The 72,089-nt window shown below is 44.3% G+C and overlaps 1 protein-coding gene and 1 long non-coding RNA gene across 2 annotated transcripts in view; both read right to left on the bottom strand.

The window, feature by feature from the left end:
* LOC115107899 (potassium channel subfamily K member 13-like) overlaps positions 1-5,759 on the bottom strand; it is an 8,028-nt gene extending 2,269 nt beyond the window's left edge. The window contains exons 1-4 of the mRNA XM_029631651.2: positions 4,872-5,759; positions 2,510-3,057; positions 1,941-2,168; positions 1-1,613 (exon numbers count right to left, since the gene is read on the bottom strand). The exon at positions 1-1,613 is cut by the window's left edge and continues 2,269 nt beyond it. Coding sequence (XP_029487511.1) covers positions 1,458-1,613; positions 1,941-2,168; positions 2,510-3,057; positions 4,872-5,208 — 1,269 coding nt within the window. The 5' untranslated portion in view covers positions 5,209-5,759 and the 3' untranslated portion in view covers positions 1-1,457. The remainder of the gene's footprint in view (positions 1,614-1,940; positions 2,169-2,509; positions 3,058-4,871) is intronic.
* A 42,222-nt stretch (positions 5,760-47,981) lies between these two features.
* On the bottom strand, positions 47,982-49,064 carry LOC135564387 (uncharacterized). The gene is made up of 2 exons (XR_010460977.1): positions 48,428-49,064; positions 47,982-48,193 (listed from the first exon to the last, which is right to left on the bottom strand). It is a non-coding gene; the product is annotated as an uncharacterized LOC135564387 (long non-coding RNA).
* Between the last annotated feature and the right edge of the window lie 23,025 nt (positions 49,065-72,089).

The raw sequence follows: 72,089 nt of genomic DNA, 5'->3' as shown, positions 1-72,089 counted from the left end.
CTCCGTTTTGTCTTTCACCCAACCGGCCATTTTTTTCTTCTCACAGATCCCTTTCTCACTTGTCTCTCTCTTTCTCTCGTTCCAGTTTCAGAATAGAACGAGAACATAACACCTCTGTCATGGAAAGAATGAGAAAAAGGCCCTGAAATAACCTCAGAGAGAGACTTGTTTTTCATAGCATTAATATGAGCATGCTGGCCAGGTCCAGATAGATATGGACAAAAGAGTGATACTTCATTGTTAGAGTCCGTATGCTGCTGCCTTATGGTGCTTCCACATAGTGTGGTGAAACAGCAAGATAACAGTCCTCTGATAATACACTCTAAATTGGAATCTCTAAAGAATAGAATTCTGTTTTTCATTTTGGATAGAATAAATAGATATCCATTAGTTTGTAATGGTGCAGTGCTGTGCTGGGTGTTATTGTCCATTGCACTATGTCTCAAACATAACAGATAACAAGTTAGAGGCGGCAGTGCAATAGAAAACCCATTACAGCTGATGAACATAACAAGTCTGTAGCCATAACCACTCAGACAGAAGCATGATATTTAGACAGTGTTTCTGTTTGCCACATTCAGCTGTCTCTAAAAGTCTTGCCTGCCTTTTCATAAGGCTGTCTCCCCTTATAGATCGGTTGCGGTTTCTTACACACAGTGGAAATTCAGTATTTTTCTCAGAAGGCTACTTCCCCTCTAGGTGTTTTCTCTGAAAAGCAGGCGAGCGGTGGGTCTTCTTGATCAAGATGACAGTATAGGGTGTTTGTAGTCGTGGTGATGAGCAGTCTGTTGGCTAGCTGTTATTCGCTAGTGATATGAAGAATACCATAGGGTAGTTTGAAACCACTCAGCTACAATGTCTTTGGGTAGCTTTCTGTATTCTGTAGTGTCACCATGGAAACTGCCTCAGTAACTAACCACCAGATTCCAGCAGTAGCTACAGTTGGTTGTGATCCAGATGTGGGTGAAGGAGACGTGCGCACACCAACACACTCATGCATGCACGCACATAGACACTGCCTGATGAACCAGCATGCATCAGAGAAGAATGGGTGGCGGCAGGCAGAGTTCTCTTACAGTGGAACCTCGTTGCGGTATAGGTTGGTACTTCAGGTCAATTATTCTCCTGCGATGGACAGCTTGATTAAGTAGGGCAGACGTATTGTATTTCATTGTCCCTACAGTTATGAAACGGCAAACTTCCTGCACACTGAATGCCACTGCACTTCCTTTCCCTTCGCAGCTTGATTGAATGTGCGTGACATATTCTGAACTGATGTGGCCTGGCCAGGCTTTAGTTCATGGGGTCAATTATTCTCCTGGAATTGAGTTGGGTATTGTACATTTCTCTATTTGTTCAATTAAAACCAATGTATTTTTAGAGTAAGTCCTGATTTCTTGTGACTGTCTCTCTGGCCACTCAATCAGTCTGACTTATGTGTACACGTAGGTGTAGGCCTATCTGTCCACGCTGGTCTCTGCCAGACGGTTGTTCATGATGCCCAGGGCGCCCACCCCTCCGGAGAAGCCATTGTGGCGGGAGCTGGAGCTTGACTGGCGAGGGTGACCGTTAGCCATCTCTGACAGCTGCTTCTGCATGATGGCCAGGTTCACCTGATGAATGGAGAGAAACTAATTCAAGACCAAATAAATGTAAAACAAGCGCTGGGTACAGCAATATAGCAGTAAAAATAAATCTAATGATACAGCATCAACGTTTCCTGGAACGACCACACGGGCAGGAACCACGATTCGTTTGCACTTCACTTATGCAATTAAATGGCCGGATATAGAGGATCAGGGTACCAAACACTGCAGGATCTGGATCCGATAGGTATATGTGAACACGCCTCAAGTATTTCACATCTGCACAAAGTCTGATCTGGGAACAGCCATAAACCGTAAGTAGTGGACGCATACATGTTCATGTCTTCTCCTCACCTTATTGGCAGCCAAGAAGTCTTTCATGGAGATCATCTCTCCAGACATCCTCCGTCCGTCCGCCTCGCTGTCGTTCACCGCGTCCGTCTCGATGGACAGGTCCCGCCTGGCCCTCAGGTGTCCGGGCACTACCATGTTCCTGCGGGGGTGTCTGGGGTGCGGTTGGTGGCGCCCCCTCCCTGGGCAGCGACATGGCACCTCCAGCCTCCTCAGCAGCCAGTTCAGCACCTCAAAGTCCCAACATAAATGATCAATGGCGATGCTATAATAAAAGTCTTAGAGACTAAGCTTACATGACATTTTTCTGAATACAATTTTTTTTTTTACGATTCCAAAATGAATGGCTACAATAATAACTTTTATTCACAAGTGCTTTTCAAAACACCCAAAGTCACTACTTTACTTAATAAAATGAGCAAGATGAATACAGTAACAATAACAACAATCCCACTGGGGTTGATGATGAGGCAGGCCATTATCAGGTCATTATTGTCAAAGAGTTTTTTATCCTCAATGACTTACCTGGTTAAACCAAAGGCAATAAGAGCTGAAGTATTATGAGCATATACCTGTTTGATGACGATGGAGATGACGTTGAACAGGGAGTAGATACAGCAAACTCCTGTCAGAATAAACAGGAAGTTACCCACCCGGTACGCCGTCTGGCTCTCATTCCCCTCGTCGTACGCAAACATCTGGCTGCTCACCATGTCCCCAAACCCAATGGTGCTGAACGCTACGAAGCAGTAGTACAGAGAATCCAGGTAGCCCCAGCCTTCTACAGCAGAGTACATGGCCGAGGCACAGCAGGATACCAAGATGGCGGCGGCGCCCAGGATCAACATCACACAGTACACCGAGGGCTTCCACCCAGCCAGCCCCTCTCCCCTGCCGCCTCTTCCGCTGCCCTCGGAGAGGCGTCGGCGGCCATTTTGCGGAAGCACGGCCTTGCGAAGGTGGCGACGCTCGTGGCAGGACTTGAGGACGAAGGCGATGACGGTGATGACGCGCTCTAGGAAGAGGTTGAAGAACAAGATGGTCGAGGCACAGCCAATCAGGCCGTAGAAGATGAGGAAGATCTTACCACTGATGGTTGCTGGCGTCGTCATTCCAAACCCTGGGAAACATGAAGATGGAGGGATATGTTATTATAAAGAAAACAGTACAGGTCAAAACTAGTAATTATGTTTTTACTTGAATGTATTACTAATTACACCATGATGGGACAAATAGTAGAATCATTACCATTAGAAAACAACAGTGTGACAATACAATACTGAATCACACTGAACAATGCAGTATGATTTTTTGTTTTATTTCAAATCCTGTTTATTCACAATCCTAAACCAGTCAGCCTGAGCATAATGTACACCGTCAGCTTTCACAGACAGGTGGAAAAGCACATAAGTTGAAGCAACGCTCACACAAGACAGGCCCCAAATAGAAGTGTCAAGCACGCACACAAACACGACAGCCTTCCTCTGGCTTTTGGATTGTGTGCGCGTTTTAGCATCTGTACAGTATGTAAGCTCAGAGTTTGTTCAATGTTGACGGTTAATTGGTTGTTAACAAGCACACCCTTCCTCCCTCTGCCCTGAGTGGAGTGAAGCACCATTCAGTCACATGCACAATGCCTCCTCAGCCACTCACTCACTCACTCGCCTACAGGGTTGCTAATGGTGACAAGAATAATATTATTCTTGATTCTTCGCCTTCTCTCTTTCTAGACATCCCCTCATCGCTCTCTCTTCATAATTCTCTCCAATTGACTTCTCTCTCACACACTTAACCCTCCCTTTTTACTTCTCTTCCTCTATACCTTTCTTACTTCCCTCTCTCCTCCTCCCTCTTTTACCATCCTTTATCACGTCTTCTCTCATTCTCGCCCCACCCCTTTATACTACACTAGGAATGCCTACTTTCAGACCAATGGAGGACCCACAGAATCACACACACACACACACACACACACACACACACACACACACACACACACACACACACACACACACACACACACACACACACACACACACACACACACACACACACACACACACACACACAGCTCTTATCTGATGGACAGTGTGAGCCCAGCTGTGATGAATCTCATGATGAGTCCATCCATTCCAGCCCTTGACTACATGCTCCCTCTGTTCCATGATGACCATGTTCCATTTCACACTGCATTTAACAATGAGCAGTCAGAGGTGAAAAGGGATCTCTCCATTTACTTCCATTCACTGGCTGCCCCCCCCAAAGAAAAAAAGTAGGGCTTCCTTTTGTCCCGTTATCTAAGTACAATAAGTATGTATTTAGTATATCTGTACTGAATACAAATGCATGAGCTAAGTTCCTCCAAATCCATTTATTTTCTTTCTTGACATGTAATAAAGTAATCTAGAGGCATTAAGGCTTTTAGCTGTGTGGCTTAGCTACAAAAGATCAGAGATAAGATTGGCTTGTGAGCCATAAACATCCCCTCTTCACCAGGCTTTTGTTTGCCAACACAGTCTCATATCCTTCAGACAGAGAGGGAGGGACAGAGAGTTGCTGGAGTTTCCTAGTAATTGGCACTCCAGGCGGCACTAATTTAACAGGGTTTCATATTGAAACCAATTACATGACACAATAAGACTAAATAAAACTTGATAGGCATGCATATTGAAGCATCCTTTAGTTGGCTGTGATTGTTCTAGTTGTGGAATTATTGAAAATAATTCATAAGAGCATAGCATAGCCTAATTTCCCTTTAAAATTACTCCTAAAAACTACAAGTTTTGGAGTGCCAGAAAATATGAACAGCAATTTTGTCCCAAGTAAGTTAAATATAAAATTGATTATCTCCTGCTTTCAGCTTTGATTCATGGTGTTGGATATGATGTGTCATACGTGATAATGAGAGAATCTATAAACTACATAAAATATCACCTATGGTCGAGACCACAGTCCCCACGAAGTAGAACGCGCCGGTAAAATCCCACCGAGGTCTGATAGTGTCCACGCGAATCCCGGCCAAGTTCGCCTCCTCGTAGTTCCTCAAGAAGTTGTCCAGCTCCTTCTTACTCAGGTTATTCTTTTGGCTAAACTGTTCAAAACGCTGCGCCCAGCGGTCCTTCGCCTCTGCTTCCATCGGCTGTTCCAGTGCTGAAAAGACAGCGGCACCGCAGAGGAGGTAGAGGATTATAAACACCGCTAACATTAGGAACCTGGCGTTATCCTCGTTGAAGGGACCGAAGCCACAACAGCAGCCGCTCCGGCAGGCCATAATGTAGGCTTGTCACTGTTCAACAGGTACTGGGAACTCGCCGCATCGTTTTATTATGTAACAAATGACACATTCCTCATTATCCATCGTAATGTCTATCGTGTAAAATAACAAACAGGTTCAGGATAGAAACTCTGGTGAAATAGAGTCGGAGGCTGCGGGGATAGAGAGCAGAGATAGCCAGAGAGAAAATGAGGAGAGTTTTCCTCGGAGATTCAACAGCTGGTCACCTGTCATTGTGAAAATTCATCGAAGAACAAACACAACAGTAACCATCAACAGTTGTCAAGGCTCTTTGGCCATCAAGTCCAAATGTCCGTTATTATTATCCGTTACAATAAACATATGGCGTTATCCTTCACCTTTCCGCGCTTGTCCAAAATAAATAAACCCATGTTCACCTCTCTGTTAGAGTTCAAATTGTGTTAACCAAAAAGGCGCACAGTTGAAAAGTGGATTTGAACGGGTGTGCAAACGAACAAATAAAATCCACAAACCTTTGGCTGGGGCTGGATAGAAAAATAGTTTACGACGCTGCGTTCAATGCGCAACCTCCCTTCGTCTCAAAATACGCCCCTCACAGAGCGCGTTAAGAAGAAGGTGCTTTCGAATAAGCTCACATTGAATAGAATCGGTCTTCAAACGGTGTACTCTGTATAAGGCTGTTATAGTTTTGTCTGTCTGCAACAGTGCGCGTCTAACTGACCTCCACATCAAGGGACGCCGAGGGCATCGACTGGGCTACACACTCTGAACACGCCTCAGTCACAAACTCACCCACACACACAACTACTCCTCTGTTCTGGTCGAGACCAAGTGGAACAGGATCGAAGCAGGGAAAATATGACCAGTTATATCCTTTAGGCCTATGCATGAAAGCAAAATGTAATCAACATCAAGCTATAAACTTCAGCTTGAACGTCAACTAAACAAACATGAGCAACTGTGAATTTACAAAGTGATAAAGTCAAGAAAGATGACATATGTATCACAAATACATTCCTGAGTAATTACTTTAGAAACAACAACCAAATGGAAACATTCTTAGACTATCAAGTGAATCAAGATACTGTATGGTCACCATGTGACTTGATCAGCCTGCATCAATGCTAAGCATGATTCCAACATTTGGGCAGTCTCCTGCTGTGCTGCCCATTAAATAATGGGGCTGATGTCTTCTGCCATGAATCAATATGATGTGACCTTTCAGATCCAGGTCTGAACATTCATGTCTTTGCACTGGGACATCAAGGGACAAGCTTAGCAAATGTCACTACCAACGGAACAAGTTGTAAAAAATGCAATATGCACATCAGAGGGAGATGGACAACAAAAGGCTATTTTTAAAATCTCTGTCAAAATAAATCCTGTTTTGAATGTTTAGTGAAGTTAATCCTGACATTGCTGGTGTATCTGTTGTAGCTATGGCTCACAATCTGAGGGGCAGAGAATTTCAGCACATTGGACAGTTAATAGTTATGGACAGCGGGGCCACTGACCTCAGACTGTGTTTCAGTCCTGGAGGTAAAATTGACTGGCAGATTTGCAGCATTCTCATCATGTTAAGATAATACTCAGATGGGTGCTTACATTTGTCCTATTTCACACATGTACAAGTGCATTAGAAATGAGTTATTTGGATATCCCAATCCACCTGAGACAGCCTCGGAGAGTGGGGTGACAGCCAGGGATCGGCCATTATTGACAGCGACCCTGGAGAAATTAGGGTTAAGTACAGTACCTCGCTCAAGGGCACATCAACAGATTTTTCGCCTAGTCGGCTCTGGGATTTTAACCAGCAACCTTTCGTTTACTGGCCTCCTAACCGCTAGGCTACCTGCCACCCTTGTTGTGCAGTTACAGTGCCTTGCGAAAGTATTCGGCCCCCTTGAACTTTGCGACCTTTTGCCACATTTCAGGCTTCAAACATAAAGATATAAAACTGTATTTTTTTGTGAAGAATCAACAAAAAGTGGGACACAATCATGAAGTGGAACGACATTTATTGGATATTTCAAACTTTTTTAACATATCAAAAACTGAAAAATTGGGCGTGCAAAATTATTCAGCCCCTTTACTTTCAGTGCAGCAAACTCTCTCCAGAAGTTCAGTGAGGATCTCTGAATGATCCAATGTTGACCTAAATGACTAATGATGATAAATACAATCCACCTGTGTGTAATCAAGTCTCCGTATAAATGCACCTGCACTGTGATAGTCTCAGAGGTCCGTTAAAAGCGCAGAGAGCATCATGAAGAACAAGGAACACACGAGGCAGGTCCGAGATACTGTTGTGAAGAAGTTTAAAGCCGGATTTGGATACAAAAAGATTTCCCAAGCTTTAAACATCCCAATGAGCACTGTGCAAGCGATAATATTGAAATGGAAGGAGTATCAGACCACTGCAAATCTACCAAGACCTGGCCGTCCCTCTAAACTTTCAGCTCATATAAGGAGAAGACTGATCAGAGATGCAGCCAAGAGGCCCATGATCACTCTGGATGAACTGCAGAGATCTACAGCTGAGGTGTGACACTCTGTCCATAGGACAACAATCAGTCGTATATTGCACAAATCTGGCCTTTATGGAAGAGTGGCAAGAAGAAAGCCATTTCTTAAAGATATCCATAAAAAGTGTCATTTAAAGTTTGCCACAAGCCACCTGGGAGACACACCAAACATGTGGAAGAAGGTGCTCTGGTCAGATGAAACCAAAATTTAACTTTTTGGCAACAATGCAAAACGTTATGTTTGGCGTAAAAGCAACACAGCTCATCACCCTGAACACACCATCCCCACTGTCAAACATGGTGGTGGCAGCATCATGGTTTGGGCCTGCTTTTCTTCAGCAGGGACAGGGAAGATGGGAAGATGGATGGAGCCAAATACAGGACCATTCTGGAAGAAAACCTGATGGAGTCTGCAAAAGACCTGAGACTGGGACGGAGATTTGTCTTCCAACAAGACAATGATCCAAAACATAAAGCAACATCTACAATGGAATGGTTCAAAAATAAACATATCCAGGTGTTAGAATGGCCAAGTCAAAGTCCAGACCTGAATCCAATCGAGAATCTGTGGAAAGAACTGAAAACTGCTGTTCACAAATGCTCTCCATCCAACCTCACTGAGCTCGAGCTGTTTTTGCAAGGAGGAATGGGAAAAAATTTCAGTCTCTCGATGTGCAAAACTGATAGAGACATACCCCAAGCGACTTACAGCTGTAATCGCAGCAAAAGGTGGCGCTACAAAGTATTAACTTAAGGGGGCTGAATAATTTTGCACACCTAATTTTTCAGTTTTTGATATGTTAAAAAAGTTTGAAATATCCAATAAATGTCGTTCCACTTCATGATTGTGTCCCACTTGTTGTTGATTCTTCACAAAAAAATACAGTTTTATATCTTTATGTTTGAAGCCTGAAATGTGGCAAAAGGTCGCAAAGTTCAAGGGGGCCGAATACTTTCGCAAGGCACTGTACAGAAGAAAAGCTTATTTTGTTATTTAGTTAACCCTAACATTTCTACAATAATTGGAACAGTGCATTTCAGCTCATACTTTTGGTCAGTACCCCAACATTACTGGTGTAATTTTGGTAAACAATTTGAGGGTAGAACATTTCCGCACCACGGACAGCTTAATAGATAGACACTACTTGCGGCCAGACTCGGCTAACCTAACGTAGCAAGCGTTCCACCCAAGATGGCGTAGCAGTGCAGACGTGGTTTGTCGTTCTCCCCTGTACATTTTCAATTTTTTGTATTTTTTTGTATATATTTCAATTTATCTTCAATCTCTTTTCCATTTTAAAATTAATGGAATGTCCATTCCCAGCTACAACATTTTCAGTCAAGACAGAACTGCCAAAGGGGGAGGACTTTTAATCTACTGCAGAGATAGCCTGCAAAGTTCTGTCATACTTTCCAGGTCTATGCCCAAAGAGTTCGAGCTTCTAATTTTCAAAATGAATCTCTCCAGAAACAAGTCTCTAACTGTTGCCATCTATTATAGACCCCCCCCGCTCCCAGCTGTGCCCTGGACACCATATGATTGATTGCCCCTCAACTATCTTCAGAGTTCGTTCTGTTAGGTGACCTAAACTGGGGTATGCTTAACACCCCAGATGTCCTGCAATCTAAGATATTTTCCCTCAATCTCACACAAATTATCAAGGAACCCATCAGGTACAACCCTAAATCCATAAATATGGGCACCCTCATAGATATTATCCTGACCAACTTGCCCTCCAAATACACCTCTGCTGTTTTTGCTCTTGCTGCAGGTGATTCCCTGATCCACCTCTATGCAGACGACATAATTCTGTATGCATCTGGCCATTCGTTGGACACTGTGTCAGCAAACCTCCAAACAATCTTCAATGCCATACAACACTCCTTCCGTGTCCTCCAACTGCTCTTAAACACTAGTAAAACTAAATGCATGCTTTTCAACCGTTCGCTGCCCGCACTCGCCCGCCTGACTAGCATCACTACTTTGGACGGTTCTGACTTAGAATATGTGGACAACTACAAATACTTAGATGTCTGGCTAGACTGTAAACTCTCCTTCCAGATAACAAAACGTACCCGTACCACGCAAAGCCAAAGCCACACAAAGCCAACACCTCCTTTGGCAGCCTTTCCTTCCAGATCTCTGCTGACAATGACTGGAACGAATTGCAAAAATCGCTGAAGCTAGACTTATATTTCCCGCACTAACTTTAAACATTAGCTATCCGAGCAGCTAACCGATCGCTCCAGCTGTACATAGCCCATGTGTAAATAGTCCATCCAATCTACCTACCGCATCCCCATATTGTTTTTATTTACTTTTCTGCTCTTTTGCACATCAGTATTTCTACTTGTACATCATCACCTGCACATCTATCACTCCAGTGTTAAATTGCTAAATTGTAATTACTCCGCTACTATGGCCTATTTATTTCCTTACCTCCTCACGCCATTTGCACACACTGTATATAGACTTTATTTTTTCTATTGTGTTATTGACTGTAGGCTTGTTTATTTCATGTGTAACTCTGTGTTGTTGTTTGTGTCGCACTGCTTTGCTTTATCTTTACCAGGTCGCAGTTGTAAATAAGAACTTGTCTACCTGGTTAAATAAAGGTGAAAAATACATCAACAACAAAAAATGTCTGAAACTAGATCCCCTACATACTAGTCTTGACCAGAATTTAAAAAGGAATTGTCAGGGAGGTTTTTTTCTGCACTATTCAACCAATCCAGTAAATATGGAGGAGGAGTTAAGATGGAGTGTTGCCTTGTTTAACGTCCAAAAGAGGAAGGCGCATTACAGGCTCTCTTTTGTCATGCCCCTTTTACTGAGGAGTGGCTTCAGTCTGGTCAGTCTACCATAAAGGCCTGATTGGTGGAGTGCTGCAGAGATGGATGACCTTCTCCACAGAGGAACTCTGGATCTCTGTCAGAGTGACCATCGGGTTCTTGGTCATCTCCCTGACAAAGGCTCTTCTCCCCCGATTTTTCAGTTTTACCGGACAGCCAGCTCTAGGAAGAGTCTTGGTGGTTCCAAACTTCCTCCATTTAAAAATGATGGAGGCCACTGTGTTCTTGGTACCCTTCCCCAGATCTGTGCCTTGACACAATCCTGTCCCAGAGTTCTACGAACAATTCCTTCGACCTCACGGTATAACGATACAGGGCAAGACCCAGATGCAGACACGGGAGGTAGATGGTTCGAGTCTCTGATATTTATTATAAAACAAGGGGCAGGCAAGAGACAGGTCGTGGACAGGCAGAAGATCATAAACCAGGTCAGAGTCCAGGAGGTGTAGAGTGGCAGGCAGGCTCGAGGTCAGGGCAGGCTGAATGGTCAGGCAGGCGGGCTCAGTGTCAGGGCAGGCAGAACAGGTCAGAACCGGGAGGACTGGAAAACAAAGACTTGGAAAAAGCAGGAGCACGGAAAAACATGCTGGTTGACTTGACAAGACAAGACGAACTGGCAACAGACAAACAGAGAACACAGGAATACATACCCTGGGAATAATGGGGAAAATGGGTGGCACCTGGAGGTAGGTGGAGACAATCACTAAGACAGGTGAAACAGATCACGGCGTGACACATGGCATGGTTTCTGCTCTGACATGCACTGTAAACTGTGGGACCTTTTATAGATGGGTATGTGTCTTTCCAAATCATGTCCAATCGATTGAATTTACCACAGGCTGACTCCAATCAAGTTGTAGAAACATCTCAAGGATGATCAATGGAAACAGGATGCACCTGAGCTCAATTTTGAGTCTCATAGCAAAGGGTCTGAATACTGTAAATAAGGTATTTCTGTTTTTTATTTTATGAGGTATTGTGTGTAGATTGATGAGATTTTTTTTTATTTAATACATTTTACAATAAGGCTGTAACTTAACAAAATGTGGAAAAAGGGAAGGGGTCTGAATACTTTATGAATGCACTGCGTGTTGTGCAGTGTTTCTCCACCATAGCCCAGCATGTGTTAATGAAAGAACTACCGTGCCTTTGTCACCATTATACTGAGTGTTGTCGCTGCTTGCTGCTCAATTTGGTTCAGACAAGTATCAATCTTTGACGACATCACTGTGGGAAATGTGTTTGCGGTAGATTAAAGAGCACTAGAAAACATGGTTAATAAGGGGAGTGTGTGTGTGGGTGCTTGTATACATGCATATTTGTGTATGCATTTGCATGTACAGGGGGGGTCATGCACCCCAAAGGGGGGGGGGCATTTCTAACCAAAAGGAGAGAGACTGTATCCTTCAAAACAACTTTTTTTTATAAGATTAGCTATGCACTTCAACAGTTGTGCAGTTAAGGCCCAATTAACAGTGTCGTGTCTTTCAGATGCTTCACTACAACAGTCAAGTTACCCTCACCCTGGGGTATGAATGTATAGCAATGGTCACCTATCATTCTGTAAACTCTAATGCACACATTCTGTCTCAAACATATGCCCCGTATGTACTTAGCCTTCGGCTACAAATATACTTGCACATAAATCATTCTATCTAACCCATAACACGTTAGTCACTACGGTTAGTCTACTTACATAGTTATAAACATACTAAAACATGCTCAAGTCAATTGTACTGTATCATCCAGAAAGCCATATGCATTGATGTGCTTTAGTATTAGAATTCTGATAACATGGTAAAACAATACCCCTACTATCAATGTTATACAACCCAAATTTGGAAAGACAGCCTTCAATGCTCCACGTTGAGTCTATCACTCAAATTCAAGACCCTCAACTTAGCACACATTGATACGGTTAGAATGTACATGTACAAACAGTTTATTCATCTTATATTCCCAGCATGAACTATTCTCATCACTTCTGGTAATGACAGATTGGTATCTCAATGCATTCCTAGTCTAAATTACTATACATTTCGCAGTGGGCAGACCACCACCAATCAACATGGTACCCCAAATAAACAATTTTGGATAAGTCTAATTCAATCACGGGCACGGTTGACCACCCGGTCTTTCCCGGCACTCATCTTCTGGCGTGTCTTCATGTTCTTCTTCAGATTGTGTTTCAGTTCGTCCTCCCAATAGCACATGTTCAAAGTGGATGGCCTTGATGATGTTTCTCACCTGAGCCTCCACTGTCCTTTACAGTCCATTGTGTCTTGTCCATTTTCCTACCAGTACACCAGCAGCATGAAAGAAGTCTGGACAGGATCTCTCTCCATGCTCACTCCACGTGGACTCATGTCGCACTCCTGGGAGAAAGGGCACGAGAGAAAAGCAGGTTGATAACTTCAAACGGATGCTGTGTACAGGTTGCTGGTTCGGACTCAGGTCTCACAGTAGAAGTGGTGCAGGACAAGGTCGTAGTGAACGCATCTGTCACCATTTCCTCAGCTGGTTAGAGTGGGTGAGGTTCACACTGTTTTCGTCAGTTGATTCCTTCCATGCATCAAGATACCATCTGGAGTCACTATCGCCATAACTTTGAGAGAGAACAGACCTAAAGAACAGTTTAAGACATTTCTGATTCTGGAAATCTAGACCAAATATTCACCCTATGACAAATTATTTCTCATTACCCAAATTTCTAAGACAAATGTCAAAAGAGCATAACAACACACTTGTTGAAATAATGTTGCAAATTTGCTCATACTCCCTTATCATACTGGCGTCCTCCCCTCAGAGTTACGCCTTAGGGAGAAAACCCAACCATCCAGCAGACCCAATCTGGTGAGATTTGTCAAACAAGACAAAATCAAACACAACAACAGCAATACACTTCTTCATATAAACAGGAGGTGGGAAAAGCTTTGTGTCACGAATCTCGCCGAAGATGGTGCCTCTTCCTGTTCGGGCGGAGCTCGGCGGTCATCGTCGCCGGCCTATTATAGCTGCCATCGATTCCCTTTCAGTTTGTTTCTGTTTATTGGGTTTAAGTGGGTACACCTGTTTTGAGTTAGTGTTTGTTTGTAGGCTATTTAAGGGCACTAGGCCTGCTGGGTATTTGTGTGGGCTTGTTTTCTGTTATCTGGTGTATGAGTGTAATCAGTATTTTGTCCGGACAGTTTAGTCCGTTGTGTTTTGGGACGGGTTGTTTCATGCGCCCTGGTGTTTTGCATGTCGTGGCTCCACAGTCTATGGAATAAAATATCCACGAACTGAATTACCTGCTCTCTGCGCTTGACTCCTCCACTCACCATTGTTAGAAGTTGTAACACTTTGTGAAGAATGTTAAGAAACACATTTGCATTTTTACCAAAGGGTCCCAGGGGACCGATAATTAAAAACAAAAACACGACCTGCTAAATCAAAAATAACCAAATTAGAATAAGAAATCCATTTAGAATTACAACTCTTGATAAGTCCATAAGGAAACAATTGTATCCCATAAGGTAATGGCAAAATAGACTAGAGACAGGTGTCCCTCATTCTCTCTCTCTTTTTTGTGTTCCAAATCACACATAGGACTATTGCTAAATTATAAAATTCTTCCTAATTATTAGTGTTTACATAGCCCATTTAAATTTCACCCAATGTCTCCAGTCTTTCTAGTGAGGGTGATCAGGCCTCACCATGAAGTCAGAACAAAGGTCATTCAACCCCATTAAGTGTTTTCTTTCCATGTACCTCAGAAAACATTTTAAAACATTTCAAACATTTCCATCATTCTACGTACCCAGTTTACAACCAAATTAACTTCTCTAGGGTAGGGGGCAGCATTTGGAATTTTGGATGAAAAGCGTGCCCACATTAAACTGCCTTCTACTCAGGCCCAGAAGATAGGATATGCATATAATGAGTAGATTTGGATAGAAAACACTCTAAAGTTTCGAAAACTGTTAAAATAATGTCTGTGAGTATAACAGAACTGATTTGGCAGACGAAAACCTGAGAAATATCGATTCAGGAAGTAGGACATTTTTTGTGTGTCATTTTCTATTCAATGCCATTACAGTATCCATTGATGTAGGACTCAAATTGCAGTTCCTATGTCTCCCACTAGATGTCAACAGTATTTAGAAATTGTTTCAGGCTTGTATTCTGAAAAATGAGGGAGTAAGAACAGTCTGAATGAGTGGACCCTGCCGTGTCACAGAGCTTTTTCATGCGCACGACCGAGAGATTGCCTTTCTTGTTTACCTTTTATATTGACAACGTTATTGTCCGGTTGAAATATTATCGATTATTTAGGCTAAAAACAACCTGAGGATTGAATAGAAACATCGTTTGACATGTTTCTATGAACTTTTCGGATACAATTTGGATTTTTTTTGTCTGCCTGTTGTGACTGCGTTTGAGCCTGTGGATTACTGAAGAAAACGTGCAAACAAATCGTGGGTTTTCGGATAAAAAGAGAGACTTCATCGAACAAAAGGAACATTTATTGAATAAATGAATGTCTTCTGAGTGCAATCATATGAAGATCATCAAAGGTAAGTGATTAATTTTATCTCTATTTCTGACTTGTGTAACTCTTCTACTTAGCTGGTTACTGTTTGTAATGATTTGTCTGCTGGGCTATGTTCTCAAATAATTGTAAGGTATGCTTTCGCCGTAAAGCATTTTTGAAATCTGACACCATGGTTGGATTCACAAGAAGTTCATCTTTAAACCTATGTAAAATAGTTGTATCTTTTCTGAATTTTTAAAATTAGTATTTCTGTATTTGAATTTGGCGCTCTGCAATCTCACTGGATGTTGACCAGGTGGGACGCGTCCCACATACCCTAGAGAGGTTTAAAAGACTCCACACAATCAATCAAACACTGTATTAACACCACTTAATAAACACAAGTGAGTTGTGTGTGCATGCTGGTGTGTCTGGTAAAACGTAGGGCAGAAACAAACATTTAGTTAGTTTTCACTTTGTTAAATCTTAATCAGTCCAAACTTTCCTATTAAAAAGTTTTAAATTACAGTCAAAACAAACATGATAACTTCTGTTCCTCCACTCATTAACCGTTTTGGTCTTCTTGTGGCCTCTCCTCCCGTTCTTCAATTCTATACATCTATTAAGAATAAGACTAAATAAAATAAAAAGGTTTTCCTGAGTCTGTGAGGAGTGTTTGGTCGTGCCAAAGAACGCATTCTTCCTATTCGATCCCGTGTAATGTCCTTCGCGACCTCTGCTTTGTCAAATAGTTTACTAATGTGGGGTGATGTCTGGCATATGAGTTTCTTTTCTTTTTACCGCAATAAAAAATGTACTACAAACTGTCCCAACACAGAACCCTCAAATGCACAAACTTAGCGATTGTTTCAACGCGGCATGATGCAAAGTAATAACAATACTTTTCCTGTCATAAATGTAGCCAATTTCAAGCTCTATTGCCCCTACACTCACTTTTCCAATGACCATCGGCTCCACACACTCCACTTCAGTATTCTTACGCTACCCCCGCAATATCCGTTTTGATAACAGGTTTCAAACCTGCCATCAAAGCAGACGTCCACGTTCTATCAATGTACTCACCCAATGTTTTTGCAGCTGTGTTCGAACGGTGTGTTCGTAAATTCAGACCGTTCAGACCGCCTTTGTGTGGGTCACAAAGGCAGTCAAGCAGTCAAGTAGCTTGCTAGCTACTTCCAGACACAAATAAAAGAACACCTCACTCTGACCACTTTACTCACCCTAGCAGAGCTGGTTAAGCTTTTTACAAGTTATCGAAAGCGTTGGTGACTAACTGTTTTGCTGGCAACAATTTAATTACGTTATTTTCCCCCCAATGTTTACTGACACCGGCCATATTCAATGGGTCCGTAAATTCAACAGTTATTCTACACTCTGGTACATTCAGACGAGAGTGCTCTGAAATCGGAGCAGATAGCCAGAGCTAATTTACAAAGCACCCCAATTAGCAATGTCCATTGAGAACACACAATGACTATGCCCTTTAGCTAAGCTAAGAATCACGTGAACAATCAAGTCAATAGCCATTGTGTAGTTATATAGCAGTAGAGTAGTTATATAGAGTAGTTATGGTATTTGTGCCTTTTAATTGGTCACGGTTTTGATACCCTGCATTAGAACTAATACTGAAGCGTCTGCACATTTGCTACTGGAGAATATGGGAGATCTAATGTCTTATACCTGTCACATGCTTCAAATATCACTGTTGTTGACAACGCATATTACCAAACTACGGTCCATCTTCTGTCCATAATATAAATCTCTCGTCAATACACACACATTCAGGAAACAAAAACAAACACACAAAACAAACAGTATTTGATTAGGAATGTCTTCCTTTCTTAGAATTTAAAAATGTACATTTCTTCTTCATTAAAATATTTTTTACATTACTGGATGTAATTTCAAAAATGTTACCCACAAGGTTTTGCCTATGCACATTTCCGTGTCGTGTTTACATTTATAGCTGGTTTCCCAATCATAACCAACTGTTTTACCAGTACATTGGCTAAGTAATTGACTTTTACACTGTTTTTCCAACCTGCAGGAATATTTTCTTACTTCTTCAGGACATTGTCCTGGAACATTTTCATGGGAACCCTGTCCTGGTATCTCTTTACATGCATGTACATCTTACGATCATAACCCATGGTATATTACTTCAGGACATTGTCCTAGTATCTCTATATTACCTTAGGATCTTACTCTGGTATCTCTTTTATCAGGACTCTGTCCTGGTATCTCTAACACGTGACCTATTCCTAGAAAATGATTTTGAAAGACCACAGAACTTTCCCCAATTGCGTTTAAGAAAATCTCTCACCCTTAACTTCTTGTGACTCTCAAACCCGGATACGGGAGCGTAATCATCGCCTCAAACTAATTAGCATAATGCATAACGGGAGCTATTTCGCCTACAAAAATAATATTTTTGGAAAAAAGGAACATTTGCTATCTAACTGGGAGTCTCCTGAGTGAAATCATCCGAAGTTCTTCAAAGGTAAATGATTTAATTTGATTGCTTTTCTTATTTCTGTGAAAATGTTGCCTGCCGCTAGCAGATGCATTGATAAACTTACACAAATGCTTGTCTAGCGTTGGCTGTAAAGCATATTTTGAAAATCTGAGATGACAGTGTGATTAACAAAAGGCTAAGCTGTGTCTCAATATATTTCATTTGTGATTTTCATGAATAGGAATATTTTCTAGGGATATTTATGTCTGCTGCGTTATGCTAATTAGTTTCAGGCGATGATTACGCTCCCGCATGCGGGTTTGGGAGTCACTAGAGGTTAAGGCCCAACGAACAGTGTCGTGTCATGTATTGTCATGTTATGTCTTGTTCCTGTTCTTTCTCTTCACTTCGTTTCCCCCTGCTGGTCGTATTAGGTTACCTTCTCTTCCTTTCCTTCCCCCAGCTGTTCCTCATCTCCTTTAACTACCTCGTTACCCTCTCCCACCTGTTCCCTTTTTCCCTCTGATTAGGTCTCTATTTCTCTCTCTGTTTCTGCTTCTGTCTTTGTTAGATTCTCGTTTGCTTCACCCTTGTCCCGTCCTGTCGTAATCTGCCTCTTCATCAGATGCTACGTGTGATCAGGTACCTCTGTCCTCTACAACCCGCGCCTACCCGGAGAGACCAGCAGTCTGTCGCCGCTAACCCTGCTATTCTCCTCTGCTGCTAGAAGGGGACTCTCCTGTTGAGATCAGAGGACTTTATGATTTATTTGTCGCCCTCTCTGCGGGTTGTCTATGTTGTCAATCGATACATCTGAAGAGGATCTATGTCTTCCCTGTGTTTTGACATTAAAAGACTCTGTTTCTGTTAAAGCGCTTTTGGGTCCTCACTCACCTGCATAACATGTCGGTTCTCAGCTTTTATAGAGAAGCACATCCTTTTTGTATACGTGGCAGTCAGCAGATAGTGTGTAAAAGGCAATTAGTTGTCTAACTGCATTCACAACAGGAAGCACTATATATATATATATATGTGCTCCTTTCTGCAAGTTTCCATACATGTGTGGATAGTTAACCCACAGGATGTCACATGCTGCGGTTGCACCCAAACGAATCTGAGCTATACGCCCAGTCTTATGGCTAAGCCACACAAAGACTAGTTTGTATCAGGTTTTAAAAAACACGAGCATATAACAAGAGACTATTCTTTAAGCAGTAAAACACGGGATAGCATGACTAATTATGTTATTGTCCACGAACCTCCCCGTCCAAAAGTTGGAGAATTTCGCATTTTTTAAACACCTGAAACTGCGGTTTCCTGCAATCTAGAGCCATTATCATTATGCTTAATTCTATGTAAAACAATGTGTATTTTTCCTGCATATCTAAGCATACCTGTTTTTTTGTGTGTTTTTAAAAAACTAAATATGCTTCTCTCCACCACCTGTCGTAAGTGAAAATGTTTTTTGAGGCTCCGGTGTCCGGGAGAAAGGCTGTCCGGAAGTTAGTCCAACTTCGGCAAGGCTCCCTCAGTGTGGCAGACTATGTGGTGGAGTTCCGCACGCTGGCAGCGTTCCTGCACTAATTATCGGCGGGGGTAAAGGACAAGCTTGCAGCCCGGGAACTAGACCCACTCATCGCCTTAACAGTCCAGATCGATGGACGGTTACGGGAACGCAGGAAGGAGAAGATGTCTGATTGTGGTCCCAATTGCTTACTCAAGGATTCCACCTTGCATCTGATGAACTACAGAAGTTCCCGAGAGGACCGAGCTTACCCGAGTTCCTCCAAAGACTGCCGAGTTGCCTCTTCCCGAGCTGATGCAGCTCTGCTGGGCGAGACTGCCTACAGCCTAATGCATACGCAGACTGAACAGCCAGAGTTGTCTGTATTGCGGTACTGACTGTCTACCTGTCCCTTCAAGAGACCCAGCTCATTCATTGGAGTGAGTATTCTGGTGGGTCTTAGATACTTGTTTTTCTTCCCTTAATCGCCCCCCTCTCCATGCCATCCTGCTGTGGGGCGACCAGTCCAAGTCTCTCCAGGTTCTCATCGACTCGGGGGCCAATGTGAGTCTCATGGATGTTACCCTGGCATTCGAGCTGGGCATCCCCACTCAACTCTTCTCCATTCCCATGGGTGTTAGAGCACTGGACGGGCGCTCTATAGGCCAGGTCACCCACCAGACCACCCTTGTCAACCTATGAGTGTCGGGGAACAACAACGAGACGATCCAATTCCTGCTGGTTGAGTCTCCGCAGGTTCCCGTGGTATTGGGATTCTCTTGGCTCAAGCGACACAATCCCTCCATTGATTTGGCTAATGGTGCCATTGTGGGCTGGAGCCCGTCTGCTACACTCATTGCCTGAAGTCAGCTCTGCCTGCCCCGGGACATCTTCCTGGGGGCTTGGAAATTGCCCCAGACATCTCCGCCTGCTCAACAGAGTACCAGGACCTCTGGGAGGGGTTCAGTGAAAGCCCGGGCCACTTCGCTTCCGCAGCACTGACCGGTATCCAAGAAGCTCAAGCCTGAGGCGCTATAGTGCAGCGGCTACTAGCCCAGAAGCCGAGACCTTTTCCCCCCACTCCAAGATCATTAGCCCCTCTGCTGTTCGTCCTCTGTTGCCCTGTAACCTCCGTATTTTTCCTACCTTTTCTGTGTCTGGAATCAAAACCATGTCTGACTGCCCCTTGTCTCCTGTTTCCAGGCCCACCCCTCTCCCTCGTCTCATCGACGGCTGACCGACGTACATGGTCGGTGAGACGCCTCCTGAAGTTTCGACCTCAGGTTAGGGGATCCCAGTACCTGGCTGACTGGGAAGGTTATGGCCCGGAGGAGAGGTGCTGGGTCTCCGCTAGAGACATCCTGGACGCCAGGTCGCGTCCCTAGAGGAGGGGGGGGGCAGGGGGTGGTACTGTCACGCCCTGATCTGTTCCACCTGTCCATGTGTTTGGCTCCACCCCCTCCAGGTGCCGCCCATCTTCCCTCTGTGTATTTATACTTGTGTTTTTTATCTGTTGCTAGTTCGTCTTGTTTGTTCAAGCCTACCAGCATTTTGGCTCAGCTCCTGTTTCCCTAGCCTCTCTTTTCTCGTCCTCTTGGTTTTTGACCTTTGCCTGTCCTGACCCTGAGCCTGCCTGCCGTCCTGTGCCTTTGCTCCACCTCTGGATTACCGACCTCTGGCTGACCTGACCCTGAGCCTGCCTGCCGTCCTGTACCTTGGCCTCTGCTCTGGATTATTGACCCCTGCCTGCCTTGGCCTGTCGTTTTCCTGCCCCTGTGGTTATAATAAACATTGTTACTTCACACAGTCTGCACTTGGGTCTTACCTTGATTCCTGATACTGTGTGTGTGTGTGTGTGTGTGTGTGTGTGTGTGTGTGTGTGTGTGTGTGTGTGTGTGTGTGTGTGTGTGTACGTTCCTTTGTGCTTCTGTGTTTGCCTGCACATGTGTGTGTTCTTTGTGTGTGTGTGTCTTGCACTTATACTCAACTCTTTAATGTCCTCTCTTGTCAGTCTCTTCTCTCCTTCCTTTCACGGCTGTGCTTGCCACTAGCCCCCCTTCATGCCATGAGCTGGCAGTACCAAGGCCATGGCCTAGCATTGACATTATTGTCAACCTTCAACAGAACACAACCTATCCATTTACTGGTGTAAAAATGATGGCAACTCTGTGTCCATGGTAACAATCATAAGGAAACAGATTAGATAGAGATAGAATGAGCAATACAATTGGCCTTGACCCTGAAATTAAGAAATCCTTCAAATTCTCTCTCTCCATCTCTCTCTCTCTCTCTCTCTCCCTCTCGCTCTCTCTCTCTGTCTATCTCACTCTTTCTCTCTGTCTCTCTTCTTGCTCCCCCAAAATAAATAGATTATATAATTAATGATGACTCCCTCCATAGAACATTAAAACCACAGGCAGACCTTTCCAATTTTCTACAGGGCAAATACAGATCAGAATACTAAATGGGAAATTGCATCTAAATTCCAGATTGCCACTTTGAAATTAATTTCCACGACATGAGGTCTGGTCTCTGATCAATTGTATGTAATAGCTAGGAGTAAAACACACACGGGGGGTCAGGGAATTGGCTGTGTGTGTATTCTATGTGGTTTTGTGTGTGTGTGTTTCTGTGGTGTATGTGTCAATGCTTCCGTTGGCGTGTGTATGTCGTTCCTCCAATGGGTGCGTCAGCCAGCCCTCGTCCACAAAGCTTTGATGTCCGCCGCCTATTGTCCCATTGGGTTCTGGGAAAGGAGGAGCTGTGCGTCTGTGATGCTTTGAAACCCGTCGCAGCCGTAGTATCTAAGCCAGACGTAATTGGATCGGGGGTATATCAGTGATAGCAAGGATGGAAGAATTGTGGCGCTGGGATTTGGTGGACCAATTAAACCCACACTGCTTCCTCCCTACCATGCCAAGAAGCTAATTTATTCCTCCAAGGGTTGACATTTGACTTGTAAGTCACATGGCAGAATAAGTTACTTCATAGGGTTGGAAGCTGTGCACTGTTAGGTGATCATATACCTGGCAACCATCACTGGACAAGGCTAAATTACTGAGCTGTGAACTACCTCCTCCACTACTTTAGATCCTCCATAGGGTTGGAACTAGCTGTGTAGGGCTACGTGGCTTCTTCCTAGAACAAGTCCTGTTCCAGCATGCATCAGTAAGCTGCTGAATTACCTTGCATCTCCTGTGTCATAGACAAGCACACATCCGATGGGTCATGGTGAACGTGTCAGTGATGTCAGTGTTATATATATATATATATATATATATATATATATATATATATATATATATATATATATACACAGTTGAAGTCGGATGTTTACATACACCTTAGTCAAATACATTTAAACTCAGTTTTTCACAATACCTGACATTTAATCCTAGTAAAAATTCCCTCTCTTAGCTCAGTTAGGATCACCACTTTATTTTAAGAATGTGAATGGTCAGAATAATAGTAGAGAGAATGATTTATTTCAGCTTTTATTTCTTTCACCACATTCCCAGTGGGTCAGAAGTATACATACTAATTGAGTGTATTTGGTAGTATTGCCTTTAAATTGTTTCACTTGGGTCAAATGTTGTGTTTAGCCTTCCACAAGCTTAAGTTGGTTGAATTTTGGCCCATTCCTCCTGACAGAGCTGGTAAAGAAGGCGCAACAGCACCTCTTCAACCTCAGGAGGCTGAATAAATTTGGCTTCTCACCAAAAACACTCACAAACTTTTACAGATGCACAATCGAGAGCATCCTGTCGGGCTGTTTCACCGCCTGGTACGGCAAATGCTCCGCAAACAACCGTAAGGCTCTCCAGAGGGTAGTGAGGTCTGCAAAACACATCACCGGGGGGCAAACTGCCATCAAGGCCATCAGACTGTTAGTCTGCTGCCAACATACTGACTCAAATCTCTAGTCACTTTAATAACCAAAATGTATGTAATGGATGTAATAAATGTATGACGAGTCACTTTAAACGATGCCACTTTATATAATGTTTACATACCCTACATTACTCATCTCATATGTATATACTGTACTCTATACCATCTACTGCGTCTTGCCTATGCCGTTTGGCCATCACTCATCCATATATTTATATGTACATATTCTTATTCATTCCTTTACACTTGTGTGTGTATAAGGTAGTTGTTGTGAAATTGTTAGATTAGTTGTTAGATATTACTGCACGGTCGGAACTAGAAGCACAAGCATTTAGCTACACTCGCATTAACATCTGCTAACCATGTGTATGTGACCAATACAATTTGATTTGATTTGATTTGTGTAACTGAGTCAGGTTTGTAGGCCTCCTTGCTTGCACACGCCTTTTCAGTTCTGCCCATACATTTTCTATAGGATTGAGATCAGAGCTTTGTGATGGCCACTCCAATACCTTGACTTCGTTGTCCTTAAGCCATTTTGCCACAACTTTGGAAGTATGCTTGGGGTCATTGTTCAAGACCCATTTGCGACCAAGCTTAACTTTAACTGATATCTTGAGACGTTGCTTCAATATATCCACATCATTTTTGATCTATTTTTAATGTCATCTATTTTGTGAAGTGCACCAGTCCCTGCTGCAGCAAAGCACCCTCACAACATGATACTGCCACCCCCGTGCTTCACGGTTGGGATGGTGTTCTTCGGCTTGCAAGCCTCCAATTTTTTCAGTTCTATTTTTGTTTCATTAGACCAGAGGACATTTCACCAAAAAGTATGATATTTGTCCCCATGTGCAGTTGCAAACCATAGCCTGGCTTTTTTATGGTGGTTTTGGAGCAGTGGCTTCATCCTTGCTGAGCGGCCTTTCAGGTTATATTGATATAGGACTTGTTTTATTAAATACACTGCTCAATAAAATAAAGGGAACACTTAAACAACACAATGTAACTCCAAGTCAATAACACTTCTGTGAAATCAAACTGTCCACTTAGGAAGCAACACTGATTGACAATAAATTTCACATGCTGTTGTGCAAATGGAATAGACAACAGGTGGAAATTATAGGCAATTAGCAAGACACCCCCAATAAAGGAGTGTTTCTGCAGGTGGGGACCACAGACCACTTCTCAGTTCCTATGCTTCCTGGCTAATGTTTTGGTCCCTTTTGAATGCTGGTGGTGCTTTCACTCTAGTGGTAGCATGAGACGGAGTCTACAACCCACACAAGTGGCTCAGGTAGTGCAGCTCATCCAGGATGGCACATCAATGCGAGCTGTGGCAAGAAGGTTTGCTGTGTCTGTCAGCGTAGTGTCCAGAGCATGGAGGCGCTACCAGGAGACAGGACAGTACATCAGGAGATGTGGAGGAGGCCGTAGGAGGGCAACAACCCAGCAGCAGGACCGCTACCTCCGCCTTTGTGCAAGGAGGAGCAGGAGGAGCACTGCCAGAGCCCTGCAAAATGACCTCCAGCAGGCCACAAATGTGCATGTGTCTATTCAAACGGTCAGAAACAGACTCCATGAGGGTGGTATGAGGGCCCGACGTCCACAGGTGGGGGTTGTGCTTACAGCCCAACACCGTGCAGGACGTTTGGCATTTGCCAGAGAACACCAAGATTGGCAAATTCGCCACTGGCGCCCTGTGCTCTTCACAGATGAAAGCAGGTTCACACTGAGCACATGTGACAGACGTGACAGTCTGGAGATGCCGTGGAGAACGTTCTGTTGCCTGCAACATCCCCCAGCATGACCGGTTTGGCGGTGGGTCAGTCATGGTGTGGGGTGGCATTTCTTTGGGGGGCCGCACAGCCCTCCATGTGCTCGCCAGAGGTAGCCTGCCTGTCATTAGGTACCGAGATGAGATCCTCAGACACCTTGTGAGACCATATGCTGGTGCGGTTGGCCCTGGGTTCCTCCTAATGCAAGACAATGCTAGACCTCATGTGGCTGGAGTGTGTCAGCAGTTCCTGCAAGAGGAAGGCATTGATGCTATGGACTGGCCCGCCCGTTCCCCAGACCTGAATCCAATTGAGCACATCTGGGACATCATGTCTCGCTCCATCCACCAACGTCACGTTGCACCACAGACTGTCCAGGAGTTGGCAGATGCTTTAGTCCAGGTCTGGGAGGAGATCCCTCAGGAGACCATCCGCCACCTCATCAGGAGCATGCCCAGGCGTTGTAGGGAGGTCATACAAGCATGTGGAGGCCACACACACTACTGAGCCTCATGTTGACTTGTTTTAAGGACATCACATCAAAGTTGGATCAGCCTGTAGTGTGGTTTTCCACTTTAATTTTGAGTGTGACTCCAAATCCAGACCTCCATGGGTTAATACATTTGATTTCCATTGATAATTTTTGTGTGATTTTGTTGTCAGCACATTCAACTATGTAAAGAAAAAAGTATTTAATAAGAATATTTCACTCATTCAGATCTAGGATGTGTTATTTTAGTGTTCCCTTTATTTTTTTGAGCAGTGTATATAAATACTTTTGTATCCATTTCCTCCAGCATCTTCACAAGGTCCTTTGCTGTTGTTCTGGGATTGATTTGCACTTTTCGCACCAAAGTACGTTCATCTCTAGGAGACAGAACGCATCTCCTTCCTGAGCGGTATGACGGCTGTGTGGTCCCATGGTGTTTTTATTTGCGTACTATTGTTTGTACAGATGAATGTGGTACCTTCAGGCATTTGGAAACTTCTCCCAAGGATGAACCAGACTTGTGGACGTCTACAATTTTTTTCTGAGGTCTTGGCTGATTTCTTTTGATTTCCCCATGATGTCAAGCAAAAGAGGCACTGAGTTTGAAGCTAGGCCGTGAAATACATCCACAGGTGCACCTCCAATTGACTCAAATGATGTCAATTAGCCTATCAGAAGCTTCTAAAGCCATTACATCATTTTCTGGAATTTTCCGAGCTGTTTAAAGGCACAGTCAACTTAGTATATGTGAACTTCTGACCTACTGGAATTGTGATACAGTGAATTATAAGTGAAATCATCTGCCTGTAAATAATTGTTGTAAAAATGACTTGTGTCATCCACAAAGTAGATGTCCTAACCGACTTGCCAAAACTATAGTTGGTTAATAAGAAATGTGTGGTGTGGTTGAAAAACGAGTTTTAATGACTAAGTGTATGTAAACGTCCGACTTCAACTGTACACTACCGTTCAAAAGTTTGGGATCACTTATAAATGTCTTTGTTCTTGAAAGAAAATAAAAAAAATTGTCCATTAAAATAACATGAAATTGATTAAAAATACAGTGTAGACATTTTTAATGTTGTAAATGACTATTGTAGCTGGAAACGGCAGATTTTTTAATTGAATATCTACGTAGGCGTACAGAGGCCCATTATCATCAACCATCAATTCTGTGTTCCAAATGCACATTGTGTTAGCTAATCCAAGTTTATCATTTTAAAAGGATAATTAAATAATTAGAAAACCCTTTTGCAATTATGTTAGCACAGCTGAAAACTGTTGTTCTCATTAAAATAACAATACAACTGGCCTTCTTTAGACTAGTTGATTATCTGGAGCATCAGCATTTGTGGGCTCGATTACAGGCTCAAAATTGCTCAAAATTGCAAAAGTTGCTCAAAAGAAACTTTCTTCTGAAAGACGTCAGTCTCTTCTTGTTCTGAAAAATGAAGGCTATTCCATGCGAGAAATTGCAAAGAAACTGTTGTTGTGAGTCGTGACACCTCCATCCAAGCAGTTGTTAGCTTGTCTCCATGGCAATGGCATAAAACCATATCTGATGCAGATATATTTTGACATTGAGTATATTGGAGGATATGAATAGATCTGATTGGTTAATGATTTTCCAAGATGAGGCTTTTTCAGTGTGCTGGGTGATTTTGATGAACTGAGCGGTTGTTTTTCCTTCCTTGTGGAAGTTGTACCGTACGATAACTCAGGTACAATCCATAAGCCTTATTTCATGATACATTAAATAACCAAAGTGCCTCATTGCCATCAAGTGTTGTTTCTTCAAGCAGTGAAGCGATCTACGGACGATGTCAGTGTGTGAGCTGGGGTTTGTTGCTGGCTAACACCTTCGGGAACAGGGCCTCATAGAGACTGCATGTCTATACAGCTTTCCACAGCTCTCCACAGAGCAGGGGACAACCGATAAGCGTGTTTCCATACACCGTTTTTATGCGAGTCAAGTCCAGACCGTATAAAAATAAATAATGGCAACTGTGGTGGAAACAGATCATTTGTTCATTCGACACGGTTGGGTCTTTCTGTGTGAGTGAAATGAATTAGCCGGAAATGGTGGTCGGAAAAGGAAGCGTGCAAATATTGATATAATAAACCATCAAATTAAACTTGTGTTGTATTGCCACTACAACCATGCAGTTAGGCTACAGATGAAATAAGTTACGATGAACTTCACAAGGTGGGGAAAGTGCACAGGGATGAGCTTGATGCTGCCTTCCAGTAAGTATCGAGGGTCTTATGGTGACATGATGATCGATGCTTGACTTTTGTTTGACAAATACAAATATTCTGGCTCTTATCCATGATAATCTCATCATATAGCCCAGGGATCATCAACTAGTTTCAGCCGCGGCCATTTTTTTTCTTGAGGGGGATGGCGGGGGGGGCCGGAATATAATTACAAATCATTTGTAGACTGCATATTGACCGCAAGAAGCCCAAACAGATATGTTTGACCAAAACATAATCATTTCCAACCTTGCTTACATTTGTATACGAACACGTCGTGCCTCTATAATGCTTGGGAATACTTGGGAACAGATTTCTTATATTAAAATCACAGCAGATTTCCTGGTGTTTTTTTGTACAGTCTTTTAAAACAAGGATCATTCCTCTAGAGTACACTTGCCAAGACCAGAGTAGTCAAATTTGCTGTTCAACGCAACAATAGTTTGTGACAAAACGATCGGTAGACTTGAAAATGACATGGAAACATGGGAACTTTAGCTTTTTATTTGGTACACATCCTCCCTCAGGGGATAACTACATGTACAGTAGTGCTAATGGATTACAATTGCACCTTGTTTGTTTGGCTTAATGTTGATTAGTCAGACAGAATATTATAGATATTATAGATGTACTACGTAGAAAATATATTTTTATTATCACGTACACCCTGTAGGTGCAGTAAAATGTGTTGTTTTCCAGGGTCAGCCATAGTAGTACAGCGCCCCTGGAGAAAACGAGGGTAAAGTGCCTTACCCAAAGGGCACATCTATAGATGTTTCACTTTGTCGGCTTAGGTATTCAAACTAGCGACCTTTCAGTTACTGGCCCAATGCTCTAACCGCTAGGGTACCTGCCGCCCTAGGCTACCTGCTGCCCTATTATAGAACTCAAAAATTATTATGAGGTATTTTTAGGAAGACAATTTCTTAGAAATCGCAAGATGATTGACATCTGCTTAATTGTTGTGTCAAAATGTCCCTCTTATGTGATTGACACACCTCAAGTTCTCAAATTGTCACAACGGTCCAGCAGACAAATATCATCGCCATGGTCTCCCCCTGGCAGTTGCTTTTCATAGACAAATGTAATGACAGGTCATTGGTTTGATAACTGGATGTTCCGCTAGCCAGAGAGGATCACAGATAGATTGTGGTCAGCTTTTTGATGAAAACGCCATCATAAAGTGAAGATGGAAGGATGAGATGTGACGACAGAAAGTGCTACAGGATGTGTGGTTGCGGTTATTTTGATCTCTTGAGAGATTGCTTGTGAGTCCCAATGAGCCTTTTGAAGCCTGTGTGTATATATGCGTGTATATGTGTGCGTGTGTGAGCTTGTGTGTGTGTGTGACTCTGGCCAGTGGGCACAGCTCTGTCTTTGATGCCCTAGTTGTTAGAGCAGTGCTCAAACACACAGCATTAGTGATTCCGAGTCCATCACACCACCAGGGACAAGTATCAGGAACTAGAGGGAGTAGGGGAGGACAAAATGTTCAGAGGCAGAGTTCAAAGGCAGCTGTGGCATTGCGAGTCAATGACACTGAACCGGGGACCTCTTAGATGTTCTGTAGAACACCGTCTAAGAGGTCTATGAAGCCCGTGGCAGGAGAGACATCCCGAGAGAAATGTCACAAACTAAATGGAACTTCTCACATTTATCTGTGTCACTGCTATTCTCTCTGTGTCCATCTGTAAGAGCTTGAATGCCACAGGTACCAAGCAAAGCTTGATGGCAGAATATGACTGAACTATTCCATCTTATTTTATCACACAAGACATCACAAGCAAACTTGTCTGAGAAACTCTGTCAGACAGCCTTTGGACTTGAACAATGAACGTTCACTGTCCAAGTTCAGTGGTTGTCATGACGCTGTCAGAAATACTAGAAACTCTCCTATTTTACTCTTTCAGTAGAGATCAGTAGAGCTTGAGGATGTGATGCTTTCGGGTTCGGTCCTCCAAAGCAAAGTGATCTGATGGAAAGTGACAAAGTTGTCCGAGGTAGAAACAACAGAACACAACGGTATCTTGTAGCTATAGCTGTCGTCTATTGAATAGATAGCACAGTTGACATACAAGATGCAATGGGTTTATTACTTAAGCAATAAGGCATGAGGGCGTGTGGTATATGGCCAATATACCACGGCTAAGGGCTGTTCTTAACGCACGACGCAATACGGAGTGCCTGAATACAGCCCTTAGCCGTGGTATATTGGCCATATACCACACACCCTCATGCCTTATTGCTATTATAAACTGGTTACAAACATAATTAGAGCAGTAAAAATAAATGTTTGTCATAACCGTGGTATACAACTGTCAGCCAATCAGCATTCAGGGTTTTAAAACACAGGTTGTGGTACGTAGCATATAAAAACATGTATAGATTGTGTAATAAATCATGTGTAGATAGCTGTAGCGCAGAAGACTGGAGAGTCTATTTAATTGTATTCAATTGTATTTCATTCTATTCTATTTGTTTCTATTCTAGCCCAGGGCTATTCCTTTGTGGTCCTGGAGGACCGTTCTCATTATTTCCCTTCTAATCAGGACCTAATTCATATGTGGGGCCCCAGTGACGTCAACAAGCACAGATTGATCTCGAAAACATTCACATACACTCACATTCGAACCTTGCTTCCCCCAAACAGACTGTACACCACATTACTCAGAGGATTGGACCCCCAGTGACATCACCAAACACAGATGGATCTATATACCATTCACACATAGACACTCATGTTTACCTCCTCTTCTTCCCTGTAACCAAACATAGGCACTGTAGCACTGTATCACTCCAAGGAATTGTATTACATTTCACATACAGGATTGTGAAACCCCAGTGACATCAATGAACACAGTTTTGTATTGCATTACATGTACTGTAGGCCATACTTGGTAGGAGAAAATCTGCCAGGATGGGAGCTGAAGCAGTTCATTTTGATATCGTCAATGGCCTGAGTGGTGTGGGGGTCAGCATCACGGTCACAGGGATGAAGCAAGACGGTCACAGCCAGGGGTGAATTGTGGGTTATGATCAGACCGTATAGCAGTGCAGCTCGCCGTCCCCGAAGTCCACAGGCGTCCGTAGCGCAGCCGCCTGACTTTGACAGATACTCCTCCACTACCAACACGTAGCACCCACCTGGCACCAGAAAGCTCACTACTCATCAATATTCCAGAGTAGCTATTACGGCCCTCAAGCCTCTGCCATTAGGCAAGTCTTCTCCACTGACCTTTTGCTTCAGACTTCTTCTCAACCTCCAAGCCCGGGCATTTTAAAACAAATCACTGCTACTTACTGTAGTGAATCATTTAGCTAGCTAGCAAAACAACAAACTGTGTGTGTGACTGTTATGTGCAGTAGATTTAAGATCACTCATATTTAACCACCTCCCCCCCTGAACCAAAGGATTGTATTACATTCTACATACAATACTATCCAACCAGGCTTCATCAGAGGTTTTGTATTAGTCTGTAGTGTATTCACCAGTTAGCCCAGATCCCAGTGGACCTGAAAACTGATTTGTCTCTCATTACCAGAGCAGAAAAGGAGCAGCTTCTCTCCCTCCATCCCAAGCCAGACCAGAACCATCACCATTACCTAGCACAGCCATGGGAGAGGGCTGGGATTGGGGAGAGGAGAGGGGACACACGTTTGGGAGAGAGAGGCACACATGCACACAACAGTGCAGCACAATAACAGTTCAGCACTACACAGCGTTTTTCGATTCATTGAAACCCATAGAAGGAACAATCTAATTGGCCCATGTAGTCCGCTCTGGAACCCATCTCCCTGGTAGTTGTAGATAGAATAAAGCAGTCCCCTATCCCCATCCTCCTATTCACCCACATACAGTACCAGTCCAACATTTGGACACACCTACTCATTCCAGGGTTCTTCTGTATTTTTTACTAGTATCTACATTGTAGAATAATAGTGAAGACATCAGAACGACGAAATAACACATATGGAATCATGTAGTAACCAAAAAAGTGTTGAACAAATCAAAATATATTTTATATTTGAGATTCTTCAAAGTAGCCACCCTTTGCCTTGATGACAGCTTTGCACACTCTTGGCATTCTCTCAACCAGCTTCTCCTGGAATGCTTTTCCAACAGTCTTGAAGGAGTTCCCACATATGCTGCACACTTGTTGGCTGCTTTTCCTTCACTGTGTGGTCCAGCTCATCCCAAACTATCTCAAATGGGTTGAGGTCGGGTGATTGTGGAGACCAGGTCATCTGATGCAGCACTCCATCACTCTCCTTATTGGTCAAATAGCCCTTACACATCCTGGAGGTGTGTTGAGTCATTGTCCTGTTGAAAAAAAAACGATAGTCCCACTAAGCGCAAACCAGATGGGATGGAGTATCACTGCAGAAATCTGTGGTTAAGTAGCCATGCTGATTACGTTTGCTTTGAATTCTAAATAAATCACTGACAATGTCATCAGCAAAGCACCCCCACACCATCACACCTCCTCCTCCATGCTTAAACGATGGGAACCACACATGCGGAGATCCTCCGTTCACCTACTCTGCGTCTCACAAAGACACAGCGGTTGGAACCAAAAATCTCAAATTTGGACTCATTTCCACCGATCTAATGTCCATTGCTTGTGTTTCTTGGCCCAAACAAGTCTCTTCGTCTTATTGGTGTCTTTCAGTAGTAGTTTCTTTGCAGCAATTCAACCATGAAGACTTGATTCACGCAGTCTCCTCTGAACAGTTGATGTTGAGGTATGTCTGTTACCTGAACTCTGTGAAGCATTTATTTGGGCTGCAATTTCTGAGGCTCGTAACTCTAATAAACTTATCCTCTGCAGTAGAGGTAACTCTGGGTCTTCCTTTCCTGTGGCAGTCCTCGTGAGAGCCAGTTTCATCATAGCGCTTGATGGTTTTTGCGACTGCACTTGAAGAAACTTATCAAAGTTCTTGAAATGTTCCGTACTGACTGACCTTCAATACTTAAAGTAATGATGGACTGTCATTTCTCTTTTCTCATTTCAGCTGTTCTTGCCATCATATGAACTTGGTATTTTACCAAATAGGGCTATCTTCTGTATACCACCCCAACCTTGTCACTACACAACTGATTGGCTCAAATGCATTAAGAATGAAAGAAATTCCACAAATACATTTTTAACAAGGCAGACCTGTTAATTGAAATGCATTCCAGGTGACGACCTCATGAAGAAAATAGTAACATTTATGAAAAACCGTTGAATGAGTAGGTATGTCCAAACTTTTGACTGGTACTGTAGATACACACACACACGCACGCACGCACGCACCGCACGCACGCACGCACGCACGCACGCACGCACGCACGCACGCACGCACGCACGCACGCACACACACACACACACACACACACACACACACACACACTTCAAGAGCAGTGTAGGCTGCTGAAGGGAGGATGGCTTATAATAATGATTGGAACACCGCAAAAGGACACCGCAAAAGGAATGGCATTTGATGTTGTTGATACCTTTCCACCTATTCCACTCCAGCCATTACCACATGCCCGTCCTCCCCAATTAAAGCTGCCATCTATCTCTTGTGTTCAAGAGGATGTTCCTTGGCAACCTGGAGGTTCAACTGGTTGGATGCCATGCGGCTTAGGTCACATTACCCCAGAAAGGTAGGGATTCTAGTGGAGATCTTTCCACCGGTGTGTGTGTGTTGCATAGGTTATGTGACCCAGAAATGCATGGTTTCCACCCAGACAGAGGTAGTGCCTGTTTGTGTAGTGTGTGAGAGAGAGAGAGAGAGAGAGAGAGACTCCTTTCCTCTGCCTAGCAAACAGGAGGTGTGAGAAGAGAAGGTGAATCACTGTGTTATTCAAAGCTCCTGTCAAATCACATGTAGTCACAATGGCCCTTTGTGGAGTTCCTAGCTGTAGTTAAGTGGCTGCCCACTCACTATTCCCTTTATGCCCATTCCCAACAAAGAGACACACATTGTAGAGATGATAGGTACCAAGTGTCAGAGAGGGAGCGATAACCGGATAAACCACACTGAAATATATTAGAGATTGAAGAAGAAAAGGCAAGCAAGTGGTTGTCCCAGAGAATCTATCTCGTCTTGTCGTTTAATTACCAAATTGCTCTCATGATGAGCTCTGACGATGTGTCTGATTGCATGAGGGCATAAGGGGATTGGCGGCTCAGAAATGGCTGCTATTTTTAATCTCCTCTCCCAATCTCTGTTCCTGGTGGACCTTTCATTATAGCCCCATTAAGGTGTGTCACCATGTCACCCCTCTTTATAGAACTCCACCTGGACCGCCTCATTTACATATTCCAATGGCTTTTGAATGCTGTGTGACTGGCTGATTGAAACTACAGTTGGCATGGCACCATCTCTCTGTGTTACTCTTTCTGGATCACCTGGATTGGCTGATTAACATCATTCGAATGGATTTTGGAAGTTCCCGACCTTGTGCGATTGGATGACCTGAGCTGCAGCAGGCGTGGCTCCACCACCACATCTCTGGGTCCTCTTCCTCCGCCTTCACTGATAGAGAGATACTTAGACTGATCGATCGGCTTAGACTGGCAATTCCCCAGACATGCTGCAACGCTGCCACAGGCCTCGAAGCTACTGAGAGACATCCACGGGGGAGATCCCTAGAAGAATGAGAGAAAGAGGGTGGCAAAGAGAGAGAGAGAGAGAGGTTGGGGTACAGAGGGAGTAAAGGAAGAGAGAGAAAATGGCACACAGAAAAAGAGAGATCGAGAAAGAGATGACAGGTGTGCGAGGGGGAGGAAGGGAGAAAAGGACAGGGTAGGAGAGAGAGATACTCTATTTTCCCTGAGTGGGAGTCAGTATGAAACTGGCCCTTTGGTGTATCCTGCTTACCTCAGGCAGTAGAGCTATCTCACTGTCAGCCACCAGGCTCTAGGTACTGAGCACCAGGCGTACAGCCCACGCAGGAGGAACTGCCCTGGGCTTGCCTTCTGGTGGTACTAACAGACTGGAGAGATTATGCACACGCGCACACACTCACCGTCGTAGGCTTGCAAACACGCACGCACGCGCACACACACAAACACACACGCACACAGACACACACACACACACCGGACGCAATACCACACTACCTCATTGTGATTCGTCTTTACAGTCTCTTCATACTGATTTCAATTGCTTGAACTGTTAGCTACCGTTTGAGTGGTTCCGCTGGAGAGCAGAGTAGCAAGTGTAATCAATAGACACATGATGTGTAACCCTGGCTAATATGGCTGTGATGTTGAATTTGTGTTAAGAGATTCGTTTACCGTCCATTGAGGGCTCTACTAAGTGGCTGCATCATCTCATATGGAATGTATCAGTTATTCTTCCAAACAACCATATTAGCCTAGTTTGTACAATTGATTTTACTGTAGACTTACTAGAGTTGAAAGCCTCATGAAACAAGATCTATAATTGGTTTTGAATGTGATGCTTTTAGGGCCGCCATTTGTAAATATTAAGAAGCAATGGATGTCATGATGCACTCATCTCCTGGCATTTATTCTTTCTTATACAATGGATCCTGAGTGGCGCAGCAGTCTAATGCTCTGCATCACAGTGCTAGAGGTGTCACTACAGACCCGGGTTTGATCCGGGGCTGTATCACAACCTGCCTTGATAGGGAGTCCCGTAGGGCAGCGCACAATAGGCCCAGTGTTAGGGGAGGGTTTGGCCTGGGTATGCCGTCATTGTAAATAAGAATTTGTTCTTAATTGACTTCCCTAGTTAAATAAAGGTTAAATAAAATATACAAATTAAATACCACTTCTCTTCCCTGTGCTTGAGGTCTGGCGGTAAAGGTTCATTCTTCTAGTTGGTTGTCGCCATCTAGTGGACTAATATGGAGATCACAGCTTCATAAAAAACTGCATCTGCAAGTTGGGGGCAAGTGAGGGATGAGAGATTTATTCTGTTTGCGCTGAGCTCTGTATTGATGCATGATATCAGTGTTACTAAAGTATGTATACGTTTTGCATGAGTAGTGGTCTCAAACTCCCGGCTCGCGGACCACATCAGGCCCACATTGGGACCACTGTACTAAAGTCATTTTATTCTCCATCTCTATCCCACATATGGTTTTCATGTGAAGTCCACCCATGGCCTTATATAATGAATATTATCTTTCTGTAGAGAATGGGTTAAAATGTCTGTACCAGGGCTCTTCAAACCCTGTTCCTGGAGAACTACCATTCTCTAGCAGCGAAGACCTACAGGAGGGTAGCTCTCCAGGAACAGGGTTGGAGAGCCTGGTCTGTACAATATAATACGACTCTGAGTGCAATGTTTCCTCAATTAGCTCTTACAGTCTCACGTCAGAATTAAACGTTCATCCATGTTTATCAAACGTCAAATTTCAAAGTTGTTGCAAAAGTGTTTAAGGTTAAGTTTAGGCATTAAATTCAACATCTTAAGGTTAGGCATTACATCTGAATGGTTAAGATAAGAGTTAAGGTTTGGGATAGGCTTAAAACAAAAATCTCAAAAACAACAGATGCTTACACAACGCCCAAGCAACACTGACATTCTACTTAAAGGTAACAGCGCTTACTGTTACCCCAGTGGCTGCTTTCCACATCCTCTCTCAATGTTCTCAGACATGGTTGGACGTTGAATACTGACTTATATCACGGGTGTCCGTCCTGGCTGGTTTCCCTCTGTTGCTAGTCAGCTGTTGAACCTTTGACCCCGGAGACACTTTGTCAGATCCACTCTGCTGTTCCAGACCAGACAGATTGACTAACTGAGAGACAGATTGACTGTAGTGAATGACAGATTGACTGTGTTGAATAACTTTGTCCTGCTCTTACCCTCTGGGTATCTGTACACCCAGAGTGTGTACATCGTCGGCATAAAACACATAATCCACACATGACTGTAAGACGCCTTGGATAAAAGCGTCTGCTAAATGGGCAATATATTATATTATTATATATTATATTATGGGAGACCAGCCAGCCAATCAATCAATGTGTTAAGAATCACAGTGCTTCCACAAACCAGCAGGGGGTGGTAAAACAACCCGTAAATCTCTATTCATCTCTATCACCTGGCTGTTTCTCTGGTTCTCTGGGTCATATTAATTAGTGCACACTGTTTTAAAAAAAACGTACCAAAACACTTTGCAATGGAAAAGGAACACAAGTGTTTCTTATTAGACATGTCCAGGTAGAACCCTCCCTGTTTCAGTTAGTTTTCTTCTGTTTGATTCCTAATGAATACGACCCTGGTTCTCTGGTTCTCTCTCTCTGTCACACTGTTGGCTTCTGCTGTTGTGGAACAAATGAGAGAACTGCTGGGGGGTTCAATTACTAATCAGTAGTGGGCAGATTAACATCCAATTGGAGCTGGGCTGGAGTGACATGAAAAATGAAGCCAGCTTCATTCGTGTTATTTGATTTATGCAGTTACAGTAGGAACATGTGTTGTGGTGTATGTTGTCACCTGATAGTGCTACTGCCATGCCCGTGTATTAAATCATATAAGCTACAGTAGGAGCATGTGTTGTTGTGTATGTTGTCACCTGATAGTGCTACTGCCATGCCCGTGTATTAAATCATATAAGCTACAGTAGGAGCATGTGTTGTTGTGTATGTTGTCACCTGATAGTGCTACTGCCATGCCCGTGTATTAAATCATATAAGCTACAGTAGGAGCATGTGTTGTTGTGTATGTTGTCACCTGATAGTGCTACTGCCATGCCCGTGTATTAAATCATATAAGCTACAGTAGGAGCATGTGTTGTTGTGTGTGTTGTCACCTGATAGTGCTACTGCCATGCCCGTGTATTAAATCATATAAGCTACAGTAGGAGCATGTGTTGTTGTGTATGTTGTCACCTGATAGTGCTACTGCCATGCCCGTGTATTAAATCATATAAGCTACAGTAGGAGCATGTGTTGTTGTGTATGTTGTCACCTGATAGTGCTACTGCCATGCCCGTGTATTAAATCATATAAGCTACAGTAGGAGCATGTGTTGTGGTGTGTGTTGTCACCTGATAGTGCTACTGCCATGCCCGTGTATTAAATCATATAAGCTACAGTAGGAGCATGTGTTGTTGTGTGTGTTGTCACCTGATAGTGCTACTGCCATGCCCGTGTATTAAATCATATAAGCTACAGTAGGAGCATGTGTTGTTGTGTATGTTGTCACCTGATAGTGCTACTGCCATGCCCGTGTATTAAATCATATAAGCTACAGTAGGAGCATGTGTTGTGGTGTGTGTTGTCACCTGATAGTGCTACTGCCATGCCCGTGTATTAAATCATATAAGCTACAGTAGGAGCATGTGTTGTTGTGTGTGTTGTCACCTGATAGTGCTACTGCCATGCCCATGTATTAAATCATATAAGCTACAGTAGGAGCATGTGTTGTTGTGTGTGTTGTCACCTGATAGTGCTACTGCCATGCCCGTGTATTAAATCATATAAGCTACAGTAGGAGCATGTGTTGTTGTGTATGTTGTCACCTGATAGTGCTACTGCCATGCCCGTGTATTAAATCATATAAGCTACAGTAGGAGCATGTGTTGTGGTGTGTGTTGTCACCTGATAGTGCTACTGCCATGCCCGTGTTTTAAATCATATAAGCTACAGTAGGAGCATGTGTTGCTGTGTGTGTTGTCACCTGATAGTGCTACTGCCATGCCCATGTATTAAATCATATAAGCTACAGTAGGAGCATGTGTTGTTGTGTGTGTTGTCACCTGATAGTGCTACTGCCATGCCCGTGTATTAAATCATATAAGCTACAGTAGGAGCATGTGTTGTTGTGTATGTTGTCACCTGATAGTGCTACTGCCATGCCCGTGTATTAAATCATATAAGCTACAGTAGGAGCATGTGTTGTGGTGTGTGTTGTCACCTGATAGTGCTACTGCCATGCCCGTGTATTAAATCATATAAGCTACAGTAGGAGCATGTGTTGTGGTGTGTGTTGTCACCTGATAGTGCTACTGCCATGCCCGTGTATTAAATCATATAAGCTACAGTAGGAGCATGTGTTGTTGTGTGTGTTGTCACCTGATAGTGCTACTGCCATGCCCGTGTATTAAATCATATAAGCTACAGTAGGAGCATGTGTTGTTGTGTGTGTTGTCACCTGATAGTGCTACTGCCATGCCCGTGTATTAAATCATATAAGCTACAGTAGGAGCATGTGTTGTTGTGTATGTTGTCACCTGATAGTGCTACTGCCTTGCCCGTGTATTAAATCATATAAGCTACAGTAGGAGCATGTGTTGTTGTGTATGTTGTCACCTGATAGTGCTACTGCCATGCCCGTGTATTAAATCATATAAGCTACAGTAGGAGCATGTGTTGTTGTGTATGTTGTCACCTGATAGTGCTACTGCCTTGCCCGTGTATTAAATCATATAAGCCTAATATAATAATAAGAATGAAGAAGAATGAAAAATATCAATAGAAATGAATAAACAGTGGACCCATTCATATTCTCTATTTTCAGTTTCTTAGATATAATGTGTTTATTGTCCTGGTTTCGTTGAGACACAATGTGAGTGCCTGGAATGGAATCATCTCAATGCCTCCCCCCCCAAAAAATAATCTCATTTTGTTTACGAGTGGAAAATCCTGTTTGGAGCGTGCCGCCTGCCGCCTCCTCTTTGTGCTGGTTGTCTTATGGCAGGAGGCAAAACGCACGCACGCGCACGCACACACACACACACACACACACACACACACACACACACACACACACACACACACACACACTAACACACACACACACACACACACACACACACACACACACACACACACACACACACACACACACACACACACACACACACACACACACACACACACTAACACACTAACACACACACACACACACACACACACACACACACACACACACACACACACTAACACACACACACACACAAACACACACACACACACACTAACACACACACACACACTAACACACACACACACACACACACACACACACACACACACACACTAACACACACACTAACACACACACTAACACACACACACACACACACACACACACACACACTAACACACACACACATGAAGAAGACAGCCTCACTTAGGGCTGGCGCCCAAATCACTACACTACCGGAACAATTGAATTTAAGAGCAGAGATTGCAGGGCATGTTATTTTACTTCCCATAGATGAGATAGGCCTATCCTGGGTTGAAGCTGAGATCGTCCATAGGAGAAACAGTGCCACTGGTCTCCCTAGGCACATTTGTTCTTGTTCTTGTTTTGAGGAAATGAGCCACCAGCATAAAGCGGTGAAAAGGAAATCGTAGTCTTGGTGCAACGATGTTCGTGGGAAGAAAACATTGTTCGTTGTTTGAAGTAACGTCTTTCTTGGTATCGCAAACGGACGTTTCACCGTTACGGATTCCAGCTTTAATGCAGATAGGCCTATGAGGTATGGATGACTTTAAAATAATAATTATAGAGACAGATTCGGCACCCTATACCCTATATAGTGCACTACTACCCAATTGGCTCTGGAAAGAAAGTAGTGCACTATATAAGGAATAGGGTGCCATGTTAGACGAAGCCATATTGGGCGCCTGGCACCCTCAGGTGTATCCTTGTCAGTCATTGGGTCGCTGGGGCTCGGAGTGGGGTCACCTGACCAATCAGCTGTCAGCATTCCAGATGGCGCATTGGGAGGACGATGATTACTGTCATGACTTAAAATAACCCTCAGGTCAATGAACAGCCCATCAAACCATCATCATCTAGTGTTCTCTCTTGTGTCCTTTTTTCTCTCTCGAGTCCTTTTTCCCCTTGTTTTGTTCAAAAAATATTCAACAGCCAAACCATTATGCCATCGTCTCCTATGTGTTAAGAGCTCTGGACACTAGACAGCCTTTTACAGCTATATACAGTAGGCACCGTAATAACGCTGTGTGACAAAAAAATAGGTGTTCTGGATATAAGGTTGGACCAAGTTGTCTAAAAATCAAGACTTTCTGTGTATTAACCAAAGCTCTTTAGAATCCCTCTGAAAAATAACTTCTTCCTTAGGGCCAAACTTAAGGTTATCCTTTTGTTGATGCCTGTATATACTCCTCCACTACTGTCTGGAACGGGCTCTTACTGGGAACACACACACACACACACACACACACACACACACACACACACACACACACACACACACACACACAATACTTCTCTAGTCCACGCTCCCCTGAGCATCAGAAGGCATCCCATCCCTCTTTTGTCTCTTTATTGGGGCGGCGCTAAAAGACAGATGAGTGAGGACTGGAGTCGCTAAATGCCCTCCAGAGGCTGGAGTGACAGTGTGATCGCGTGCGTCCGCTTATGACTAGCAGGGGGCCCTGTGCTGTAGTGTGTGAGCACTCTACCAGGGGGACTGTGGGGGTTGTAGCAGTACAAGCCCTTGCTGCTCCCAGAAATAATTCAGGCAGACAGGGTTGACTGAAATTTGTGTGACACGCTCGCTGACGGATTGATGCCTACGCCGCGCCAGGCGGTAGTTGTGTGTGCCTGTGTGTGGGCACGAAAGGAGCAGTCGCCTGGCGGGGGTCGTGCCGCTCAGTCGTGATTAGAGGAGGAGGAGGCGAGGTGGAAGGAGAGGTCAGGAAGTGAAAGAAGAGTTCGGGGTGAACTGGAGGAGGAGGTGAGGTGGAAGGAGAGGTCAGGAAGTGAAAGAAGAGTTCAGGGGTGAACTGGAGGAGGAGGTGAGGTGGAAGGAGAGGTCAGGAAGTGAAAGAAGAGTTCAGGGGTGAACTGGAGGAGGAGGTGAGGTGGAAGGAGAGGTCAGGAAGTGAAAGAAGAGTTTGGGGTGAACTGGAGGAGGAGGTGAGGTGGAAGGAGAGGTCAGGAAGTGAAAGAAGAGTTCGGGGGTGAACTGGAGGAGGAGGTGAGGTGGAAGGAGAGGTCAGGAAGTGAAAGAAGAGTTCGGGTGAACAGGAGGAGGAGGTGAGGTGGAAGGAGAGGTCAGGAAGTGAAACAAGAGTTCGGGGGTGAACCGGAGGAGGAGGTGAGGTGGACGGAGAGGTCAGGAAGTGAAAGAAGAGTTCGGAGTGAACCGGAGGAGGAGGTGAGGTGGACGGAGAGGTCAGGAAGTGAAAGAAGAGTTCGGGGGTGAACCGGAGGAGGAGGTGAGGGGGAAGGAGAGGTCAGGAAGTGAAAGAAGAGTTCGGAGGTGAACTGGAGGAGGAGGTGAGGTGGTGGAGGAGGAAGAGGATGAGGTGGAGGGAGAGGTGAGGGGGAGGAAGGTGATGAGCTTGAGAGATGGAAGAGGAGGGGGTGGAGGAGAAGGGGGGAACAGAAGAAGAAGATAAGAGGGAAGAGGAGGTTAGGTTAGTACGGTAGCTAGTTGTAGGTGGGTACCAGAAGTGTGCCAGGCCCCCTCATGGCGCTATAGCTGAGGAGCGTGGAAAGATGCTTAACACAGCTCTCTCTCTCTCTCTCTCTCTCTCTCTCTCTCTCTCTCTCTCTCTCTCTCTCTCTCTCTCTCTCTCTCTCTATCCCCCTCTCTCTCTCTATCCCCCCTCTCTCTCTCTTTCTCTCTCTCTCTCTCTCTCTCTCTCTTGCTCCCTACCTCCCTCTTCCCCCTGCTGTCTCTCTCTCTCTCTCCCCTCTCTCTCTGTGTAACTTTAGCGCCATCTCAGCAGGGAATAGTGAGACGTTAAAGCAGTGTGATTAATCTGTAACTCATAGCTGTGGACACGTTGAGCTGCTAGGCCCAAGGAGGCGCAGGGAACCAACACAATCTGCGTAGTGTCAATACAACACAACAAATGGCTTTTCAACACGGGGGAACAGCAGCTACTCCCAATGAAAAAGACATCAAGTGTTATTCCCCATGAGTAAACATGCAAGAATAGTCCCAATAAACCAATCAAATGCCTCCATTTCATTGTCTGACATAGGCAGAATGTAAACACCACTCTCCTAGAATGGTTTATAAGTTTCTGTTTGTTTAGCGTACATCAAGGCTATTATTTCTTCTGAAGAACATTCTTGCACATTTTTAGGCAGCAATTTTTTAAAAATCTTTTGTTCTCTTCGTTTCTGTAGAGGAATCAGGGAAGTACGATTTGGGGCATGTGTGCTAATTGGCCAAACCCGTGGGGACAGAAGCAATCAGCGGAGCTAAAGATGCGTGCTTCCGAGCCATGCCTTTCCACCGCACCACACAATCATGACAACCATGCGTCATCCATCTCTACTAGGGGTGTATGGGTGTGTGTGTGTTTTTGCCTCTGGATTTTCTGGGTAAATCCGGTCAGCACAGAGTGGCACAGGGCATGGGAATGGGAATTGGCCTCCGTCCCTCTGGCTCTGTTACGTATGGGGGCATTTTATGTGTGCCCACCAGTGCCCACCAGATTGTGCAGGGCTGGCACGGAGGGGAAAGAGCCATCTGTTGTAGGAGATTATGGTTTTACACACACACACACACACACACACACACACACACACACACACACACACACACACACACACACACACACACACACACACACACACACACACAGGGGAGGGGATTAAGGAGAGGATCATAGATCATGCAGGGGAGATGATGTAATAATAATCACTCAATGATTTCACAGGTCCACAGGTGCCTGCTTGGCATAGTGTCTTATGTAGCACAGTCTCTATTCAGGACTGGGTTATGTAAAGTTTCGAAGGCAGGGTTAGCTGTATGTTTGCAATTTATGTCTCAGAATCAGGTGCCTGCTTGGCATCGAGTCTTATGTAAGACTGCACCAGAAATAATCTTCAGGTCTATGATACAGAAGGATGGGGTTAGCTTTAATGTATATCTCTTGTCTTATCTCTAGGGGATTTCTACCAGAACACCCTTCCAAATACATCAGTAGTAAAGGAGCATTTAGATAGAGAGACATCGAGATTGAGAGAGAGAAACAGAGAGAAGGATCAAGACTGAGAAAGTGTTAGGGAAAGAGTTTTGTTTGGAAACTTGTGAATTGTGTCGTCCTTACTATTCTGACAAGGTTGTTATTATGCAACAAAGTTGTTTGTCATGACCAGGATGCAGTGACACTAGGTGATGAATGAGCTGTGTTTCCAGAACGACAAGGTGTCAGAAGGTGAGAGGAAGGTTCTTATTGGCTTGGCAGAGATGACGCCCCCAGGAAGTTGAGAGGCAGCTCGCGACCTCAGGAAGTCCTAGCCCTTCACGGGACCATCTGTGTCTCCTAGGCTTTCTCTCCCTCTATCGCTCTCTCTCTCTCCCTCCCTCTATCGCTCTCTCTCCCTCCCTCTATCGCTCTCTCTCTCTCTCCCTCCCTCTATCGCTCTCTCTCTCCCTCTTCCACCCTCTCTCCCTCTATCGCTCTCTCTCTCTCTCTCTCTCCCTCTATAGCTCTCTCTCTCCCTCTATCGCTCTCTCTCTCCCTCTTCCGCCCTCTCTCCCTCTATCGCTCTATCGCTCTCTCTCTCTCTCTCTCTCTCCCTCTATAGCTCTCTCTCTCTCACGCTATCGCTCTCTCTCTCTCTTCCCCCTCTCCCCTCTCTCTCTCTGCCCCCCTCTCTTGGCTTTCTGGCCCTCTTTGTCCCGCTTCCTTCCCACGTTCCGCCTCGGCCAACCTCAGAACCACACATACCCTGCCAGAGAACACACACACACACGTTCCGGCCCACTCCGACCTTGCCAGATCCATGGTGGCTCAGCCAAGGTACAGAGACACCTGCTGCAACCCAGCCTCCTAAAATAACACACACACTGCCTCGACTGAGGACGGGCTACTCTGACACACACAGACACACACCCACGGGGCGGCAGGTAGCCTTTTGGTTAAGAGCATTGGGCCAGTATCCGAAAGTCCACTGCTTCGAATCCACGAGCCGGAAAAGTGGTAAAATCTGCTGTTCAGCCCTTGAGAAAGGCAGTTAACCACCAACAACTGCTCCACAGGCGCCGATGACATGGACGGTGATTAAGGCAGCCCCCCCCCCGCACCTTTCTGATTCAGAGGGGTTGGGTTAAATGTGGAAGAAACATTTTCCATTCAGTTGTGCAACTTACTAGATATCCCCTTTCCCTTCCCATCGCCTTGCTTTACTTTTCAGACACACATGCAGGCACACAAACAGCATGTACAGTGTGTTCGGAAAGTATTCAGACCCCTTGACTTTTTCCAAATTTTGTTACATTACAGCCTTATTCTAAAATGGATTAAATTAAGGTATTTCTTCATCAATCTACACACGATACCCCATAATGACAAATAGAAAACAAGTTTATAGAAATGTTTGCAAATGTATTTAAAAAAAATATTTACAGAAATATTCAGACCCTTTGCTATGAGACTCGAAATTGAGCTCAGGTCCATCCTGTTTCCATTGATCATCCTTGAGATGTTTCTACAACTTGATTGGAGTCTATCTGTGGTCAATTCAATTCATTGGACATGATTTGGAAAGGCACAAACCTCCTGTCTATATAAGGTCCCAAGGTTGACAGTATATGTCAGAGCAAAAACCAAGTCATGAGGTCGAAGGAATTGTCCGTAGAGCTCCGAGACAGGATTGTGTCGAGGCACAGATCTGGGTAAGGGTACCAAACCATTTCTGCAGCATTGAAGGTCCCCAAAAACCCGATGGTCACTCTGATAGAGTTATAGAGTTTCTCTGTGGAGAAGGGAGATCCTTCCAGAAGGACAAACATCTCTGCAGCACTCCACCAATCAAGCCTTTTTGGTAGAGTGGCCAGACGGAAGCCACTCCTCAGTGAAAGGCACATGCAGCCTGCTTGGAGTTTTCCAAAAGGCACCTAAAAACTCTCAGACCATGAGAAACAAGATTCTCTGGTCTGATGAAACCAAGATTGAACTCTTTGGCCTGAATGCCAATCGTCATGTCTGGAGGAAAACTGCCACCATCCCTACGGTGAAGCATGGTGGTGGCAACATTATGCTGTGGGGATGTTTTTCAGTGGCAGGGACTGGGAGACTAGTCAGGATCGAGGGAAAGATGAATGGAGCAAAGTACAGAGAGATCCTTGAAGAAAACCTGATCTCAGGACCTCAGACTGGGGAGAAGGTTCACCTTCCACAGGACAACAACCCTAAGCACACAGCCAAGACAATGCAGAAATGGCTTCGGGACATGTCTCTGAATGTCCTTGAGTGGCCCAGCCAGAACCTGGACTTGAACCCGATCTAACATCTCTGGAGAGACCTGAAAATAGCTGTGCAGTGACACTCCCCATTCAACCTGACAGAGCTTGAGAGAATCTACAGAGAAGAATTGGAGAAACTTCCCAAATACAGGTATGCCAAGCTTGTAGCATCATACCCAAGAAGACTCGAGGCTGTAATCACTGCCAAAGGTGCTTCAACAAATTACTGAGTACAGAGTCTGAATACTTACGTAATTGTGATATTTCCATTTGATCTTTTATAAATTAGCAACAACAAAAGGAAAACTGTTTTTGTTTTGTTATTATGTGGTATTGTGTGTAGATTGAAAACAAAACTATTTTAGAAGAAGGCTGTAACCTAACAAAATGTGTAAAAAGTTGAGGGGTCTGAATGCCCTGCAGAACCTACAGAGAAACTCTATCTCTCTGATCTGAGCGGCCAGACCCTCTGGACTAGGCCTAGTGATGAGGTAATCAAACAGTAGTCATCCCTGAGCTCCTCTCCAATGGATTATGGGATTAAAACACTGCAGTCAACCTATTCCTCATTTCTCTTGCTTTACGATGTGGGATAGTGCCAATCAGAGATAATCAAAGGCTAGACGAGAATTACAGTATAAAAACCTGTTTTGCTCTCTTGTCAAGTAATACTGCTCAAAGACTGCCATCCGACACACTCTAAAACAGCTCACTAACATGTAAGAACATTTTACAATGAGGAGAGAGTGAGGGGGAGAGGGGCGAAAGCGATATGATTGGTAGAGATAAAAGAGGTTAAATAGAAGCGCCTTTGAAACTGTGGTTATGAACGGCCAGACCACAGCAAGACCACAGGCTCAAATGTAGTCATTGGTCACCCACTGATGTAAGCCATCAACCATTTAATGGTTCCTAAAATACTAAATCAATGTGAAAACACGCAAACCATTTCACTAACCTGCATGAGTTAATGGCTAGCAACTGGAGATCTGCTTAGAGGTATTGCGTAATAATCCGATCACACACACACCATAGGCCTTCAGAGAGGTCAGTGGTAACGGGTGAGAGGATCATTCCTCCAGTCTTCTCTAACAGGGAAGGAGATCTATGTTGCGTCCCGAATGCCACCCTATCCGCCTACCTAGTGCACTGCCTTTAACCAGTGCCTAGTGCATGAATACGGTGCCACTGGGACAGAGATCTAGAGAGATGGCATTACCGTCACCACCGTGGCCATGATCACACTGTCATAAAATCAATGACAGTTTATGAGGAAATCATCACTCAGGGTTTCTGTCCAACTGTCTCTAAGCCACAGACGCACACACATAAACACACACACACAGCCGCGAGGAGCAGTGGCCAGTGATAGTACTATCCCCGCTAGCGCTGCCCAATCGATAGCGACTTGGCTTCGGGTTGCCGAGGATAAACAGAAGAGAGAGATCGAGGATTGCTCCGGGGATAGCATTGATGTGTGTGCGTGTGTGTGCGTGTGTGTGTGAACGTGTGTGTGTGTCGCTCCGGGGCTAGCATTGATGTGTGATTAAAGAGAGTGAATCCCCCACTGTCCTGAACCTTCTGAGTGAGATCTTTGACGCTAGGCTAATTGGTCCTGGAGAAATCAATGGCCTAGCGTTGGCTAGCTATCTGGGGCTCAGGAATACACTAGTAGGCTACGGCGATAGCAGGACGATAGTATGCATGTGTGAAGGGGGAGGAGGTACTACCAGGGCTCAGGAACTCAGCATGGTACTATGGTAATGGAGACAAAGATGGAGACTGGGCATGATAGCATGTTGAAGGGGACTGCTTTTTTTGAGGCTATTAGGCAGACCTAGGTTCAAATACTATTTAGGGTATTTCAATTACTTTCAAAGACATTTGGTAAGTAAGTATTTCGATTTTTTTGGAATGTATTTAGAAATACACTTGAAAAGTCTTTGAAAATACTCAACTACAATCCCATGCATTTAACCCAGGTATTTGAAAATAGTATTTGAAAAAAGTATTTTGAAATAGTACTCAATTTATAGGAAATTCTTTGAAAATTGTAGTTGATTTGGGCCACATTATTTGAAAATACAAAAATAAATAGCTTAATAGAATTAAATAACAATTACTCCAATACACTCTAAAAAGCAAAGGTTCCTAGAGTGTCCATCAGGGGTTCTTCAAATTGAAACTGTGGGGGAACCCCTATAAGTTCTTTAAAGAACCCCTTTTAATGGATCCTCAAAGAACCTTTTGGGGTTCATTTTGAACTACCCCCCCTCCCCTCCCCTATTACTATTATTAATATTAATACTAATATGCATAACAATAACAACAATAACACGGTATTTTAGTTCTCAGGGTTTATTATGATTTTAGTGGCAAAGCAGAATAAAGAAATCTAAATATGAGGTAAACTCCCAGCAGAGCCCCAAGTCCAATGGCGTGTTGATGTTAACGTGTTGATGTTCTCCGTATCCAAAGCCAGAATGATTTAGCAGAGCATGGTGATCAAACAGGTTTCCTGTTATATTCATCAGAGGTGTAGGGAGGGTGAAGTCTGTGAATCCCAAAGAATAGTCATTATACAGATGATTAATAAAACATCCACACTACAGTATTCACACCTTGTTTTTTTGTGGGAAATGGGAATGAAAACAACGGTTTTGATAATGGTTTTCATACACATACCATGTCCATAATGTAGAGGCCTATGGGATATTCATTGGAGAGGTAAGAGAGGAATATGGTAAATGTGATCTGCATAATAACATACCAACACCTATTGACATACCTTTGTATGCCTCCTCATCTTCATACCTGCAGACACAGACACAAAGGTGAGCAGTTTAGTCATCTGCACTCAATACAGCCAGGCTTCAAAATATTCTTACCTCTTTGTTGATTGATATCCATTGACTTGTGTCCATTTTCTGTTTTTGAAAGATTGGCACAAATATGAAAAGATAGATGGTATCATCATTAAACAATAGAAATGTAGCTCATACAAAGGACAAACCTTACCTTAAATTGAAGCGATCTTTACGTTTTTCAGTGAAGTGCCCGCACCTAAATGTTTCAGTTGGGCAGTTAGGTTCCTGCAAGAACCCCCACCAACTAAGGAGGTTCCTTGATGAACCCCACCTCCTATTGGGTTCTTGGAAGAACCTACTGGGGGCCACGTTCAGTGCCAAGAACTCTAAGGTTCTTCAAAGAGCTTTGAGGATCTTAGAAGAACCCTTGTTGAACCCCACATTTTTTGAGTATACACTTACTGTATATTTGAACCCAGGTCTGCTATTAGGATTGTCATTGATCACAGCCTTACAGAATGTCACGATGGACACTTTAAGGCCTAGTTAATGTACTCTGTGTGCATCTGGAGAGTAAACTAAGACAGAGGTTAACCCCTTAAAATAAAAAAAGACAGCTTAATAATGAACACTCACCGTGCCTTGGTGACAAATGGCGACAGAAATGTGCGTCTCCAACCCTACTGTCTGTCCCTTGCTGTAAACTAGCCTGCTTGTCACTGTTTTGAATAGCACCTTGGTGACAAATGGTGACAATTCATTACTTGTGCATTTAACACTGTGTTGTTCGTCTCTTGCTGTGCACTAGCCTGCTTGTCACTGTTTTGAATAATGCTCCTCAGGACCAACACTACAAACATTAATTCCAAAAAGGTCATTGATGATGTGACACATTGCATGGCCCTCGCCATATCTCACCGCCGTGGTGACAGGGGGTGTCTCGGAGACAGCCCACGCACACCAATTTCCGGGAGACCTTGTACCAATCACAAATCAAATCACGTCGCATCAAATGACCCCAATCTGTTTTTGATTCCACTGGTGCTCTCAGAGCAGATCCACAGATCCAGTCCCACTTTTGAATCTCGCTCTCCAGTTCTCCTTCCCTTCCCTCCTTCCGACTCTCTTCATGCCTGCGGTCACGGCCGTGCACAGACCATTTAGGGGGCATGTTCTCAAACAGAACAAAGGGCACCCCCGGGAAAAAAATAAATCTGCAACCGCGGTCACAGACTCGTTGAGCAATTATTACAAGAGGGGCAAGCAGCACAATCTGATGAGGAAAGGCTGTACTTACTAACATTGACCAACCAGCTTTGTCCGAAATACTGTAGCCTACCATTACTATATCCAAACTCCCTTTGTTGCCACTATCCTGTATCCCAGTGGTTTTCAAACTTTCTGACCTGTGACCTCCAAAAAGGAGTGGTACAAAATGTGGTGACCCCGGGAACACGCGCACGCACGCATGATAGCTACGCAAAGGTAGCCTGTCGTTACAGCCATGAACAGGTGATGCATTTTCAGATAGGCTACAGAAATAAATTGCGTGTTACACCTGCATTTGGAGATGAACGTCCAGCCAATATCAACTAGGCATATATCATGTCTCTTCTCTGGAGTCCAGAGCAAGCTAAATCACATGGCCTACTTCTAGCAGACGCTGCTGGATTGGATGGATGTTCCGTCTGCACCAGCTATCACTTTGATGGATGCCAAGGGAAGCCAGGATTTACCAAAAATGTACCAATATTTTTTTTTAAATGACATATCAAATGATTTGTCTTTCGTCTCTATGTATATCATAATTTTGTTCAATTCGCAAGAGGCTGAATGTATCTCACTGGAGAAAGCATCAGAGCGAGCAGCGCCTCAGTGTCTCTGTCTGTGTAGCCCATACTGTCTGGTCAATAAGAGTAGGACATTGTTGCCGCGTGTAGCATTGAATGCAAGTGAAGCCAACAAGCGTTTTGCCTCCCTTGATAAAAAAAAGTATCAAATAATAGCCAATCAGCATTGAGCTAAACTGAGCGAGCTCAAATGTGAATGGTCCTGGCGGAACAAACAAACATGTCAAGGAAAGCCAGTTTGGATTTGGCTTCACACCAATCATATCACATTGAGAGCAAAATGTAAGAAAACTTGAATTGCTGCATCTTATTGTTGTCCTCCGTTGTCTAGCTACAGTGCCTTGCGAAAGTATTCGGCCCCCTTGAACTTTGCGACCTTTTGCCACATTTCAGGCTTCAAACATGAAGATATAAAACTGTATTTTTTTGTGAAGAATCAACAACAAGTGGGACACAATCATGAAGTGGAACGACATTTATTGGATATTTCAAACTTTTTTAACAAATCAAAAACTGAAAAATTTGGCGTGCAAAATTATTCAGCCCCCTTAAGTTAATACTTTGTAGCGCCACCTTTTGCTGCGATTACAGCTGTAAGTCGCTTGGGGTATGTCTCTATCAGTTTTGCACATCGAGAGTGAAATTTTTTCCCATTCCTCCTTGCAAAACAGCTCGAGCTCAGTGAGGTTGGACGGAGAGCATTTGTGAACAGCAGTTTTCAGTTCTTTCCACAGATTCTCGATTGGATTCAGGTCTGGACTTTGACTTGGCCATTCTAACACCTGGATATGTTTATTTTTGAACCATTCCATTGTAGATTTTGCTTTATGTTTTGGATCATTGTCTTGTTGGAAGACAAATCTCCGTCCCAGTCTCAGGTCTTTTGCAGACTCCATCAGGTTTTCTTCCAGAATGGTCCTGTATTTGGCTCCATCCATCTTCCCATCAATTTTAACCATCTTCCCTGTCCCTGCTGAAGAAAAGCAGGCCCAAACCATGATGCTGCCACCACCATGTTTGACAGTGGGGATGGTGTGTTCAGGGTGATGAGCTGTGTTGCCTTTACGCCAAACATAACATTTTGCATTGTTACCAAAAAGTTCCATTTTGGTTTCATCTGACCAGAGCACCTTCTTCCACATGTTTGGTGTGTCTCCCAGGTGGCTTGTGGCAAACTTTAAACAACACTTTTTATGGATATCTTTAAGAAATGGCTTTCTTCTTGCCACTCTTCCATAAAGGCCAGATTTGTGCAATATACGACTGATTGTTGTCCTATGGACAGAGTCTCCCACCTCAGCTGTAGATCTCTGCAGTTCATCCAGAGTGATCATGGACCTCTTGGCTGCATCTCTGATCAGTCTTCTCCTTGTATGAGCTGAAAGTTTAGAGGGACGGCCAGGTCTTGGTAGATTTGCAGTGGTCTGATACTCCTTCCATTTCAATATTATCGCTTGCACAGTGCTCCTTGGGATGTTTAAAGCTTGGGAAATCTTTTTGTATCCAAATCCGGCTTTAAACTTCTTCACAACAGTATCTCAGACCTACCTGGTGTGTTCCTTGTTCTTCATGATGCTCTCTGCACTTTTAACGGACCTCTGAGACTATCACAGTGGAGGGGCATTTATACAGAGACTTGATTACACACAGGTGGATTGTATTTATCATCATTAGTCATTTAGGTCAACATTGGATCATTCAGAGATCCTCACTGAACTTCTGGAGAGTTTGCTGCACTGAAAGTAAAGGGGCTGAATAATTTTGCACGCCCAATTTTTCAGTTTTTGATTTGTTAAAAAAGTTTGAAATTTTCAATAAATGTCGTTCCACTTCATGACTGTGTCCCACTTGTTGTTGATTCTTCACAAAAAAATACCGTAGTCTTTATGTTTGAAGCCTGAAATGTGGCAAAAGGTCGCAAAGTTCAAGGGGGCCGAATACTTTCGCAAGGCACTGTAGCTAGTTAAAATTGGCCCTTTCCTAAATTAGCCATGGATGGAGATAGGAATTTAGACTTGTGGTTTTACTTAATTCTCTGCACTGGCTAATGATTATAACGACGATTGTGATCCAACCATTAACTCATACGTTGTTGTGCCCCTGGCCTGAGAGGATGGAAGTTCAACATGTAGCCTAGATGTAGTAGGCTAATGTCGACTGGCTGGCTAATCGTTGCCCATGAAAGGAAGTTAGGCTAGCGAGCAAGCATTTTAGCCCGGTAGCATATGACAACAAAAACTAAACGTGTACTGTTAGACGGAGTCATAGACTGTTTCGTTAACATGAAAGAGAGGAGGATGGCATTGGTGTTTATCTACAAGCAGGGTAAGTCAACATGTTTTTTCTGCTTGAATGAATGCACACACACACACACACAAATCACAACCATGGACAGCCAAATCATATTTAGCTTACGTTGATTGGGCTAAATTGTTTATGGTATATTTTAATTGTCACTGTATTAGACTAAGCATAGCTGATTTGATGATGTTGAAATGTTGAAGTTGGAATGGTGCTGGAGTAGTGGAGGCAGCTGTTTTCTTCGTGACTTGCGGTAACTCTCTGTGGTTCTTAATCAATAGTAGTTTAGAGGTCCGACATGAACTAGCTTGACCATGCTGTAGTTAATTTAACTTTCACTTACATGCAATATGGTTTGTGGACTTCACCAGACAGAGGTTGCTCTCTGGTTTTATGATGAAACGAAGGTGTGGTAGAATTGATTATATGTTACATCTTCATCCCATAATATTGAAGGCAGTGCAATGTTACAGCCGCTTATCGTTAGCCAGTAGCCACCCAAACTAATCTGAAATATGAAAATGATCAATTAAATCGCCAGGTAGTCTATTACTCTGGCAAAGATGAGTCAGTAGTCGATTGCTAAACAGTATTTTCTATGGATGGTAAACGTAGTTCACTATTCTGGAGATGTGTGCCCGCCTTTACACGCCAGCGCTAATGACCGGTCACTGGTGAACAATCAAGACACGCAACTTTTTGTTTTTGAAGTATAGAATTTAACGACGGCCTGCGGGGAGTGGGATCAGAACAACAATGTCAACAAAAGTTTTTGGGGGGGATAGCGGAAGTAGTTCAACCAATTACCACCTTAATGAGGTGGTCCCTGGTCACTCTCCCTCTCCCTCTCCTTCTGACTGTCTCTGTACCCCAAAGAATCCATGCTCCCTCTGAATCGCTCCCTTTACACCAAAGAAGAAGAGCCCACAGAAGGTTTATATACAGTAGGTCCTGGATTGGCTTCTGAACAAACTAGCTAACCTGTATTTGTTCTATTTATCACGACTGTCCCTGGTGTCTGTCTGTCTGTCTGTCTGTCTGTCTGTCTCTCTATCTAAGGGATTTTTTGGCATGGGAAACATACAGTGGCAAGAAAAAATATGTGAACCCTTTGGAATTACACTGGATTTCTGCATAAATTAGTCATAGAGTTTGATCTGATCTTCATCTTAGTCACGACAATAGACAAACACAGTCTGCTTAAACTAATAACACACAAATTATTGTATTTTCTTGTCTATATTGAATACATCATTTAAGCATTCACAGTGTAGGTTGGAAAAGTATGTGAACCCCTAGGCTAATAACTTTCCAAAAGATAATTGGAATCAGGAGTCAGCTAACCTGGAGTCCAATCAATGAGATGAGATTAGCGATGATGGTTAGGGCTGCCCTGCCCTATAAAAAACACTCACAACATTTGAGTTTGCTATTCACAAGAAGCCTTGCCTGATGTGAACCATGCCTTGAACAAAAGAGATCTCAGAAGACCTAAGATGAAGAATTGTTGACTTGCAATACGCTGGAAAGGGTTACAAAAGTATCTCTAAAAGCCTTGATGTTCATCAGTCCACGGTAAGACAAATTGTCTATAAATGGAGAAAGTTCAGCACTGTTGCTACTCTCCCTAGGAGTGGCCGTCCTGCAAAGATGACTGCAAGAGCACAGCACAGAATGCTCAATGAGGTTATGAAGAATCCTAGAATGTAGGCTAGAGTTACAGAAATCTCTGGAACATGCTAACATCTCTGTTGATGAGTCTATGAGATGGAAAACACTAAACAAGAATGGTGTTCATGGGAGGACACCACAGAAGAAGCCAAGAAATATTGCTGCATGTCTGAAGTTCGCAAAAGAGCACCTGGATGTTCCACAGTGCATCTGGTAAAATATTCTGTGGATAGATTAATTAAGGATCCTGTCACGCCCTGGTCTTAGTATTTTGTGTTTTCTTTATTATTTTGGTTCAGGCCAGGGTATGACATGGGTTATTTATGTGGTGTGTTTTGTCTTGGGGTTTTTGTAGGTTTTAGGATTGTGGTATAGTAGAGTTGTCTAGGTAAGTCTATGGTTGCCTAGAGTGGTTCTCAGAGGCAGGTGTTTATCGTTGTCTCTGATTGGGAACCATATTTAGGCAGCCATATTCTTTGAGTGTTTCGTGGGTGATTGTTCCTGTCTCTGTGTTTGTTTGCACCAGATAAGGCTGTTTTGGTTTGTTCAAGTTACGTTTAGTGTTTTGTATTGTTCGTTATTATCTTTATTAAAGATGTATCGAAATAACCACGCTGCATTTTGGTCCTCCTCTCCTTTGACACAAGAAAACCCTAACAGATACAACCCTTTTTTTAAACAATTTCGCTTAAAATGACAATACCAAATCTAACTGCCTGTAGCTCAGGACCTGAAGCAAGGATATGCATATTCTTGATACCATTTGAATGAAAAAACATTGAAGTTTGTGGAATTGTGAAATTAATGTTAGAAAATGTATCACATTAGATCTGGTAAAAGATAATACAAAGAAAACACGTGCTTTTTTTGTTTGTCTGTTTTTGTACCATCATCTTTGAAATATAAGAGAAAGGCCATAATGTATTATTCCAACCCAGGCGCAATTTCGATTTTGGCCACTAGATGGCAGCAGTGTATGTGCCAAGTCTTAAACTGAGCCAATGAACCATTGCATATCTGTTCAAAATTTGGTATTGAGACTGCCCAAATGTGCCTAATAGGTTTATAAATACATTTCAAGTTCATAATTGTGCACTCTCATCAAACAACAGCATGATATTATTTAACTGTAATAGCTACTGTAAATTGGACAGTGCAGTTAGATTAACAAGAATTTAAGTTTTCTGCCCATATCAGATATGTCTATGTCCTGGGATATTTTTTTGTTACTTACAACCTCATGCTAATCACATTAGCCTACATTAACTCAACCGTCCCGCGGGGGTGGGGGGACACCGATCCTGTAGAGGTAAAACTAAAGTTGAATTGTTTGGAAGTAACACAAAAAACGGAACAGCACACCAACATTAAAAAACCTCAACCTAACTGTAAAGTATGGGGGAGGGAGCACAGCTATACACCAAGTCACTTGGCTCTGTCATAACCTCACATGGTCTCTCCTATCATTGCTATGCAGACGACACACAATTAATCTTCTCCTTTCCCCCTTCTGATGACCAGGTGGCGAATCGCATCTCTGCATGTCTGGCAGACATATCAGTGTGGATGACGGATCACCACCTCAAGCTGAACCTCGGCAAGACGGAGCTGCTCTTCCTCCTGGGGAAGGACTGCCCATTCCATGATCTCGCCATCACGGTTGACAACTCCATTGTGTTTTCGTCCCAGAGCGCTAAGAACCTTGGCGTGATCCTGGACAACACCCTGTCGTTCTCAAATAACATCAAGGCGGTGGCCCGTTCCTGTAGGTTCATGCTCTACAACATCCGCAGAGTACGACCCTGCCTCACACAGGAAGCGGCGCAGGTCCTAATCCAGGCACTTGTCATCTCCCGTCTGGATTACTGCAACTCGCTGTTGGCTGGGCTCCCTGCCTGTGCCATTAAACCCCTACAACTCATCCAGAACGCCGCAGCCCGTCTGGTGTTCAACCTTCCCAAGTTCTCTCACGTCACCCCGCTCCTCCGCTCTCTCCACTGGCTTCCAGTTGAAGCTCGCATCCGCTACAAGACCATGGTGCTTGCCTACGGAGCTGTGAGGGGAACGGCACCTCAGTACCTCCAGGCTCTGATCAGGCCCTACACCCAAACAAGGGCACTGCGTTCATCCACCTCTGGCCTGCTCGCCTCCCTACCACTGAGGAAGTACAGTTCCCGCTCAGCCCAGTCAAAACTGTTCGCTGCTCTGGCCCCCCAATGGTGGAACAAACTCCCTCACGACGCCAGGACAGCGGAGTCAATCACCACCTTCCGGAGACACCTGAAACCCCACCTCTTTCAGGAATACCTAGGATAGGATAAAGTAATCCTTCTCACCCCCCTTAAAAGATTTAGATGCACTATTGTAAAGTGGCTGTTCCACTGGATGTCTTAAGGTGAACGCACCAATTTGTAAGTCGCTCTGGATAAGAGCGTCTGCTAAATGACTTAAATGTAAATGTAAATGTAATGGAGCATCATTTTTTTGTGGCTGCTTTGCTGCCTCAGGGCCTGGACAGCTTGCTATAATCAATGGAAAAATGAATTCCCAAGTTTATCAAGACATTTTGCCGGAGAATTTAAGGCTATCTGTCCGCCAATTGAATCTCAACAGCAGTTGAGTGATGCAACCGGACAACAACCCAGAAGTAAATCAACAACAGAATGGCTTCAACAGAAGAAAATACGCCTTCTGGAATGGCCCAGTCAGAGTCCTGACCTCAACCCGATTTTAAAATGCTGTGGCATGACATCGAGAGCGGTTCACACCAGACATCCTAAGAATATAATATTGCTGAACAGTTTTGTAAAGACGAATGGTCCAATATTCCTCCTGACCGTTGTGCAGGTCTGATCCCCAACTACAGAAAACGTTTGGTTGAGTTTATTGCTGCCAAAGGAGGGACAACAAGTTATTAAATCCAAGGGTTCACATACTTTAACCACCCTACACTGTGGAAAAAGTACACTGTGTGTTCAATGAAGACATAAAAACGTATACTTGTTTGTGTGTTTTTAGTTTAAGCAGACTGTTTGTCTATTGTTGTGACTTAGATGAAGATCAGAACATTTTATGACCAATTTAAGCAGAAATCCAGGTACATTGGCTTGCGAAAGCATTCACCCCCCTTGACATTTTTCCTATTTTGTTGCCTTACAACCTGGAATTAAAATAGATTTTTTGGGGGGGTTGTATGATTTTATTTACACAACATGCCTACCAATTTTAAGATGAAAAATATATTTAATTGACATCATTTGAGTCAATTGGAGGTGTACATGTGGATGTATTTCAAGGCCTACCTTCAAACTCAGTGCCTCTGCTTGACATCATGGGAAAATCAAAAGACATCAGCCAAGACCTCAGAAACAAATTGTAGACCTCCACAAGTCTGGTTCATCCTTGGGAGCAATTTCCAAACGCCTGAAGGTACCATGTTCATCTGTACAAACAACAGTACGCGAGTGTATACACCATGGGACCATGCAGCCGCCATACCGCTCAGGAAGGAGACGCGTTCTGTCTCCTAGAGATGGACGTACTTTGGTGCGAAAAGTGCAAATCAATCCCAGAACAACAGCAAAGGACCTTGTGAAGATGCTGGAGGAAACAGGTACAAAAGTATCTATATCCACAGTAAAACAAGTCCTACATTGACATATCATGAAAGGCCGCTCAGCAAGGAAGAAGGCACTGCTCCAAAACCGCCATAAAAAAGCCAGACTACGGTGTGCAACTGCACATGGGGACAAATATCATGCTTTTTGGAGAAATGTCCTCTGGTCTGATACAACAAAAATAAAACTGTTTGGCCAAAATGACCATCATTATGTTTGGAGGAAAAAGGGGGAGGCTTGCAAGCCAAAGAACACCTCCCAACTGTGAAGCACGGGGGTGGCAGCATCATGTTGTGGGGGTGCTTTGCTGCAGGAGGGACTGGTGCACTTTACAAAATAGATGCCATCATGAGGATGGAAAATGATGTGGATATATTGAAGCAACATCTCAAGACATCAGTCAGGGAGTTAAAGCTTGGTCGCAAATGGGTCTTCCAAATGGACAATGACCCCAAGCACACTTCCAAAGTTGTGGCAACATGGCTTAAGGACAACAAAGTATTGGAGTGGCCATCACAAAGCCCTGACCTCAATGCTATAGAAAATGTGTGGGCAAAGAATTCACCCTACTTATTGTGGGAAGTTAGCTCAACCACAGGATGGTTGAGCTAATGTAGGCTAATGTGATTAGCATGAGTTTGTAAGTAATAAGAACATTTCCCAGGACATAAACATATCTGTTATTGTCAGAAAGCTTAAATTCTTGTTAATCTAACGACATTGTCTAATTTACAGTAGCTATTACAGTGAAATAATACCATGCTATTGTTTTAGGAGAGTGCACAATTTTGAACATGAAAAGTTATTAATTAACAAATTTGGCACAATTGGGCAGTCTTAATATAACATTTTGAACCGAAATTCAATGGTTCATTGAATCAATCTCACACTTTGCACATACACTGATGCCATCTAGTGGCCAAAATCTGAATTGCACCTGGGCTGGAATAATACATTATGTCCTTCCTCTTGCATTTCAAGTATTGTGGTACAAAAAAAATGCAAAACAACGTTTTTTTTTTGTATTATCTTTTACCAGATCTATTGTCTTATATTCTACTACATTCCTTTCACATTCCCATACATTTCAAAGTGTTTCCTTTCCTAATGGTACCATGAATATGCATATCCTTGCTTCAGGGTCTGAGCTACAGGAAGTTAGATTTGGGTATGACATTTTAGGTGAAAATTGGGGGGAAAAAGGGGCTAATCCTTAAGAGGTTTTAAACATTTTAAAGGCAATGCTACCAAATACTAAATGAGTCTATGTAAACTTCTGACCCACTGGGAATGTGATGAAAGAAATTACATCTGAAATAAATCATCCTCTACTATTATTCTGACATGTCACATTCTTAAAATAAAGTGGTGACCCTAACTGACCTAAAACAGGGAATTTTTACTAGGATTAAATGTCCGGAATTGTGAAAAACTGACTTTAAATGTATAAGGTGTATGTAAACAAAATAGGAAAAACACCAAGGAGGATGAATACTTTTGCAAGGCAGTGTAATTCCAAAGGGTTCACATATTTGTTCTTGCCACTGTATGTTTACATTGCCAAAGAAAGTGAAATTGTTATGCAGGTGAGTGAGGACCCAACAGCGATTCAACAGAAACAGTCTTTTAATGTCCAAACAGGGAAAACATAAATCCTCAATCGTTACAGGAGATGTCCAAACAGGGAAAACATAAATCCTCTATCTTTGCAGGAGAGTCCTCCTTCTAGTAGTAGAGGAGAATTGCAGGGCTAGCGGCAACAGACTGCAGGTCCCTCAGGGTAGGCGCGGGCCGTAGAGGACAGAGACACCTGCTCACACGCAGCATCTAATAAAGAGACAGATACGACAGGACGGGACAAGGGCAAAGCAAACAAGAATCCGACAAGGACAGAAGCAGAAACAGAGAGAGAAATAGAGACTTAATCAGAGGGCAAAAGAGGGGACAGGTGTGAGAGAGTAAACGAGGTCGTTAGGAGAATGAGGAACAGCTGGGAGCAGGAACGGAACGATAGAGAGAGAGAGTAACCTAAAACGACCAGCAGGGGGAAACGAAGAGAAGAGAAAGCACAGGGACAAGACATAACATGACAGTACCCCCCCACTCACCGAGCGCCTCCTGGCGCACTCGAGGAGGAAACCTGGCGGCAACGGAGGAAATCATCGATCAGCGAACGGTCCAGCACGTCCCGAGATGGAACCCAACTCCTTTCCTCAGGACTGTAACCCTCCCAATCCACTAGGTACTGATGACCACGGCCCCGAGGACGCATGTCCATAATCTTCCGGACCCTGTAGATAGGTGCGCCCTCGACAAGGACGGGGGGAGACGAACGGGGCGCGAAGAAAAGGCTTGACACAGGAGACATGGAAGACCGGGTGGACGCGACGAAGATGTCGCGGAAGAAGAAGTCGCACAGCGACAGGATTAACGACCTGAGAAATACGGAACGGACCAATGAACCGCGGGGTCAACTTGCGAGAAGCTGTCATAAGGGGAAGGTTACGAGTGGAGAGCCATACTCTCTGACTGCGACAATACCTAGGACTCTTAGTCCTACGCTTATTAGCGGCTCTCACAGTCTGCGCCCTATAACGGCAAAGTGCAGACCTGACCCTCTTCCAGGTGCGCTCACAACGTTGGACAAAAGCCTGAGCGGAGGGGACGCTGGACTCGGCGAGCTGGGACGAGAACAGAGGAGGCTGGTACCCGAGGCTACTCTGAAAAGGAGATAGCCCGGTCGCAGACGAAGGAAGCGAGTTGTGAGCGTATTCTGCCCAGGGGAGCTGTTCTGCCCAAGACGCAGGGTTTCGAAAAGAAAGACTGCGTAAGATGCGACCAATCGTCTGATTGGCCCGTTCTGCTTGACCGTTAGACTGGGGGTGAAAACCGGAAGAGAGACTGACGGAAGCCCCAATCAAACGGCAAAACTCCCTCCAAAATTGAGACGTGAATTGCGGACCCCTGTCCGAAACGGCGTCTGACGGAAGGCCATGAATTCTGAAAACATTCTCAATGATGATTTGTGCTGTCTCTTTAGCAGAAGGAAGCTTAGCGAGGGGAATAAAATGAGCCGCCTTAGAGAACCTATCGACAACCGTTAGAATAACAGTCTTCCCCGCTGACGAAGGAAGACCGGTAATAAAGTCTAAGGCGATGTGAGACCACGGTCGAGAGGGAATGGAAAGCGGTCTGAGACGGCCGGCAGGAGGAGAGTTACCGGACTTAGTCTGCGCGCAGTCCGAACAAGCAGCCACGAAACGACGCGTGTCACGCTCCTGAGTGGGCCACCAGAAACGCTGGCGAATAGAAGCAAGCGTACCCCGAACGCCGGGATGGCCGGCTAACTTGGCAGAGTGAGCCCACTGAAGAACGGCCAGACGAGTAGGAACGGGAACGAAAAGAAGGTTCCTAGGACAAGCGCGGCGACGGAGTGTGAGTGAGTGCTTGCTTTACCTGCCTCTCAATTCCCCAGACAGTCAACCCGACAACACGCCCCTCAGGGAGAATCCCCTCGGGGTCGGTGGAGGCTACTGAAGAACTGAAGAGACGGGACAAAGCATCAGGCTTGGTGTTCTTTGAGCCCGGACGATAAGAAATAACGAACTCGAAACGAGCGAAAAACAGCGCCCAACGAGCCTGACGCGCATTAAGTCGTTTGGCAGAACGGATGTACTCAAGGTTCTTATGGTCAGTCCAAACGACAAAAGGAACGGTCGCCGCCTCCAACCACTGTCGCCATTTGCCTAGGGCTAAGCGGATGGCGAGCAGTTCGCGGTTTCCCACATCATAGTTACGTTCCGACGGCGACAGGCGATGAGAAAAATACGCGCAAGGATGGACCTTATCGTCAGAATGGGAGCGCTGGGACAGAATGGCTCCCACGCCCACCTCTGACGCGTCAACCTCGACAATGAACTGTCTAGAGACGTCAGGTGTAACAAGGATAGGAGCGGATGTAAAACGCTTCTTGAGGAGATCAAAAGCTCCCTGGGCGGAAACGGACCACTTAAAGCACGTCTTGACAGAAGTAAGGGCTGTGAGAGGAGCTGCCACCTGACCGAAATTACGAATGAAACGACGATAGAAATTTGCGAAACCGAGAAAACGCTGCAGCTCGACACGTGACTTAGGGACGGGCCAATCACTGACAGCTTGGACCTTAGCGGAATCCATCTGAATGCCTTCAGTGGAAATAACAGAACCGAGAAATGTGACGGAAGAGACATGAAAAGCGCACTTCTCAGCCTTCACATAAAGACAATTCTCTAAAAGGCGCTGGAGAACACGTCGAACGTGCTGAACATGAATCTGGAGTGACGGTGAAAAAATCAGGATATCGTCAAGGTAAACGAAAACAAAGATGTTCAGCATGTCTCTCAGTACATCATTCACTAATGCCTGAAAGACAGCTGGAGCGTTAGCGAGACCGAACGGCAGAACCCGGTATTCAAAGTGCCCTAACGGAGTGTTAAACGCCGTTTTCCACTCGTCCCCCTCCCTGATGCGCACGAGATGGTAAGCGTTACGAAGGTCCAACTTAGTGAAAAACCTGGCTCCCTGCAGGATCTCGAAGGCTGAAGACATAAGGGGAAGCGGATAACGATTCTTAACCGTTATGTCATTCAGCCCTCGATAATCCACGCAGGGGCGCAGGGTCCCGTCCTTTTCTTAACAAAAAAAACCCCGCTCCGGCGGGAGAGGAGGAAGGGACTACGGTACCGGCGTCGAGAGCTACAGACAAATAATCTTCGAGAGCCTTACGTTCGGGAGCCGACAGAGAGTATAGTCTACCTCGGGGAGTGGTACCCGGAAGGAGATCTATACTACAATCATACGACCGGTGAGGAGGAAGGGAGGTGGCCCTGGACCGACTGAAGACCGTGCGCAGATCATGATATTCCTCCGGCACCCCTGTCAAATCACCAGGCTCCTCCTGTGAAGAGGGGGCAGAAGAAACAGGAGGGATAGCAGACATTAAACATTTCACATGACAAGAGACGTTCCAGGAGAGGATAGAATTACTTGACCAATTAATAGAAGGATTATGACACACTAGCCAGGGATGGCCCAAAACAACAGGTGTAAAAGGTGAACGAAAAATCAAAAAAGAAATGGTTTCGCTATGATTACCAGAGACAGTGAGGGTTAAAGGTAGCGTTTCACGCTGAATACTGGGGAGAGGACTACCATCCAAGGCGAACATGGCCGTGGGCTCCCTAACTGTCTGAGAGGAATGTCATGTTCCCGAGCCCAGGCTTCGTCCATAAAACAGCCCTCCGCCCCAGAGTCTATCAAGGCACTGCAGGAAGCTGCCGAACCGGTCCAGCGTAGATGGACCGACAAGGTAGTACAGGATCTTGAAGGAGAGACCTGAGTAGTAGCGCTCACCAGTAGCCCTCCACTTACTGATGAGCTCTGGCTTTTACTGGACATGAAATGACAAAATGACCAGCGGAACCGCAATAGAGACAGAGGCGGTTGGTGATTCTCCGTTCCCTCTCCTTAGTCGAGATGCGAATACCCCCCAGCTGCATGGGCTCAGCACCTGAGCCACTGGAGGAAGATGGTAGTGATGCGGAGAGGGGGGAAACGGATAACGCGAGCTCTCTTCCACGAGCTCGGTGACGAAGATCTACCCGTCGTTCTATACGAATAGCGAGTTCAATCAAAGAATCCACGCTGGAAGGAACCTCCCGGGAGAGAATCTCATCCTTTACCTCCGCGTGGAGACCCTCCAGAAAACGAGCGAGCAACGCCGGCTCGTTCCAGTCACTGGAGGCAGCAAGAGTGCGAAACTCTATAGAGTAGTCCGTTATGGATCGATTCCCTTGACATAGGGAAGACAGGGCCCTGGAAGCTTCTTTCCCAAAAACTGAATGATCAAAAACCCGTATCATCTCCTCCTTAAAGTTCTGATACTGGTTAGTACACTCAGCCCTTGCCTCCCAGATTGCCGTGCCCCACTCACGAGCCCGTCCAGTAAGGAGAGATATGACGTAGGCGATACGAGCTGTACCCCTGGAGTACGTGTTGGGCTGGAGAGAGAACACAATATCACACTGGGTGAGGAACGAGCGGCATTCAGTGGGCTTCCCAGAGTAACACGGTGGGTTATTAATTCTGGGCTCCGGAGACTCGGAAGCCCTGGAAGTAGCCGGTGGATCGAGGCGGAGATTGTGAATATGTTTCGAGAGGTCGGAGACTTGGGCGGCCAGGGTCTCAACGGCATGTCGAGCAGCAGACAATTCCTGCTCGTGTCTGCCTAGCATCGCTCCCTGGATCTCGACGGCTGAGTAGAGAGGATCCGAAGTCGCTGGGTCCATTCTTGGTCGGATTCTTCTGTTATGCAGGTGAGTGAGGACCCAACAGCGATTCAACAGAAACAGTCTTTTAATGTCCAAACAGGGAAAACATAAATCCTCAATCGTTACAGGAGATGTCCAAACAGGGAAAACATAAATCCTCTATCTTTGCAGGAGAGTCCTCCTTCTAGTAGTAGAGGAGAATTGCAGGGCTAGCGGCAACAGACTGCAGGTCCCTCAGGGTAGGCGCGGGCCGTAGAGGACAGAGACACCTGCTCACACGCAGCATCTAATAAAGAGACAGATACGACAGGACGGGACAAGGGCAAAGCAAACAAGAATCCGACAAGGACAGAAGCAGAAACAGAGAGAGAAATAGAGACTTAATCAGAGGGCAAAAGAGGGGACAGGTGTGAGAGAGTAAACGAGGTCGTTAGGAGAATGAGGAACAGCTGGGAGCAGGAACGGAACGATAGAGAGAGAGAGTAACCTAAAACGACCAGCAGGGGGAAACGAAGAGAAGAGAAAGCACAGGGACAAGACATAACATGACAGAAATAGATAATAAACAAAAGTGAAATAAACAATACAAAAATGAACAGTAAACATTCCAAAATAATAAAGACATTTCAAATGTCATGTTATGTGCAAAATTGTAAAATAAATCAACATAAATATGGGTGTTTGTTCTTCACTGGATGCCTTTATCTTTTGACTTTCTTGTATTTCACCCAATAGATATGGGAGTTTATCAAAACGGGATTTGTGTATCTGTGTAATCTGAGGGAAATATGTGTCTCGAATATGGTCATGCACTTGGCAGGAGGATAGGAAGTGCAGCTCAGTTTCCACCTAGTTTTGTGGGCAGACTGCACATAGCCTGTCTTCTCTTGAGAGCCAGGTCTGCCTACGGCGGCCTATCTCAATAGCAAGGCTATGCTCACTGAGTCTGTACATAGTCAAAGCTTTCCTTAAGTTTGGGTCAGTCACAGTGGTCAGGTATTCTGCCACTGTGTATTCTCTGTTTAGGGCCAAATAGCGTTCTAGTTTGCTCCGTTTGTTTGTTAATTCTTTCCAATGTGTCGAGTAATTATCTTTTTGTTTTCTCATGATTTGGTTGAGTCTAATTATGTTGTTGTCCTGAGGCTCTGTGGGGTCTGTTTGTGTTTGTGAACAGAGCCCCAGGACCAGCTTGCTTAGGGGACTCTTCTCCAAGTTAATCTCTCTGTTGGTGATGGCTTTCTTAGGGAAGGTTTGGGAATCGCTTTCTTTTAGGTGGTTGTAGAATTTAACGGCTCTTTTCTGGATTTTGATCATTAGCAGGTATCGGCCTAATTCTGCTCTGCATGCATTATTTGGTGTTTTACGTTGTACACAGAGGATATTTTTGCAGAATTCTGCATGCAGTCTCAATTTGGTGTTTGTCCAATTTTGTGAATTCTTGGTTGAGGACTCTCTCTCTCTCCATACCTTCCTCCCTCCCTCTTTTTCTCTCTCTAACTTTAACTGACGTTTCCCTCTATAGCCTGTGTATTCTGGTAGTTTGCTGTAAAACACAGTTCTTGACCGTGGTGTTGCTTTATTCATGAAGTTCAATAAGGAGCCCTTTGAAGTTGATGAATTATTAAACACAACACTTTTTGAATCATCTTTCACTTTGGTAAATACTTCCTGTAGTCAGGCGCCGACTGAGATGGCCGCCTCGCTTCGCGTTCCTAGGAAACTATGCAGTTTTTTGTTTTTTTACGTGTTATTTCTTACATTAGTACCCCAGGTCATCTTAGGTTTCATTACATACAGTCGAGAAGAACTACTGAATATAAGATCAGCGTCAACTCACCATCAGTACGACCAAGAATATGTTTTCATGACGCGGATCCTGTGTTCTGCCTTACAAACAGGACAACGGAATGGATCGCATGCAGCGACCCAAGGAAACGACTCCGAAAAAGAGGGAAACGAGGCGGTGTTCTGGTCAGACTCCGAAAAAGGGCACATCGCGCACCACTCCCCAGCATTCTTCTTGCCAATGTCCAGTCTCTTGACAACAAGGTTGACGAAATCCGAGCAAGGGTAGCATTCCAGAGGGACATCAGAGACTGCAACGTTCTCTGCTTCACGGAAACATGGCTTACTGGGAAGACGCTATCCGATGCGGTGCAGCCAACGGGTTTCTCCACGCATCGCGCCGACAGAAACAAACATCTTTCTGGTAAGAAGAGTGGTGGGGGCGTATGCCTCATGACTAACGAGACATGGTGTGATGAAGGAAACATACAGGAACTCAAATCCTTCTGTTCACCTGATTTAGAATTCCTCACAATCAAATGTAGACCGCATTATCTTCCAAGAGAATTCTCTTCGATTATAATCACAGCCGTATATATCCCCCCCCAAGCAGACACATCGATGGCTCTGAACGAACTTTATTTAAAGACTCCCTAAATGTTATCAGCATATCGATTGCGCAACCAGGGGTGGTAAAACCTTGGATCATTGTTACTCTAACTTCCGCAACGCATATAAGGCCCTGCCCCGCCCCCCTTTCGGAAAAGCTGACCACGACTCCATTTTGCTGATCCCTGCCTACAGGCAGAAACTAAAACAAGATGCTCCCACGCTGAGGTCTGTCCAACGCTGGTCAGACCAAGCTGACTCCACACTCCAAGACTGCTTCCATCACGTGGACTGGGACATGTTTCGTATTGCGTCAGATGGAAATATTGACGAATACGCTGATTCGGTGTGCGAGTTCATTAGAACGTGCGTCGAAGATGTCGTTCCCATAGCAACAATAAAAACATTCCCAAACCAGAAACCGTGGATTGATGGCAGCATTCGCGTGAAACTGAAAGCGCGAACCACTGCTTTTAATCAGGGCAAGGTGTCTGGTAACATGTCCGAATATAAACAATGCAGCTATTCCCTCCGCAAGGCTATTAAACAAGCTAAGCGTCAGTACAGAGACAAAGTGGAATCTCAATTCAATGGCTCAGACACAAGAGGCATGTGGCAGGGTCTACAGTCAATCACGGACTACAAGAAGAAACCCAGCCCAGTCACGGACCAGGATGTCTTGCTCCCAGGCAGACTAAATAACTTTTGCCCGCTTTGAGGACAATACAGTGCCACTGACACGGCCTGCAACGAAAACATGCGGTCTCTCCTTCACTGCAGCTGAGGTGAGTAAGACATTTAAACGTGTTAACCCTCGCAAGGCTGCAGGCCCAGACGGCATCCCCAGCCGCGCCCTCAGAGCATGCGCAGACCAGCTGGCCGGTGTGTTTACGGACATATTCAATCAATCCCTATACCAGTCTGCTGTTCCCACATGCTTCAAGAGGGCCACCATTGTTCCTGTTCCCAAGAAAGCTAAGGTAACTGAGCTAAACGACTACCGCCCGTAGCACTCACTTCCGTCATCATGAAGTGCTTTGAGAGACTAGTCAAGGACCATATCACCTCCACCCTACCTGACACCCTAGACCCACTCCAATTTGCTTACCGCCCAAATAGGTCCACAGACGATGCAATCTCAACCACACTGCACACTGCCCTAACCCACCTGGACAAGAGGAATACCTATGTGAGAATGCTGTTCATCGACTACAGCTCGGCATTCAACACCATAGTACCCTCCAAGCTCGTCATCAAGCTCGAGACCCTGGGTCTCGACCCCGCCCTGTGCAACTGGGTACTGGACTTCCTGACGGGCCGCCCCCAGGTGGTGAGGGTAGGCAACAACATCTCCTCCCGCTGATCCTCAACACGGGGCCCCACAAGGGTGCGTTCTGAGCCCTCTCCTGTACTCCCTGTTCACCCACGACTGCGTGGCCACGCACGCCTCCAACTCAATCATCAAGTTTGCGGACGACACAACAGTGGTAGGCTTGATTACCAACAACGACGAGACGGGCTACAGGGAGGAGGTGAGGGCCCTCAGAGTGTGGTGTCAGGAAAATAACCTCACACTCAACGTCAACAAAACTAAGGAGATGATTGTGGACTTCAGGAAACAGCAGAGGGAACACCCCTATCCACATCGATGGAACAGTAGTGGAGAGGGTAGCAAGTTTTAAGTTCCTCGGCATACACATCACAGACAAACTGAATTGGTCCACTCACACTGACAGCGTCGTGAAGAAGGCGCAGCAGCGCCTCTTCAACCTCAGGAGGCTGAAGAAATTCGGCTTGTCACCAAAAGCACTCACAAACTTCTACAGATGCACAATCGAGAGCATCCTGGCGGGCTGTATCACCACCTGGTACGGCAACTGCTCCGCCCTCAACCGTAAGGCTCTCCAGAGGGTAGTGAGGTCTGCACAACGCATCACTGGGGGCAAACTACCTGCCCTCCAGGACACCTACACCACCCGATGTTACAGGAAGGCCATAAAGATCATCAAGGACATCAACCACCCGAACCACTGCCTGTTCACCCCGCTATCATCCAGAAGGCGAGGTCAGTACAGGTGCATCAAAGCTGGGACCGAGAGACTGAAAAACAGCTTCTATCTCAAGGCCATCAGTTAAACAGCCACCACTAACATTGAGTGGCTGCTGCCAACACACTGTCATTGACACTGACCCAACTCCAGCCACTTTAATAATGGGAATTGATGGGAAATGATGTAAATATATCACTAGCCACTTTAAACAATGCTACCTTATATAATGTTACTTACCCTACATTATTCATTTCATATGCATACGTATATACTGTACTCTACATCATCGACTGCATCCTTATGTAATACATGTATCACTAGCCACTTTAACTATGCCACTTTGTTTACTTTGTCTACATACTCATCTCATATGTATATACTGTACTCGATACCATCTACTGTATGCTGCTCTGTACCATCACTCATTCATATATATATCCTTATGTACATATTCCTTATCCCCTTACACTGTGTATAAGACAGTAGTTTTGGAATTGTTAGTTAGATTACTTGTTGGTTATCACTGCATTGTCGGAACTAGAAGCACAAGCATTTCGCTACACTCGCATTAACATCTGCTAACCATGTGTATGTGACAAATAAAATTTGATTTGATTTGATTTGAGTTAGTGCCTAATGATGTCTTGAAGGATGGAAGAGTATGAGGGGGATACAGTCGGCCAGGTCCTTCAGTCTCATACTAAATACATTACTATGGGAGAAGACACAGTTGGCTATCAGACCTGGGTTCAAATACTTTTAGAAATCTTTCAAATACTTTTAGTGTTTGCTTTGATCTCCCTGGATTGCCATATGGGAGGGGTTTGCAGTTTTTTGACTCTACTATTCAATCAAGAACAATAGTACTTAAAACCAGTGTGTGAACAAATGATAATAGATGACATTACTCATTAGTGATGACCGGCTGTATTCTCCCTAATATAATTACAGTATCTCTCCCTCTCTCAATTTTCAATTTCAATTTGCTTAATTGGCATGACGTAACAACGTACACTACCGTTCAAAAGTTTGGGGTCACTTAGAAATGTCCTTGTTTTTGAAAGAAAAGCACATTTTTTTTGCCCATCAAAATAACGTCAAATTGATCAGAAATACAGTGTAGACATTGTTAATGTTGTAAATGACTATTGTAGGTGGAAACGGCAGATTTTTAAAGGAATATCTACATAGGCGTAGGGAGGCCCATTATCAGCAACCATCACTCCTGTATTCCAATGGCACATTGTGTTAACTAATCCAAGTTTTAACATTTTAAAAGGCTAATTGATCATTAGAAAACCCTTTTTGCAATTATGTTAGCACAGCTGAACACAGCTGAGCACTGTCCTGATTAAGGAAGCAATAAAACGGGCTTAACTTTGGACTAGTTGAGTGTCTGGAGCATCAACATTTGTGGATTTGATTACAGGCTCCAAATGGCCAGAAACAAAGACCTTTCTTCTGAAACTCGTCAGTCTTTATTGTCTTTACTGAGAAATGAAGGCTATTCCATGTGAGAAATTGCCAAGAAATTGAATATCTCGTACAACGCTGTGTACTACTCCCTTCACAGAACAGCGCAAACTTTTTCTAACCAGAATAGAAAGAGGAGTGGGAGGCCCTGGTGCAAAACAGAGCAAGATAACAAGTACATTAGACTGTCTAGTTTGAGAAACAGACGCCTCACAAGTCCTCAACTGGCAGCTTAGTACCCGCAACACACCAGTCTCAACGTCAACAGTGAAGAGGCGACTCTGGGATGCTGGCATTCTAGGCAGAGTTGCAAAGTAAAAGCCATATCTCAGACTGGCCAAATAAAAATAAAAGATTAAGATGGGAAAAACACAGACACTTGACAGAGGAAGATTGGAAAAGAGTGTTATGGACAGAGAAATCTAAGTTTGAGGTGTTCGGATCAAAAAGAAGAACATTCGTGAGACGCAGAAACAATGAAAAGATGCTGGAGGAGTGCTTGAAGCCATCTGTCAAGTATGGTGGAGGTAATGTGATGGTCTGGGGGTGCTTTGGTGGTGGTAAAGTGGGAGATTTGTACTGGGTAAAGGGGATCTTGAAGAAGGAAGGCTATCACTCCATTTTGCAATGCCATGCCATACCCTGTGGACGGCGCTTAATTGGAGACAATTTCCTCCTACAACAGGACAATGACCCAAAGCACAGCTCCAAACTATGCAATAACTACTTACGGAAGAAGCAGTCAGCTGGTATTCTGTCTATAATGGAGTGGCCAGCACAGTCACCGGATCTCAACCCTATTGAGCTGTTGTGGGAGCAGCTTGACCGTATGGTACGTAAGAATTGCCCATCAAGCCAATCCAACTTGTGGGATGTTTTTCAGGAAGCATGGGATGAAATCGATTCAGATAACGTCAACAAATTGACAACTAGAATACGAAAGGTCTGCAAGGCTATAATTCGGTGCAAATGGAGGATTCTTTGACGAAAGCAAAGTCTGAATGGAACAATAATTTTTTCAATTAAATATCATTCTTTATAACCTTGTCAACGTCTTGACTATATTTCCTATTCATTTTGCAACTCATTTCATGCATGTTTTCATGTAAAACACGGACATTTCTAAGTGACCCCAAACTTTTGAAAAGCAGTGTACATATTGCCAAAGCTTACTTTGGAGATTTACAATATTAACATAATTAAAATAATAATAATCAATAATAATCTCTCTCTCTCTCTCTCTCTCTCTCTCTCTCTCTCTCTCTCTCTCTCTCTCTCTCTCTCTCTCTCTCTCTCTCTCTCGACGCTCAACTTTGTCATGACTGTTTGTTTGCTGGGTATTTAACCTACCATCAGATATGCTTGCAGGATGATATCTTATCTGACACCTGAAGATCTTGTTCAGCTGATTTCGCATGTTAGTAGTGGATTATTGTGTCATTACTTGACCCTTCAGTGGAACAATACAATCAGAAGAGTATGTTTGGCTGTACTCTGATGGCAAACACTACTTTGTTTCTGATCACAGATCGGTCTGTTCAGAGTGACACATCCTTTCTTATCAGTAACATGCAACCATTTGATCAATCAATCAATCGCATTTCATTCTAAAGCCCTTTCGACATCAGCAGATTTCATAAAGTGCTTATACAGAAACCAAGCGTAAAACCTCAAACAGCAAGCAATGTTGACGTCGAACCTAGGAAGAAACCTAGAGACGATCCAGGCTCTGAGGGGTGGCCAGTCCTCTTCCGGCTGTGCCGTGGGAGATTATAAGAGCACATAGCCATTAAGGTTAGATCGTTCTTCAAGATGTTCAAACGATAATTCCATAACACACATCAGACTTCGTTCTTATCCACTTTTCCTAGATCAGCAGTAACACCAAGAACACTCTTTCCTACGATGTTTGATTTTCAAGGGCATTCATCACCCCGTCTGTTTGATGTCGTGACATTGGGGAGTAGGGGCATGGATC

Source organism: Oncorhynchus nerka, linkage group LG24, assembly GCF_034236695.1.
Source record: "Oncorhynchus nerka isolate Pitt River linkage group LG24, Oner_Uvic_2.0, whole genome shotgun sequence".
Lineage (NCBI taxonomy): Eukaryota > Metazoa > Chordata > Actinopteri > Salmoniformes > Salmonidae > Oncorhynchus > Oncorhynchus nerka.
This window is presented reverse-complemented; position numbering and strand designations above follow the sequence as displayed.